At 43.4% G+C, this 63,028-nt stretch overlaps 1 long non-coding RNA gene across 1 annotated transcript; it reads left to right on the forward strand.

Annotated features, from left to right (window-relative positions):
- The first annotated feature begins 44,855 nt into the window (after positions 1-44,855).
- On the forward strand, positions 44,856-60,682 carry LOC309371444. The gene is made up of 3 exons (XR_014169114.1): positions 44,856-44,980; positions 57,905-57,970; positions 60,624-60,682. It is a non-coding gene; the product is annotated as an uncharacterized lncRNA (long non-coding RNA).
- The last annotated feature ends 2,346 nt before the right edge of the window (positions 60,683-63,028 follow it).

The raw sequence follows: 63,028 nt of genomic DNA on the forward strand, positions 1-63,028 counted from the left end.
ACAATCAGGCCTAAGCCTGGGTGATAATGAGATGTTTCTTCTCTGACACCTGCTGTGCCATCCAGTAGAACATTTCGGGGAATTCGACTTCCCCATGAGGCTTTGGCGAATTTAAAAACATTTCAGCAATGTTTGCTATCAAACAGAAACATAATATGCCTGTGTTGTATGTGATGTACGCTACTGGTAATGTTGATTTTTATACTATGCTGAAATATTTGTGCATCACTGTGGCGCTACATTGGAAAGGCGGGTTAAAAAGCTTTATTAAGCAAGTAATGTCAGATAAAACAAGGAGAACTAAAATAGCATGCCAACCCCATACCAACCACAACAAAACTAATAGCTATGGAAAAGGGTACAACCTGCACCGAATTGCTCCATTTGGGGAGGCAAAAAACTCCAAATAATTAGGGGTTTGGTCTGTTTCATCTTTGCTTCATCTGCATGTACAAAAGATGCAGATAAGATGCATATGCACAAAAGGTTTCAAAAAAAGAAGACTGCGCTTTAGCTCTCTATAAGCAAGGGTACTTTGGTTATTATTCACGCCTGCAGATGTTTCATGCATGTAGGATTCTTCTAATATCAACCAACCTCCATGCAGTAAAATAATTGCACCATCATGAACTGCAGATCCTGTATGTCTGGTGTCAGAGAGATTACTGAGAATCATGTTTCACTCGCTTGAGTGTGGAATAGGAAACAATTAAGTGTCATAGAATATACAGGGTGGTCCAAACGTCATGTATTATAAGGTACATTTCAATGTTTCAATGGCAGCGAGACCCCCAGAGTGCATGGCCATTTGGACCATCCTGCATTTGCTACCTCTCTGGTAATCCCACAAACACATGTTGCGTTTGAAATTTTAACCTACAATTCTGCTGCTTTCACAAGTATGGTTGTAAGTGCTAAACTACTTCTCAGAAAGCTATTTTGCTATAGGGATCAAAAAGAAGTTTTAAAAAGAAAAAGGTCGTCAATTGCACTTTCATGTCAGTAACTCTTGACAAATCCTAAACATTCATGATTGGCGGAGGGGACGGGACACAAGGCAAGAGCTATAAACAGAGCAAAAACTTCACCTTCAGTAAAAACAACAGGTAAAGGCATTTACCCTGGAGAACAGTTCTAACCAACCCACAAAATGATCAGGTGAGCTTTCCTGAACAAAGTTGCTGTTATGTACAGAGTTGAATAGGATCCAAAATGCAGCAGTCTGATTGGTCTGCAGGAGCCACCCAACCCAGCTCCAGATGGAAGTGAATCCACAACCTGATTGGCCTACAGGAGATTTCCTGAATTAGCCAATCACGTGCAGCCCATTGTGTAAATAATGTATATAAAGCAGATACTTTGAGGGGACTTTCATTCCTCCTCACCACTATGAGCTGAATAAAGAGTATGAAATCCACTCTCAACTCCGAGTATATTTCAGTTGCATAGTTGGAGTGCCATCATCAAAAAGAGTTTAGATCATATGCCTACCCAGGTCCCACTGTACTTCAGACAGCTGAAGTACACAGCAGGTCTTCAGAAAATCTAAACTTGAATGGTAGAGAAATATATTTTCTCTGAAGTAAGTTCTATTGCTTGCTTGGTTGTGTTTTTGTTTTGATGGAGATAACCTTTATCAAAAGATTCCCCCCCCCCATGGAGTTAAAATAGAGAAGTACTATCTCATTTTCATTTTCAGTCCTACAGGAACGCAACAATTTTGAGGAGGCGTCATGGCAGCAAGTGATGTTGGTGCTGGGGTCCCAAGATGGAAGAAGGCTGCTTCGGGTGTTGCTTTACCAGCATGAGAGGAACCACAGAAGCAAGAGTGGTAGGAACCATCAAACATGTCTTAAGAGGTCTAAGCAATGGTTTCTGGTTTGTATTTTAACTTAGAACCTTCAATGGGAATTAGAAAGTCCATGCCCCAAAGCAGTCTTAGGCCTATTGCTGTAGAGAGATCTTTTGTACACAATGGTGGAACCTGTCAGCTCTAAATCTCTTTGCTGAATCTCTTCCTACTGTAAAAAAAGAAAGGATTGACGAGCTACAGTTTGGCAAAGATCTGAGTATATCCCAAGGGTTTCTAATTTTTGCCCAACTAATTCCATAATAAACAGTAAGAGAGCCTTTTATCTGTATGTTTTGTGTGCAGTGAAGTCACATCAAAGGGCTGAGCAGCTTATTTTCATCTACTTGGAAGCTGCTCTCTATACTTTTTTGGCAATGCTGTATGCTGTTGCTAAAAATATGTCACTCTGCTTGTAAACTTCCATACATAAAAACAAAAACGACTACAGGAAACTCAAGATTTGGAGGACTGACATACTTCTCCACCCCCTTCCTCTGCCTTTGTAACCCCTCTCACCCAATGTAGTTTCCAGCGTCCCTTTATGCAGCATATTAAGTAAATAGGCATGAGTTATGAAATGTTCCAAATCTCCTTGAGAACCTTTTAGGCTGCAATTCTGCTCTCTTTCCATAGAGGGCAGAAACTCTTGTCATATCAGTGGGGTGGGGGGATGTGCTGCGGAATCCAACAGTGGTCCAGCCCACACCTCAAGACGTGGTATGTTGCTTTTGGGGTCACCAGCTCTAGGCTATAGTGGCCAAGTGTTCTACTTTGCACCAGACAGTTCCGTATTTGAAGGAGTCAACCTGTTTGAAAAGCCTTCCAGTTTAAGAAGGGATAACAGGGACCTTGAATTTGTGCCAGCCCACAATTAGCAAACTCAGCATGCGCACCCACCCACCTGGTCTCGGTCTTCCCCATAATGGGCAGGGCATTCTATTTCTATTTCATTGTGGAATAGTGCTTAGAATGCTGGACCAGGACTTGGGAGACTGGAGTCAAATCCCCACTCAGCCATGACTTTGGACCACATACAATCTCTTAGCCCATTAGGATAAAATGGGTGGCATTCCCTATACACCATCCTGAACACCAAAATTTACATCTATTTTATAAATGAGCCTATCCAAATCTGATGCTAAGCTGTGTCCTCTACTGCCCTCTTTTTTTGGGGGGGGGAGGGTTTCCCTCCTTTTTGGTGATGTTTAATTTGCCACCCTAACCCATCTGCTAGGAGAAGGAATAAATAGCATGTATAGAAAGGCCTGGGTTTCTCACAGGAGAGGTTTTAGGGAGAAGGGAATAGCTAGTCCCAAGCTTCCTTCCACCCTCCCTTGGCATTGACTGACAGCTATCTGTGTAAAAGAGAAACAGAATAGAAAAAAATCCTTCCAGTAGCACCTTGTTGTTGTTGTTGTTTAGTCGTTTAGTCGTGTCCGACTCTTCGTGACCCCGTGGACCAGAGCACACCAGGCACTTCTGTCTTCCATTGCCTCCCGCAGTTTAGTCAACCTCATGCTGGTAGCTTCAAGAACGCTATCCAACCATCTTGTCCTCTGTCATCCCCTTCTCCTTGTGCCCTCCATCTTTCCCAACATCAGGGTCTTCTCCAGGGAGTCTTCTCTTCTCATAATGTGACCAAAGTATTGGAGCCTCAGCTTCACGATCTGTCCTTCCAGTGAGCACTCAGGGCTGATTTCCTTAAGAGTGGATAGGTTTGATCTTCTTGCAGTCCATGGGACTCTCAAGAGTCTCCTCCAGCACCATAATTAAAAAGCATCAATTATTTGACGATCAGCCTTCTTTATGGTCCAGCTCTCACTTCCATACATCACTACTGGGAAAACCATAGCTTTAACTATACGGACCTTTGTTAGCAAGGTGATGTCTCTGCTTTTTAAGATGCTGTCTAGGTTTGAGACCAACTAAATTTGTTATTGGTATGAGATTTTGTGCACATGCACACTTCTTCAGAACACATTTTGAAGAAGTGTGCATGCACACGAAAGCTCATACCAATAACAAACTTGGTTGGTCTCTAAGGTGCTACTGGAAGGATTTTTTTTATTTTGTTTCGACTATGGCAGACCAACATGGCTACCTACCTGTGTAAAAGAGAGAGAGGCAGCCATTTTGTTGATTGGAAAGTAAGAGGTAAGGTTTCTGAAGCATCTGCTCCCTCATGTCCACCCCAATTGCTTAGTCAACAACAAAAAAATTGCCTGGCGTGCTGCATTGTGTCCCCTGCCTGAGGGTAACCTGCCCTGAACTTAGTGCTTCTTCCTGTTGGCTCTCTAGCTTGCCTAAACCACATTTCCACCACCACCAGTGCAATAAACAAATAAGCAATAAGTTAAGGTACAGAACCCCAACAGAACACAATTATCAGACTGGACTGTTATAACAACTTCCAATGGCAAAACCAAAAACAAGGGGCAATGTAACAGACTCAAATATAATACCTAACAACATTAACAGTACTTAATTATCAACATAGAAAAATCAAGTGATTTTTTTTCTGTTAGCACTTTATGACAACAAATATTAATGTAGTTCTTGTTGACTTGCATTTCTCCACATTCATCATCATTATTTTTTAAAGAAGGAAACCACTTAGTGTTAAAATCTGCCTTGCCTTAGCTTTTTAAAAACTCTCAACTGGCAAATGTAAAGTTTAACAGCCTTCTTAAAATGTACAGGTCATAATTGTTACCAGGTTCTGTAAATTAATTAAAATGCAGTCACGAATATGGAGCTTTCGTGGCTATCTGCTCATTAGAGCTCAGCTTGCTAATGGTGTATAAAATTCCAGTAAAATGTAATCATGATTCTTTCCCAGTGTGCTACTGGGTGAAGAATAAAGTAACAGGAAGGAGACAAAATGTAAAAAAATAAGTAAGTAAATACAAAGCTAAAACAAGGCATCAGGGTTGGGTTTTTAAAACTCAGTTTCCTGCCATTGCATGCGTGAGGCACAGATCTGGGTGTTACAGCAGCAACCGTGTTTTTTTTCTCATTTTGAAATGCTGTAATCAACCCAGCTGAAGCACAGCGTCAGAATCACCCAGCGCACCAACAGGGACTTTATTGCACTTGGAATGTATTGACAAAGGGCTCATTATTTGTCACACTGAAAAGAGTGGCTGCTTGAGAAAAAAACAAATTGCTACTATACAAAGTTGTCAGAAGGAGCATGCAAATATATATATAAATAAAACAGCTGGGTAAGATAATAATTCAAGCAACTTTGTACATGCAGACAGCTGATTTGGAAGTGATGAAAACATACAGATGGGGAAGTCGGGATGGTACAGCTTTGCTTGTACAGAGAAAGAGAGAGAGAGAAACAGAGATGCTATGTATACAAATTTACTCAGAACTAAATCACATGGAGTTTGGTTAGACTTATTCCCGAGTAGCTGTACACAGCACCACAGCCATCGTTGGAGGAGAAAATCAGGCAACAAACCGTATAGATTCATGATGTGAAACTCTTATGATGATGAGTGTTCTGAAGACTTAGCACAGTGGGAAATGTGTCAAATTAAGATGCAAAATGAGAGCCTTGCTTGGTGAAATTCAGCTTGGATTTGTGCATCCAATAAAGAGGTTAACTTGAGTGATGCTCTCTAGATGTTGACGGACTACAACCCCCAACATCCTTGACTACTAGCCATGTTGGCTGAAGCTGAAGGGAACTGTAGTCCAATGACAACTGGAGAAAGTCCTCTTTGCTGTTGTTATTGCCACTTGGTAGGCTCGACGTTGAGCTCTAACCCATGTTCATTCTCACTCAGAATGAGTTTTCTGCTACCAGCACTCTAGCAGTTTCAGCAATTGCTTCATCGCCCTCAGCTCTGGGGGAAACTACGGGGCCATCCAGGTTCCATGCAATTGGAGAGGGTGCTTTGGAGCCAGACTGTTGATAGCCCTGGTTAACTCCGCATTCTAGTGGGCCACCAAGAAATTGGCTGAGAGGCCATCAACATGGGGTAAAACACCCCCTACCATTCTCTGGAAACCATTTGGATCCATTAAGTGGACCATCCAAATCAGTCCCATAACCCTGTGGAGGGGAAGGGTCATGGAAATGTCTAGTTGCACCAGGAAGTGATCCAACCATGGCACTTCTTTTGTTTCACTTTTACTTAATGTCAGATCACCCACATCCATAGAGGTGAACACCAGGCCTATGGCATAGGTTGGGCCAAACTTATTCATGGACAGCCCCATGAAGGCCATGCTTTCCACAAAGTCTCAAGCAGCCCCTTGTAAGGTCGTGTTGGCGCAAATGTTAAAATCCCCTAGGACAACCCAACTAGGTGTCTCCAGGAGAACATCCGCCAAGACCTGAACCAGCTCAGGCAGGGAATCTTTGGTGAAGCGGGGAGGTTGGTACACCAATAAGAATCCTGTACTGCCCCTTTTGCCCAACTTCCAGAACATGCACTCAGAAAACTGGGTCCCCCCATTGTAATTTCCAATATCCCCCTTGGATCCCTTTTTAAAGAATCAAGTGTTACATTAAACCATTTTCCAATCCCCGGTATGGAAGCTGATCTTAGGGACAAATGTTTTTGTTCCAGACAGGGAAGGAGGGAGGAAGAAATTGAGGACACACTTTTGAGATCTCTAACAAGGCCTCCATTTAAGCAGAAAGGGGAGACATGCGTGAAGTAGTAGGACCATAATAGCACTGCAAATTCTTTACAAGTCACATCCAAAGGATTTAAGTGGGACTCGTAATGATTTGGGAAGTGAGGAATCACTCATTGGTTTGCTTTTATGGACCCCCAATTCTAGATTCTGGTGCCCTCTCACCATGCTGTATCAGATGTCATCTGAGTCTGCTGTACATACCAGAAATGTAAAATATTACTCTCAAAACTCACACAATATTTTTAAATCCCGTTTTACTATTCTGTGATCTTTGGCTGTACTATGTCTTTCTGACTCAAGGCCCATATCCCAAGGCCACTTCTCTTTTGTGCTCCTAATTGGCTGTTATTGTGAGAATTCAGCAACAGACAGTTAATTCACAAAGTAGATCCTGAATACAGTTTGTGACAGCTGTACACTTGAATCATCCCCTGTGTGAGCAAAAAGGCAAATTTCCCAGACGTGCATCAAACTCTGTTCAGCTTACATGCAAGTCCGAGATGAATGTTAAAACTGGAACTTCTAAGACGTAGAGAAAAAGAATGTAATATCGAGGACACCTAAGTACAGAATGGCTTCCAAAAATTTAGTGACCATTCGGAATGGAATCTCAATATTTGTCCAGAGGCAGATGGCACTGTAACAGGGCTGGGAGCAGGGGAAGCTCATTTCATTCATTCAAACACCAATGCTATTATTGTCCTTCCAGTGACCTGAACTGCTCCGAAAGCTCCAGTTGACTAAAGAAAAGTTGTTCATGCTCAGCTCCTTTAGAATGAAATCTTTGAGGATGGAAAGGCCATAGCTCAGTGGCAAAGCATCTGCCTTGCATGAAGAAGGTTCCTGATTCAATCCCAGCATCTCCACCAAAGACCAGATAATAAAGCAACAGGCAGTGGAGGCATGACTTATTATTATTAATATTTATGGAATTTATATACCGCCCTATACCCAGAGGTCTCAGGGCAGTTAGTTCATGCCAGAAAAACAACAACAAGTGACCCAAGGCTCTGTGTAATAATCAGAAATGTGAACCTCATAAGTGTAAGACTGCACTTAAAAAAATAAATAAATGAAGGTTTCTAGGTCAATAAGCAAACCTAAGGCACAAGGTTAACTTTGTGACTAATCCCACAATCCAAAACATTTGCTCTGATTGACAGGTTTGCCTGGATGTCAGTCCAACATCATGGTTTCTCCTTTAGTTTTCCTCTTCTGCAGGATCAAATCCTGCCCACCATTCAAACTACTCACTATACCGTGAAATAACATTTTTGCTGTGTGAATTATGGTAACCAGAGCAAAATAAATAGATATAATTACCTGTGTTTGGACCCATCCGCACTTTTAAAGCAGGATTATACCACTTTAAACACTCACGGCTTCCCCCAAAGAATCCTGGGAAATGTAGTTTGTTAATGGTGCTGAGAATTGGAAGCTGAGAGCTTCCATTGTCAGAGGCTGTGAGGTAACTCTGTGAGGGGAATAGAGCTCACCTAACAACTCTCAGGAACCTTATCAAGCTACATTTCCCAGGATTCCTTGGGGGAAGCCATGACTGTGTAAAGTGTTATGAGGCGGCTTTAAATGTATACTGCAGATAGGACCTCTGTTAGGCATATTACATTTTATCTCTTCAGAGAAAGCACTGTGGTTATTATTTCTTGACTTAAGCTTTATGTTCATCTACATAAAGGTTGTTTTTTTAAAGTTTTTATCCTCAATGTTGGGGCAGCAAGAGTTTGTACACACACACAACAGAATGATACACAATGGAGTGGTCACTAAGTATTACTGCAAATTTTCTCATTGTCCTGCATTTGGAAAATAAATGAGAAAGCTTAAGTTACAAGAATGTGTGTTGGATTTTTGTTTGATTTATTAAATGCCTACCTCACCCTTCTTCCACAGAGGTCCACAGCTGTGTTCTGTCCAGCAATGATCAAGTCTAGATCCACTTCAATAATGTCATAGCAGAATCTGCCTTCACAAACTACGCCCTGAGGTCCATTTAAAATGAGGCCAGGCTAAACCAGTCTTGTATCAACAGTGTTTGCAACAAACAAGGAGGTGTTTTCTTCTGGAAAAACATCCTTTCCCCCCCTCAACCTGCACCATTTTCCTCAAGGGTTTGCCCAGGTACCGTCCTCCTAATAAACAGAATGAAGGGTCCTGTCTGTGGTATTGTAGTTCAGAATGCCATAAGAAAGCAATTAATGGTTCACTACATTTTTAAAGCATCAAGGAGTAACACTGTTTGACCTTTCCCCCCTCAGACACCAAAATTGTCTTCCTCCGGCAGCCATTGGGTTTCTTCAGCCACAGATTCCATACATGCCATTATGTGAAGAAACACTAATATGGCCTACCTGAGGTAAAATAAACACCTCCCAGAATAGTGCCTCATGTTTGAAAATCTCCTGGCAAAAAGAGGAGGTTTCTAATGCAACTCTTTCCATGTCTACTCAGAAAGCAAGTTTGATTTGAGTAGGGCTTACTCCCAAGTAAATCAGTATAAAACTACAGCCTTATTGAGCCCTCAGTAGATTTCTATAGATGGGCAGCATCAGTGGAGACACAGCCCTCCTCCTGCTGAAATTGCCTAGCAATATATATATATATATTTGAAAAATTCTCCTCAGAATCTCAAAAGCCACATATTTTCCTGAGCCTCAGAATCTTATACTTCCTCAACTTTACAGAGGCATTTCTGTCCATTGCCTGTTTTCTGGCCAATCAGCTCTCTGCACCAGTCAAAAAGTATAACTGTGTGAAAGAGATTCTTCTCAGGTGCCTTTAAGCTGGGGAGAAAACATGCACAGCCATTATTTGGGAAGAGTCAGACCCGCTTCAGTAACATTCCCATGTGTAAGCACTTAGCCTATCACACACAGATTCTGAGCATGCTCAGAGCTATTTCCCGAAGGTCAGAGAAGCAAAAAGGAAGCATTTCCTACTTCAATTAGCTGCTTTTTTATGTCTAGTATTTATTTTATGGCTTTCCAAGCAAGCAACAGAGAGCCTCTTTCTATAATTAATACCTATTTTTACTTAATCATCTTGCATTTATTTATTTTTTTGAATTGGGGACTTGGGAGGTGGGAGAAATGGTGGGTGGCTCTTGTAGCAGCAAACTCTGCAGTAACCATTTCCCAACATTCGTTCATTAAAAGCTGCAGCAGCAGCTGGGTGAGGCAGGACAGATGAGGATGGAAACCCAGCCAGATGGGCGGGGTATAAATAAATTATTATTATTATTATTATTATTATTATTATTATTATTATTATTATCTGGGTCAATTCCAGAAAAGTGTGTGGACCTGCTTCCAGCAAGCGCCTACCCTAGCAGCAGATGTATCTTGAATGCCTAGGAATGTGGGAAACTGTCACTGTTATTTCTACACTGCCCTTTTGTGAGTTTGTTGGCAAATTTCTAAAATGCAAAAATTGGGCTTCGTGCCTCCTGGAAATGACTCCACATTTCCCTTCAAACCTGGAAGATATTCCCTGAAATGCATAACAGAGGTTGATTGTGATTAGTCTGGTGGAAGGAACTCTGTGTCAATGAAACAATGGGGCATTTTTTGCTGGTCTACTGGTTGGGATACTTTGTCCTATAATTTAGAGAAAAGAAGTGTTTTGGATAATGAATGGTTAAATTGATTTTGTGGGGAAGGAAAACCACATGCAGCTGGAAGCAAGTTTCCCTCACATTTTAAAAGTTATTTTGTGTTTAGGCCTTTTGGGCAGTGGATGTTTAGGTGTAAACAATACATGACTTCCAAAACGTATGTCCTGTGGTGTGGCTTAATTTCTAAATAAGATGTATGGCATCAGCGTTGTCTGAAAATCATACCAGGACCCTCTTATGTGGAAGCTCTTTCCCTGTACATAAATGTGCAGAGAATAACTGATGGGTTGGTTTTATTAGAGAGGAAAAGGGAAAGTCTCTCTGCACAGGAATGGTGCACGCTACTAAATAAGCGCTGTCCAAATCCTATTATGGTGAATATATCAAGATTAAAAATTGCAGTTCTACCAAGTCAAACTGTTACCATCCTCCATTGGCTGGCATGCTGCATTGAATTTGATAGGTCAGAATTTGTGTGAGTATAGCCACAAGTTGTACATGAATCCAATTTACATCAGATTATGATGCAAGCACAGTACAATAGGTTGTGATGTTGTGGTAAAGTAGCAGTCTGGACACTTTGTCCAAAACTCATTTATTTTTTATTCCCCCCCCCCACTCCCAGTTACAACAGGTTACAGAATCAAACAATAATCTTTTAAGCCTTTTCTAAGGATTGTTAGAATTTTTCAGCAAAGGAGGAAGAATGCTTTGTTTTCGTTTTCGTTTTCCTTCCAGTGGATAGTATTTCACTTTGCTTTTATTAACGTACTCTGTCAAAAATTATGAAGGGGACCAGATTTTTTAAAAGTATCCTCACAGTATGATGTACATTTCAAATCTAATAGAAAAATTCAGGTAAATGGAATGAAAAATGTCAGGTTAAAAAAAGCTGCCAGCATGCTCTGTTAATTCTCCTTGGGTGCAGTTAATAAAATGAGGTGATAATTCTGTCTCTTGTTAATGTTCAACCTCACAGTGATTAAAAAAAGGAAAGATTAAGGTATTGGTGTGACATACTCTAGAAGCAGTTTCTAGGTGAAATTGTATGATATGCATTAAAATGAAAGAGCTTACCTCAGCTCTGAGAACCCGCTTGGTGGGTACTAATTCAATGTAAAGCTGAAATGGAAGTAAAGTTTATCAGATCAATCAGCATTATCAGATTAGGTGTCCCCGCCCCCCTCAGAAATCTATATTTCAGGCCAACTCTGCTTTACTAGAAATGATAATAAAACAATAAGCTTGTAATACAATGGATATTTCCAAAAACTGCTGCTGTGAAGAGGGCAAGCTGTATGTTCAATTGCATATTATTTATTTGTTTTGGGTTTGTTATGTTTTTTTCTTTTTTAAGTTGCTCTGAGCATTTAAAAAGAAAATGGTAGATTAACAACATACTATTAGCATTTAAAAAATCAGCTAAAACTGAGAATTAATATCAGTAGCTGGGAAAAGCTCTTGTACAAGGAACCCCCCCCCCGCCTCTCTCTGAATCTCTCCTTCTGAATGAGTACTCTGTAGTTCTTTATGAGTACTCTATGGTTCATCTAGCACAATGATTGGGATCCTCGGCCCTGTGAGCCAGATGTGGTCCTCCAGTCCTCCCTACCTTGCCCTTAGAGCTCTCCCTGGACTACACCCCTTCCTTAGCTACACCCACTTCCCCCAGGACATGTTCCTCACCAGTCTAACCCTGTTTCACACCCTCCTTGGGTGGGTGGGTGTTGTTGTTTTTTGTGGGGGAACTGGCTGGAATGTGTCCTTGAACTCTAATAAAACCTCATTGCTTTGCCTGGTTGGAGGATGGAGACAGAGGTGTGTAGATACAATTATTGTTATTTCTTCTGACCTTGTCCAAGACTAGCCAATGGCAGGTTGCCCAGAAGAGAATGCAGCCTTCACACCAAAAATGGTTCCTCATGCCTGGTTTAGTGCTTCAGTCAAGACAACCACACAGAAAAATTAAGCACTGGGTTCAAATTATATGGGTCCAGCCCTCAGCCCCTTAGAAGATAGCCTTCATAGTACTGTTTTAGAAGGCACACTACTTTCTTGAATAGACTTGTCTCTATACAAGCTCCCCCACCATGCTTCATCTTGTTCCTCTGTGCCTATGTGTCTCATGTGGATGGTAACCTGGTCTCTGCATTGCTTTGCTTATTCAAGAACCCCACGCATGTTCTGTACATGAATTACACAGAGGTTTGAGCAAAGTGGGCCTGCTCTCTTTATCTTTTTTGATGACCCCCATTAGCTACTGGAGAAACATGGCATGGCTCAAACTGGGAGGAATCGGGGATGGGATATCATTTAGGACCCCCTACCTTCTCCTACAAAATGTGAGCACCAGGTAGGAGAGGAGGAGAGGCAGAGTTTCAGCTTGTACCAACAGGGGAGCAGAAGGCTGGAATTCCCTCACTTGTTACCCAGAGTGAATTCCTACCTGCTGTTCCTAAGAAAGGCATTCAGCTTCACCCCAAATGAGTGTCAACAAGGTAGAGCATGGAGAAAGAGATGAAGAGAACACTTGCAACCTTGATTCATATTTCTAGGTGGCTGGCAGAAGTGGCTCAGCAGGTGGGGTGCATCTGCTATACTAGCTTTGTGGGAGGTTGGTCACTGTTGCTTACTGGAAGCTGGAGAGGTGAGGTGGCAAGGAGCTTGGCACGGTGCAAATGCACTTATAGGAGCACTGCATTGGCTTTGCCATGCCAACCTCCCTGCCGCCCTGCCCATCTCTCTCCCTATTAGCAACAGTAACCCACCTGCTAGGAAGTTAGCGTAGTTGCTTCACCCCACCTGTAAGCCACTTCTGGTGGCTGAGCATTTTTGGTCAGACTAAGGCTGCCCTCTTACTGGTGGTGTCTGCATCTCACTCCCAAACCTACATGGCACTTACTTATTTTCTTACATTTAGATCATGCCCTTTTCCCATTGTGGAACCCAAGATGGCATACACACGGTCCCCAGGTGAACTGACCAGATCCTGACCAGCTTAAGCTTCAGCAAGGTGGTGGGCTTATGTGCTTTCAAACCACACCATCAACAATATATTAAATAGTACATGCAACGGCCCATATATGCATCATATCCACACATAGCCGCATCTTTGCCCACAAACACACCCATTTATAGGTCTAACAAAAATCTAAAAGGGGTTGTTGGCACCATCCGAATTCGTATTTCTGTTCCAAGTCATCAATTAAAAACACAGCCTAATGGTTTCTGATCACACGCAGTGAATTTCCTATCATTTTTATTCTCCAACCCTCATTTCAGAGCAGCAGTAGGAATCAAAGATGGAAACTATTGGGAGAGTAATTTAATGTAGCCAAGTGACAGCAAGAATTAAAGATGGAAACTGGCTGTTAAGTAATTTATCAGTTCCCACTGACAATGCCATTTTCTACTGTGTTCGTCTTAAATTGTTTTGCTTATCATTAAATGACAGAGTTGGCAACGTTTCATCTTGTGCAGGCTGTTCTTCATATCAGAAAGCATACTGAATATCTTGTGGCCTAACTATATGTTTTGTTAATTGTATGGCTTGAGCCACGTCAGGATATAGATTTTGAAAAATTGCATCCTAGGTATGAGGAAGGGAATTTCCGTCCACAATCAAGGCTGGTCCTAGCATCATGCAGAGTGGGGCAGAAATTCCTTGCCACCACTGCCACAAAGGGAGCATCTTGTTCTTTTCCATCACTCATTGCAGCACAAAAGTGTAATTTTCATCACGGCTGGGGTGGGGAGGGCTAAACTTCAGCTCCCCATGTGTTGTGGCCGTGATCAAAATCTCATGCTCCCTTATTGCCTAGGATTAATTATTTTAAATCCTGTGATGCAGTTACAAGCTACACAATGTGTCACTCCAAGGCATATTCTATGACACACATGTAGGTGCTTTGCTACCCCCCAATGGAAAACGTGGCCTAACCTATTACCTGTTACCAGACATCCCAGTTTCGCGGGGACAGTCCCCAGATTTAGCAATCTGTCCCTGGACAAAATCTGTCCCCAGATTTCATTCAATGTCCCTGGATTTTTATTTTAAGTGTTGTAGATTTATTAGTAGGGAATGAATGTTATGTGATTGGTTCAATGGCACAAGACACATCATATGGGGACTTCTGGTGAGGCAACATGGCGGGCACCGTGGCAGCGGGCATCTCCTGAAGCCAGCCAGAGCCAACTGTGCTACCAGGCTGGCTCCGGGCTGCTATGACTGCTGCTGCTGCCACCACTGCTGAGGGGGAACCAGGGATGCTCGGCACATCTACTGGGGGAACCTCTGCCCCCCCAACCCAAATAAAGCTGGGAGTGAGAGCGCACAGCCACCTGGCCGACTGCCCAGCGGCTCTCTGGGGCCAGGAAAACCCCGGAGCCGACGCAGAGAGATGGAGGAGAGGAGAAGGAGAAGGAAGAGAGAGAAAGAGGAAGGAGAAAAAAAGAGGGGAGCCCCGACCTTGCCACGCCGCCGCTGCCACCGCCACCAAGGAATAGAGGTTGGAGAGCACCGGGAGGGCAAGGACACGTGGCCGAGCCCAAGCCTGACGTGAGCCTTCTCCACGACGGCTAGTGCTCCAAGAGAGCAGGCCAGGACCCATAGGAAGGCTGTGCAACAGAGGAGACCAAAGAAGAGAAGATATTACTTCTTAATTATTATTTTTAAATAACCTTTTTAAAATAACTTTTTTCTCTTTTCACAAAAAAAGTGTCCCAAGATTCTTTGAAAAAAAAATCTGGTAACCTTAGGCTAACCCATCATACCCCTAGCCGTTTCCTGCAACTGCACTTTGCAAAGGAAGATCAGTAGTTGACTGGAAAGCTATCGATTACGGAAACGTATCCATCATTATTGATCTTCTCATAGATGCTCCCTTTGTAATCAGATTGTTTGTGAAGTCTGCACACCTTCTCGGTGTGGTGGCATTGCAGGCCCACAGGACCAGATGAGGGAGTTCCAGGCACTGGGATCCTACCTGAGCAGGTGAGGGTGTGTGTGATGCCCCCTCCGCCTATCAGGTGCTGGATCCAAGCCTGCCTGCCTGATTGGCCAGGCAGGCTTGGACACAGGGATGACCTTGGGGGTGGGGCTGATGAAGCAAGCAGGCTTCCCCCAGGTCCACTCCCAGGGCATTTAAACAGCCTGCACATGGACCCTCTACCCGGTTTTCTTTGTAGGCACAAAGCCTTGGCCTGCAAGACATTGCCTTTGGTACCCTCTCTTTTAACTTGGCAAGTATACCTCCTATAACTGTTGAAGTAGGGTGATCACCATCAGTCCTGAGGCAGGTACATGCATGACTATTCTCTGCCAATACTTTTAAATGTGTACTGGATCAATTTCTCCCTAATCTATAACTGCACAGAGTAAAACCACATGCACACACATTTCTTGTCACAGGCTACCAAGTGCAGGTGCATAGTGGAGACAAATTTGCCTGATAGTGTAACTAGTTGTACCTGTTTTCTAACACAGTACCTCAAAAATGTAAGCATCTTCAAGATTAACTTCCCAGAGAGAATTCATCCTGATTTGTTTTCACAAAATTTGTGAGGCGATCATACAACAGTGTCTGTTTCTTGGACATTAATCTTTTATTTGTGGAGAGGTTATGCAACACCCCATAAAGCAATTGTTTGAATTTCCCTATCACTCTGATTTTCTGTTTTTGGAGCAGGGAGTGGGCTTGCTATACAAGAAAGCCAAATCCACTTTAATTCTGCAACCTGGATTTTCTGATATGCAGCTGAATGCCAAAATACCATCAGTTTGGAAGCACCCATAGGGAAAAAAAATCCATGTCTTCTAGCTTTTTTGTGTCACTAAATTAAATAATTTATTTGTTTGATATAAAATGCCTTTCAGTAGAAAAATTGACAGAATCTCTATGCCCAAAATATCTATAAAGTATCTATGTCTATAACTGTAGTGTCAGGAATTATTTCTCATTTCTATCTTTAAAAAATATATTTGCACATTAACCCCCCTATACAGAAGCACATTTTTGGTGAGTCCCATGGGCAGATCACATGAAGTGATTCTACACCATGTAATTTACTGTAATTTACTGGATAATTTCCTGTGTTGCATTATTATTGATAATAAGCAAAATTGGCACACAAGAGGATTCTCATGTGGGGATTAAACAAATGTCTATACACTTAGGGAATGAATATTCTCATGCATGTGAAGCAATCTTTAGAAGTGAAAAGAATTAGTTCACATCATATGAATATGAAAGTCATTTGATAGTTTACAAAGTATTTCCTGTGGGTTCCTTCCCCAATTACATTCCATTAATATTTGGATCCAGAAACAATATGAATGCAGTAAATGAAGTTCTGAATAGGGGATGTTCTGGTGGCAAGGGACCACATTGTCAGCCTGTCATTCTCAATCCATATACAGTCATACCTTGGTTGCCAAATGCCTTGGTACTCATCCGTTTGGCTCCCAAACGCTGCAAATCCGGAAGTGAGTGTTCTGGTTTGCGAACATTCTTTGGAAGCCGAACGTCCGCTGGGGCTTCCGATTGGCTGCAGGAGCTTCCTGCAGCCAATCGAAAGCTGCGCCTTGGTTTCTGAAGGTTTTGGAAGTCGAACGGAGTTCCGGAATGGATTCTGTTTGACTTCTGAGGTACCACTATAATAGTAAAATGGTGTACAGTGATTTCTACCCCCTGTGAGCCACACCACTTCATTACAACCAGATTATTCAAGGTCCTGTACTTTACCTTTCTAAAAGAAGAAAGGTCCATGATGCAGGGATAGCTAACCTGTGGCCCTCTATCAGGGTTTCCCAAACTTGGGTCTCCAGCTGTTTTGGGACTGCAATTCCCATCATCCGTGACCATTGATCCTGGTAGCTAGAGATGATGGGAGTTGTAGTCCAACAACAGTTGGAGACCCAAGTTTGGGAAATCCTGCTTGAGAACTTGTTGCACTCCAAATCCCATCAGCCCCAGTCAGCATGGAGTGATGGGAATGATGTGATTTGTAGTCCAGCAATGTAAGGCCAACCACAGATTACCCTCTACATGTGGCTACCTTTGAAGGTGGCCCAGAAACTACAACTAATCTAGAATGTGGCAGCTAGACTGGTGACGGAGCGGCCGCCGAGACCACATAACACCGGTTTTGAAAGACCTATTGGCTCCCAGTACGTTTCCGAGCACAATTCAAAGTGTTGGTGCTGACCTTTAAAGCCCTAAACGGCCTCGGTCCAGTATATCTGAAGGAGCGTCTCCACCCCCATTGTTCTACCTGGACACTGAGGTCCAGCACCGAGGGCCTTCTGGCGGTTCCCTCACTGTGAGAAGCCAAGTTACAGGGAACCAGGCAGAGGGCCTTCTCGGTATTGGCGCCCACCCTGTGGAACGCCCTCCCATCAGATGTCAAAGAGAACAACAACTACCAGATGTTAGAAGACATCTTTAGGGAAGCTTTTAATGTTTGATGTATTACAGTATTTTAATATTTTTTTGGAAGCCACCCAGAGTGGCTGGGGAAGCCCAGCCAGATGGGCGGGGTATAAATAATAAATTATTATTACACTCCTGACACCATAATGGTTTGGGCCTCAGCATCTCAAAGACTGCCTCCTCTGTTTTGAACAGTTATGACTATTGAGATAAACTAGGGATATTTTCTTGAGATCTGTGTGCCAAGCAAAGACTCACAGGAAGGCATTCTCGGTGGCTGTCCCACAACTGGGAAGAACACTAGCTCTCTGGCAGACCACCTACATAACTGAGAGCTACAATTCTCAGAGTGGTTTCTCAGTCAATCCCTCCTCCAGGGAACTCTGGGAATCATAGCTCTGTGAGGAGAACAGAGGTTTCCTTCCTAATAACTCTTAGCACTCTTAAGAAAACCACAGCTCCCAGGGTTCTTGGGGGGCAGCCATGACTGTTTAAAGTGGTATGATGCTGATTTAAATGTGCAGTGCAGGTGCACATTCCAGAACAATACATGACATGCAGTTATTCTTTGAAATTTGTGCTTGTCCATGTTTTATGCTGCTTTTCTCCAAAACCTTGCATTAAAAAATTCATATATTAGAGAAAGTAACATTTAAATTCCTTGGTGATAATTCCTTTCAAAAATGTATGTATTACACATTAAAATGCTGAAAGACTTTTGTGAGGACTTAAAAAAAAGTGCCAACTGATTTGGAATGTGGCAAACTGAACGCAATACTGGAAAAAACCACTGTGAGAAATCAAAATAGACAGATGTTCCCATTCCCTGTCTGTATGATACTGGACTACATATCTAATGCTATGTTAGCATCCTGGTATGCTTATGTGAAATCATTTGTGCAACCTGCTTGTGATAAGTGTCGTGTTTCACCATTCACTTCCTGAATAATTCTCCTAATGATTCCCATGAAACACAAGGTGACAGTAGTTAAGACTGCATAAACTTATGACTGTGTTGCATAAACTTCAGAAAGAAAAGAATCCTGTGACGGTTGTGGCTTAAGTAAAAATTGGTAGATGTTCACAAGCACCTCTATTACTTCAGTTTAAATTATGATGGTGTTATAACTTAATACAGGATTGATGAGCCCATCCAACATTTCAGAGAACACCCACCTATTTTCCCTATTTGTATTTGATTATGTTTGCTATAGGGACGTGGGTGGCGCTGTGGGTTAAACCACAGAGCCTAGGACTTGCCAATCAAAAGGTCGGTGGTTCAAATCCCTGCGACGGGGTGAGCTCCCATTGCTCGGTCCCTGCTCCTGCCAACATAGCAGTTTGAAAGCACATCAAAGTGCAAGTAGATAAATAGGTACCGCTCCAGCGGGAAGGTAAATGGTGTTTCTGTGTGCTGCTCTGGTTTGCCAGAAGCGGCTCAGTCATGCTGGCCACATGACCCGGAAGCTGTACGCCGGCTCCCTCAGCCAATAAAGTGAGATGAGCGCCGCATCCCCAGAATCAGTCGCGACTGGACCTAAGGGTCAGGGTTCCCTTTACCTTTACCTTTTATGTTTGCTATATTCTTTGCGATTCTGTTAGGAGATGTGGCTGAAGCAATATGAAATGCAAAATCTTTGTCACAAGGCAAGAGGATATATAATCAGTTCTTAATTCACACTAATATTTTGAAGGTAAATTGGTTTTACACAGCATTGTGAGACCCCCCCCCAAAAAAAAACCCTCCCAGGTGTTCTGCTGTGATCAGGAGAACTCCCTTTTCCAGTGAAGACAGTTACACTGCTCAAGTTAGGGGATTTCTGGCAGGGAAGAAAATTGTATTGGACAACCAGTTCCAGCACAATTGTGTATCTTATATTGTTTTGACACATACATTAACTGATTCTGTGTTAAAATTTCTCTCTCTCTGTGCACTCCCCCCCCCCCCCCCGCAAAGCATTTTAGGCTACACCTACTTTTGGATATATACGAAGAAAGAAGCATGTATACATGAAAAGTTTTTTGAACGGAATCCATTGAATCCATATCTTTATCTCCATATGATTTCACTTTTATTTGGACAGGAGGAGGGAAGCAAGCTTTTTATCCATAGCTTTAAAATGATGGGTTTAAATGAACTCCAGACAAACTGGAAGCTGGACAACTCTTTCTTCTTTTAATTCTGAAGCAAAACATGGTATGTTTAAAAAGTGTTGATGGATCTGAACTGGTCCAGCATTTGATTCGACTGCCAATATATTTGAAAGTGTTTTTAATCTTCCTGCTTAAAAAAAACAACAACCTTTAACTAAAATGTAGCATTCTAAGGGGGAAAAGGTGTGCTCTTTCATCCTTCAAAAGGGCAACATAGCCTGTTAGAGCAGTGGTGGCCAACCCCCAGCCAGGGGGCCTGGTTCAATGCTCCACCCCAGCAAATTTTTCTGGCCCCACTGCTTTTGGAGATGATGTTAAAAGGAGGGAAGAATTATTATTTTTTAACGTAGACATAGCGCTGGTGCAGACAGAGAGGTTTAAACCTTTCCCTGCAACTCGCTGCCCTGTTTGGGATGTAAATTGCTCCCTCTCAGCTCATAAGATCAATACAGTGGTACCTCGGGTTACATACGCTTCAGGTTACAGACTCCGCTAACACAGAAATAGTGCTTCTGGTTAAGAACTTTGCTTCAGGATGAGAACAGAAATCGTGCTCCAGCGGCGCGGCGGCAGCAGGAGGCCCCATTAGCTAAAGTGGTATTCAGGTTAAGTACAGTTTCAGGTTAAGAACAGACCTCTGGAATGAATTAAGTACTTAACCCGAGGTACCACTGTAATTCAATCAGCTGGGGGAGAATGTTGCATGGCCCTCTGAGCCTGCTTGCAGGTGATCTGCAGGTGAGAGGCTGGGGTGGTCCCACCCAGTTTTGGCCCACCCACTACAGCCTCCCTATCCAAAAGTTGGCATGCAGTCCTCAGGTGAGGGTGAACCACTCCTGTGTTGCATCAAAAGTAACAGGACATCTTGTTCAACCTGGTTCACTTATTTAGCTGATGCCGCGGAATGGGAACATGTAGTTTACCCCTCACAGAGTTACAATTAGAAAGCTACAGTACGCAGGATTCCTGGAGGGGAAAAGCATGCTTTGAAAGTGCTTTGAAGGTATACTGTGTATGTAGTCTTGGGTCTGGAGTTTCATGTCCCAAAGCAGCTGTCCCAAATCTGGAGCTCTCCTTCTTGGAACCCCAACTCCCATCAGGCCTAGCTAATGGCACCAATTGCCAGGAATTATGGGATCTGTAGTTTAGCAACATCCGAAAGACAACAGGTTGGGAGAGGCTGCTCCAAACTGCATTCTCTGAGATGGAGGCCTTTTCCTTGGCACTTACACTCGACCCATTTTGTATCTCCTGAAACATAGCAATCTGCAGCCACTCTTGCATCTCCTGCCTTCTTCAACTTTGGCAGTGTCTAATAAATGAGGAAACCTGAAACAACACGAAAAATTCCAAGGCAGCGATAGAGGGGAAGCTGATTGATAAAACTGACTGTTGTGTTTCTCTATAAGTTATCAGCTCATCTGTGCCTCCTGGAATCTTTCCCAGTTTCGTGATGTTTGAATCCTGCAGTTATTATTCAGCAATTAGAAACAGCTGGTGTGTGGTAGGGCTGTGTATCGGCACATCTCCGAACGACACTGTTTTCAGAGGTCTCAACGACTTCTTCAAAACATTATCTTAGAGGCTCACAGCTCGGTGCTTACCAGCCTTTTCCACATCAGCCAGCCAACCGCTACACTGAGCAAATCTCAACGAGTCTAGCCAGTTCAGCAGTTTCCACGTCTCTATCCACAGGGCTGTGTGTGTAAAGGGCCAGAGGTCCTCTTTCTCTGGCTGACAGAGCCAAGCAGCTCATTCAGCGATTGACCTGCTCTCTCCTTCTGTTAGAGCAAGGGTGGGCAGAGGTTTAATTAGGCCCACCAGACTTCTCTGCTTGGCCCCCAAGCCAGTTTGGCAAAGCCATGCTCTCCAGCTGAAGTATCAGGTGTGATATCAAGTGTGAGGCAGGGAAAGTAAATAAATAAAGGGCTTGCAGACACCATGGATCAGATAATTGGCAGCGCCCATTAACCCAGTCCTGGCTATCAGCTGATCATTTGGGCTTCAAACTGCAAGCACCGATTGTCTGTGGTTAAAGACAGCTCTGCATGGCTGAAGCCCCAACAATTAACTGGGATCATGATCTCACGAGTGCAGACCCTCCAAGTGTCCCTATTTACCAGGGACTGTCCTGGATTTCCAGAAGCCGTCCTGGTTTCTGATTTAATCCTGGAATGTCCTGCGTTTCCTTAGGACGTCCCTATTTTCATTGGAGAAATGTTGGAGGGTATGGAGTTATGCAACCCCTGAGCCAAGGAGATAAATAACTATACAGCCTTTGGAAGACATCTAAAGGCAGCCCTGTATAGCGAAGGTTATGTTTAATGTTTAATATTTTATTTTGTTTTTATATATGTTTGAAGCTGCCCAGATGGGCCAGGTATAAATAATAAAATTATTATTATTATTATTGAGTAGGACATTCATATGTTCATCTGAGAAATGTTGGAGGGTATGCGAGTGCAGTCAAGGAGGCTGAAAGTACCAGCTTTGATTCACAGGCCTTCCTTTAGCACTTGGAAAACAAACTACTTCCTCTGGAAAGAAAGAAGAATGTTCCATTGATTCATGATTAGAGGATTGATGTGAAGGCATTACAATTCCCAGTGTACAGAGGGTGGTAGCTCTGCTAATTGCCTAGCAGGAGTCAGGAGATATAAAGAACCAATGGGGTTCCTTCCACCTGTCCCTATAAAAATCTCTGATTCTGACCTGGTTTCTCATGCTAAGGGTCATATAATATGTGATGTGGAATCAGAAGAGCTTCAGAAGAATGTAAGAAGCGTGCTGCTGGATCATGCCAATGTTCCATCTAGTCCAATATTTTGGTTTCACACAGGCTAGACTATGGGGTGCCCACAAGCAGCTCTTGAGTGCAACAGCATTATCCCCACCTGATTCCCATACTAACTGTCACAGTGGAGTCACAACATATCCGTTGTGAATTATAGCCATTGATACCTTTACTCTCCATGAATTTGTCTAATTCTTTCTTTAAAAGCCTCCCAACTTGGTAGCCATCACCACAGCTTCATTTGGAACACAGACCTGTTCTAATCACGTAGAAAGCCTTGCAGGGGGGCTGGACTAGATTCTATGATAGAAAGGGAGCAATGGACCAGTTTTAACAGGAAAACAGGCATACCAGTGCGATACATGAAGCCTTAATGAAATCCATTAGCCCAGTTGCCAGATTCCTTCCCATTTTTGCCCAAACAAGCCCCACTTTTAGCTCTTTAAAAGCAGGCTGCCCCCTACTCTAAAAGCCAAACACTCCTTCCTTCCTTCCTTCCTTCCTTCCTTCCTTCCTTCCTTCCTTCCTTCCTTCCTTCCTTCCTTCCTTCCTTCCTTCCTGGAGAGCTTTTCTCCCAAACATGCAGATCCAGAGGAGCTTGGATGAGAAGAAAAACATCACAGAAGGGCTTGCAGGGAGGCGGAGGGGAAATGCCTCTTACATCTTTTCTTTCAGAGTTACCCATCCACATTGATCAAAATTAGACATTTCCTGTTTCACAGTTTGCTCCTCAAAGTCAGTTTTGGGACATCTCCAGTTTCACAGGGGAATCGCACTACGTAGAAAGCTGTAGAACAAGTTACAGGAAGCATCAACCAAATTCCTTGGCCTTCTGAAACTCTCGGGCCAATTTGATGTAAGCTTCTATTATATGCAAGGACAGGAATCTTGGGAGTGTGATGCCTGGGGAACAAAAATGTATTTCTAAACCTAATCATCTCTATATGGTTTGGGGAGGTGTGGGGTTCTCCCATCAAGTACTTTTTGGAAAGAAGAAGTGAGATTTATTTTTGGATCTTTTCTTCTTTTTTCTTTTTTCTTAATATAATCCATCAATCATAAGAAAATAGGAACTGGTGCTCTGGCTTGGCAAAGCCATCCTGCTTCAACACTTAGGCCACTAGTGGCTGTTCAAATGCTCTCAGCACTTTCACAAGGCTTTCCGTTACCGTCTACCCCAGATATCAGAACCATCCATCAATTTCATTTTTTTCTAATGACATAAGATGCAATGACAGCCTTTGTTCAAACAGGTTCATTAATATCGAGAGAACGTAGAACTCCATCTGGCAACCGCATTCTGAATCCAGTTTGGCTTCGGCTCAACGTTATTGTTGGAAAAGTTTCAGAAGATTCCATGCTTTGCAAGTCTTGGGAACTTGGTGGAGAAATGAGCCTTCACATTCAGTCGGCACACATTTCACAGAACTTTTTAAAATGTGAACAGTGTTACATTTTAAAATAAACTGTATAATGATGTACACAGGGAGGGGAAGGGCCGTTTGTTTTGAGGATGGGCAGTTGGAAAGATTTGGCAAAATTAAAATACTACAGCAGTCCTGTGGAAAGTGCCTTTCTGTGGGTTCATCCCATGGTACTAGCAACTGCTTTAAAGACCCACAAATACTTGTGGGGGGCAGATCTTATAGATCTCTCGGAGAGAGAGAGAGAGAGAGAGAGAGAGAGAGAGAGATATTTTTCTGGGACAGGCTCATGTAAGTGGCTCCAAACTTTGAACCTGTGACTCTCCAGATGTTGGGCTCCCAGCTCCTGTCATCTCCAACCAGTATGGCCAATTGTCAGGGATGATGGGAGTTTCATTCCAGCAACATCTAGAGGACCACAACACCCCCCCATACTGTGGGATAGAGTCATGCAAGAGAGCAGCATTACATTAAAGAGCACCTAAATATGGCACAGATGAAAAATTCTCTCTTTCATTGAACTATTTGCCTGCTGTGAAAGAGAGTGGGAGTCATTCTAAAACGACGAGGTGGGCTCACTATGATAAACACAGCAAAAGAGGGGGCAATATGTAACTAAATAGATCCTTCTTTTCTCCCCTCCATGCATGCCCCTATACCCTTCTCAAATAACAGATTTAGGGGGCATGTGGGGAGAGAAGAGAGAAAAGAATTTCTGCTGCACAAATGGAAATTATTGTATTGTACAGGGAGGTTAGGCTGGCCTCAACCAGGGCCAGGGCTTTTTCAGCTGTGGCTCCGATCTGGTGGAACGCTCTGTCACAAGAAACTAGGGCCCTGCGGGACTTGACATCTTTCTGCAGGGCCTGCAAGACAGAGCTGTTCCACCAGGCCTTTGGCCAAGGCACAGTCTGACCCCCTCCAAGGGAAATCCTCACAGGACTCTAGCCCAATGGTTGCCATTAATTTGATTTGAACTGATTTGAACTGATTTTAGAATGAATTGATTTTTGAATGCTATATTACTTCACTGTTGTTAGCCGCTCTGAGCCCAGCTTTGGCTGGGGAGGGCGGGATATAAATAAAATCTTATTATTATTATTATTATTATTATTATTATTATTATTATTATTAGGTTTATTCAGTTGAATACTGCCTGGGGTGGCACTGCCTTTTAATTGGACCATGTTCACATCCTACATCCAAAGCATTGCAATGATGCAGTCATGGCTTTCCCACAAAGAATTCTGGGAGCTGTACTTGGTTAAGCATGTAAGGAGGCCCCTATTCCCCTGCCAGAGCTATAGTTTCCAGAGCTTCCCGTGGAAAACAATTGTTAAACTACTCTTAACAAACCACAGCTCCCAGAATTCTTTGGGGGAAGCCATACCTGTTTAATGTGGTAAGGACCCCCCCTGACCATTAGGTCCAATCGTGGCTGACTCTGGGGTTGCGGCGCTCATCTTGCTTTATTGGCCAAGGGAGCCGGCGTACAGCTTCCGGGTCATGTGGCCAGCATGACAAAGCCGCTTCTGGCAAACCAGAGCAATGCACGGAAACGCCATTTACCTTCCCGCCGGAGCGGTACCTATTTCTCTACTTGCACTTTGATGTGCTTTCGAACTGCTAGGTATCATTGTGCTTTAAATGTATGGCATGAAGAAGCAGCAGCTTTGCTGGCAGTTCAAGCAGCAGACGTATTCCTCATTGCCAGCAGAATAGACCAATGGAAACAATGGTAAATGGTGACCTAGGGGCATTGCTGGAAGACGATTGCCTTTACTGGGTCTTAACGATAAATCAAATAGCTATTTGAGAGACCCAGTGTTGCTTAGTAGCTGGAGAGGTGAACTTCAAAAGCCACCTCTGGGTTTCTTGTATGACCTGGTGTGAGTCAGACACTGTCAGCCTGGCTTTAGTCCTCCTCTCCAGCCTAAGCACGCACATCCTTTGTGATCATTGCTTCTTCCCTGGGTGAAGGCAGCTGTCTCCCCTTTGCCACTGCCAGAAATGTGCCTGGAAATGAAGCTCCGTCATCACATAGAATTCTTTCCAGGGACATTCTCCAGGCCATTTTGAAGATACATGGCAGCAGCTGGGCTTCCCAGCCTCTTGCAGGACTTTCTGTCCTTGAGAAACTTAACAGAGCATAAAGAAATTGAAGAAGTCTATGGACTAGCCTGTAATGGACCAATTTCATCAATGCATCCACCCCAAAGTCAAATGATGTTCATTTCTCCCACCCTCCACGAATATCCCAGAGCTTCCCACCATAGCCTTCACTGAGATGAGGCAGTGCTCAGTAAAGGCTGGTTCATTAATGAAAAATAGGGTGTTGGCCCACCAACCTTAGCCTGCCTTCAGCCAGCCCTCACTTGTCTGTCTTGCCCTGGGGCGACTCTGCCTTTCATTGGCACCACCTACTTTTGGTCTCCCTGTCTTCCACTCTACCAGTCCCCAGTGCACACCAACCACCCCTGCAATAGTTGATCACAGGTTGCCAGGGTGAACCCAAAGACTAACAAGTTACCAATTCAGGCTGCACACTTACTGAGGGGCAACACTCCTTGAACTTGGGACTTCTAAGTACTTACCTAGAATCACTTTTCATAAGTGCTATATAAACTGCAATTAGCAAACACCCCCCCCCCCAATGATATGATACACACCTACATATTGCTCTACTTATTTTAAATCTCATCACAATGATGATAAATATGAGCCTTTGTTTTCTGAAAGCTGCACTGCTGCACTGTATGGAAGGATACCCTCTGCTAGGAATGATCAGTGCATAAGATCTGTGGTTCTCAGGGTCTTCAATGCAAATTACTCTTCCGCCACAGCTGGAGAAAAGGCTTTCAAGAATTTTATGTTACTTCCTGTGTGGTGATGTAGCCTTGCCCTAACGACTTGTTCCCATCAGTACCCACAGAGACCTGCCTTCCTAACCACTGATTTAACGGTTTCTTACCACTTCCACCCGTCTCAACAATGCTTAATTTGGAAGGAGGTTTACAAATATTTAGTTTTTTGGCTGTTGAGACTACAGATAGAGATCTCTGGGGACCTGCACTTTAAATGCACAAAACAGATCTTTGAACATGTGCAGGCAGGAAGATGCAACAAGGGGGGGATGTGTTTTTCTCCATAAATATGCTTTAATTGAGGTAGTTATTTTTCTCTCTTACATCGCTCCACTGCCTCTATCTTTTGAAAAGGAAAAGGGTAATATACACAAATGTTGGTGCATCTCAATGTAAAACTCTCTTAAGTCCACCCATTTAATAGGGGGACATTGAGCCTCCCACCCCAACTGAAATTAAATGAATTTAACAACACCAATCCTATCAATGTTTAGTAAAGGTAAAGGGACCCCTGACCATTAGGTCCAGGCACGGACAACTCTGGGGTTGTGGCGCTCATCTCGCTTTAGCGGCTGAGGGAGCTGCCGTTTGTCCGCAGACAGTTTTTCTGGGTCATGTGGCCAGCATGACTAAGCCACTTCTGGCAAACCAGAGCAGCAAACGGAAACGCCGTTTACCTGCCCACCGGAGCGGTACCTATTTATCTACTTTTACTGCATGCTTTCGAACTGCTAGGCTGGCAGGAGCAGGGATCAAGCAACGGGAGCTCACCCCGTCGCAGGGATTCGAACAGCCGACCTTCTGATTGGCAAGCCCTAGGCTCTGTGGTTTAACCCACAACGTCACCTGCGTCCCTTCTATCAATGTTTACTCAGAAGCAAACCACACTTATATTCATAGGGACACAGGAAGCAACCTTATACTGAGTCAGTCCATTGGTCCAGCTTGCTCAGAACTGTCTACAATGACTGGTAGCAGCTCCCAGAGTTTAAGAGAGCAATCACTTCCAGTCCTACCCGAAGATGTCAGGGATTGAACCAAGGCTCTTCTGCACTCAAAGCTGATGCTGTGCCAGTGAGCTATGGACCTTCACAGTGTGACCTATTCCCAAGTATGAGTATATAGAATTCCAGTCTTACTTGGGAATGGATGGACAAACCAACCTGTGCCCTGTATCAGGCTCACTGGGACTCAGTCATAGGTCAGTTTATTCCTGGCTTTTGCAGCCTTTCCAAAAGAACACATGAAAAATCCACAGGTAATTTGCATGCACTTTGAACAATATGGTGTTCCAGAAAATACACATTTTTCAGTGCAGGGTTTCTCCTGCACATTTTAACAGAATGCATGCATTGTGTGTGCTTTTTGCTTGCAAAAGGTTCCAGGTTCAACCCCTGATATCTCCAGGTAAGGTGAGGAGAAGACACCGACCTGAAAACCTTCTTATAGGAAAAGCCTAAAGACTCTTTTGAGAGCCACTGCAGTGTAGAAATTAGAGTGTCGGACTACAGCCTGGGAAACCAGGGTTTAAATCCCTACACTCGACAATGAAGTTTGCTGGATGACCTAGGGCTAGCAAGAGTTCCTAAAACTGACCTATCTCTCAGGGCTGCCATGAAGATAAGATGGAGAGACATGTGTGCTACCTGGAGGTACTTGCAGGAAAGGGAAGATAGAACTGTAATAGCATTTTTTTTTAGAAAATCTGGAAAAGTGCATTATTTGACTAACAGTTGCATTCCAGTTCACAAGCAAGTTCATGGAACGTCGAATCAGATTGGTCTGCTGTGAAAAGTGCATAGAACGCATTCCCCCTCCATCCCCCAGACAGAGATCAGCTGCACATCTGAATGTGAATATGAGTGCAGGTGTCATTGCATTCTCAATATTTGTATTTGTACACTCCCACCCTGGTACAACTAGTGACTCCATCTAGACTGAGGTGGTGGGAATCCAGTGGGACTTCCTTCCTGGACCTAGGACCACAGCTGCAACTTTGCTGGATGATGTCCTGTATTTACAATGTGAAAAGTGTCTTTACACAGGTGTAGAAAATAGCTTAAGAAGATTGATAATTGAACGACCTCCTTTCTCTAAAGGAGTACTCACACTGCTGAATATGAGGATTTTTGTTTTTGTTTTTATTTGGCAATGCATTAAATCATGCTAGGATTACAGCAACAATCCAGCAACAGAAATCCATGTCTCCAAGCCAGTTATCTGCTGCTGCAGCAGGACGACACCAGGTTGCTCTGTGTGGGATAAAGCCTGCACTCCATGGTGATATAATGGATACAGAATTGCATACTTGCCTCATTCAGGTCCTTGTTGACTTTGTTCTTCTCAATCACTGCGAGTGAAGCAAGAGCAACTCAACCAGCTGCTGAATTTGCAATATTCTGGATCGGATTGAAAAGTGAATCTGTTTAGCACAGGGCTCTTTGGAATTACAGGCATGTGTTATCAAGAGCAGCAACTTATTGTGAGCCTAAGGGAAAATACATTACTCTAGGCTTGTAAAACAGCCACCGTCAAGAATGAAAGTCCCCTTCAGGCGACCAGGTGAGGATGATTTGGGAAACCTAAAAAGATCTGTCCGTCTTTTCTCTCTCTCCCTGTGTTTAAATCACTCTCTCGTGTCCTCAGTGTGCCACAAATTACCAACATTGCTATGGAAGGGCAGATGGCCTAGAACTAATTATGAATAAATAAAAATAGGGCTGCACACTTGAGCTCTAATTTGCAAGCTTTGTTACTTGCAAGATTCCTTGCCTCTGCAGTACAGGAGGTGATTAAGGTGATCAAAGAGATGCTCCAAGCTTCTTTGAATGTATGGATTCCCTAGTTGTTGAAAGAAAAATCACCACTTTCACTCTGGGGCTAGAAACAATACATTATTTACCCCATTTATATGCCACCCAGCAACCTTATCTGGGTGACTTAAGGTAGCAATAAAATATCAAAATACAATGATCAACCATCAAGTTCACAAGAGACTTAAGCAGGCCCACTGTGGTCTTCGCAGAGCTACCCTCAAGACTGAATTACTGCACTGTGCTGCATATAGGGCTTCCCTTGATGTTACCACAGAAGCTGCAGCTGTTGTTGACTGAGGTAACTTATAGAAAAAGTCTGTTGGTTCTGGAAATATTGCTACCCAACCCAATATTATAACCCACATACAATGGGTCACCGTCAAGCATACACAAATAAGGTGCACTCCCAATATATGAAGCCGTGATGTAAGAAGCAAGTTCTCTAAAAAAAAAAAATTCTGAATGAATATCCTTAGGATTGCACTGCACAACCTTGCCACAGAAATTTCCCTTGGCATCTCTGACAGATAACACCAGTTTGAATGTTTTTGGATTAAGCTGTTGATGTCTGAGCACAGGCAAGTTATGGGCTTATAGTAAATCCATGTTCATTCATGTCTCCAAGACACGGGTTTGTTTTGTCTAGCTGTACAGGAGCTTGGATTAATAATACTCTGATGACACCTGAGACCCTTAGAGCAATATTAGAGGAGGGGGGAAATCAAGCTGTCAAGCTTGCACCGATTTATTAGACATTTTCTCAATGCTGTTTGGTAATGTATTCTTTTCTTTCTGGCTCTTTGTTCCTTACTAGCGAGGATAATATAAAGCAAGGGGATCAATACGATGCTCTAAAATGTAAGCGATTTATATAATAACCCAAAGTAGAACTAATTAGAGAAGAATTTTCAGAAGCACACTCAGCTCTTTTTGGTTAAACGTATTATTAAAAAGCCCAGATAGCATCTGACTTTTATGGCTCATCTGAAGAGAGAATTTTCATAAGATAACATCATCTAGGAAAACTAGCAAAGAGAATCACCCATAATGTGTAAAACTATCCCAATGTCTTTTACGCTAAACAATCAATGATCAGCATTTCAGCCTTGTCTGCCCTCATAGAGAGAGTTCAGGCTTGGGGAACTTGCAAGCTCAATATCTTCAAGTTCTCCATTATGTGCAAAATGTACAATAAAATGTTTTCAGGTAGATTTACAAACTGAATCATAGGAGTTCTCTTCTTTTAAAGAGATCACATTTTTGTTTTCATTCATAAATGAATATAGCACAGCACTTAAAACCCAGTTTCAAATATACAGTGGTACCTCAGGTTACATACGCTTCAGGTTAAAGACTCTGCTAACCCAGAAATAGTGCTTCAGGTTAAGAACTGTGCTTCAGGATGAGAACAGAAATCGTGCTCCGGCGGCACGGCAGCAGCAGGAGGCCCCATTAGCTAAAGTGGTGCTTCAGGTTAAGAACAGTTTCGGGTTAAGTACGGACCTCCGGAACGAATTAAGTACTTAACCTGAGGTACCACTGTAGTTGAAACCTCTCTTTTGACCTGGGATGGCACTTAAAAAAAAAATCTGGGCAGGGCGTCTGATGGATTTCCAAGTTTGGCTTATGCAGGCCATTGATCACCTTCCAAGCATCCTGATCCATGCATACCAGTGGGGTTCGGGGACCCCAACATTTAGAGAAGTACAAAGCAATATTTGGAGGCAGAACATAAGGAAGAGTCCTCTCCCTGCCCTCCACCAGCCTGAGAACATCTGAGTTTGCACAGTTGTCTTGAAATGCTGGCTGACCATTGAGGGGAGGAAAATCAACTGGGAGGGGGGAAATGAAATGGCATACCCCGGAAGACTGATTGGCTGGCGCCTTAAACTCCACGCTGCATCACTTTGTTGCAGCCCCTGCCTGTACTCTTTAGAAGTCATTTCGACATTAAAGGCTCTCCTTAGCAGCCTTTTCTCTGGCTGGCTGCCAACCAGCTGTGGATAAGCCACCCTCTTCTATTGACATTGGAGGGTTCCTTGATCATGCTCAATAAAGACGCTTTGATGTTATCACTCTTCGACAATATCTTGTTACAAGGTCCTGGGAGTGCGGAAGGAAACAAAGTAACAAAACAGAGGAGTGTGTGTGTGTGTGTGTGTGTGTGTGTGTGTGTTTAAAAAGCTGCAAATCCAGGACCACAAATGGGAAGTGCTATAGGAACAGGTTTCTCTGTTCTATGGATCCAGTTATTCCTAGAATGTGTGCTATACACACAAGTGTGCTCTTAAAGCACAGTCCCCTTGTGAGCCCAAAATGAACCTGCAGCTTCTTTGCATAAACTGCTGGCCTCCCCACCAACCTCCGCTGGATCTGGACCATTCTGTTGGGTGCACCAGATGGTTGGAACCTCCAGCAAAATGTCCCATCCTCATAGGATGTTACCCAGCTGTTGGAGGTCTACTTAAATTACTGCTCTGGTCTTGCCTCTTTTCAGTGAAGATTCACACCTATCTCAAGGCCACATGCCAAGAGAAAATTCGTAAGTGCAAGTTTTTTCTTTCACAATTTGCCAGCCAGAGAGAGAGAGAGAGAGAGAGATATCCTGGGGACAGGGGACTTCAGTTATTTGCCCCCCACATCTGCAGATTGCACTGGAAATTCCCCTCCTCTCCAACAATGCAAATCATAAGTGCAGGGGATCCAGTCACATTATCAGGGAGGCGGTGTTAAAGCCCACCTGCCCCTCCCACCATAGTCCTAATTGGCCACCTGCACTGTCAATGTGCGAAAGAAAATAGGATCGTCCTCAGAAGGCGGTCCTTCTTGCGACTGGTCCCTGGACACACCCCTGACTAAGTAGGTTTTGTTTCTAGGTCTAAGTTTCATTTCTCTAAATAGGCATCACACGTCCCAGCCAATCAGGAAAGGGGTGGGGGTGTTTAAGGATTTATATAAGCATCAGCGCAAGAGTGCCTTAGGCACTTGATTGGCACTGCTGAACACTTGCTCTCCCACCCTTAGTGTAGGTTCTCGGCCTTGCTTTGGACTTTGTGTGAGTCGCCTGTCTTGGGACAGGGGCCGGGTAGGAATTTTTATCCATTTGGCAAATTGGCACAGGCCACTTGGTTTTTTTTTTTTGCCTACCCCTTAGCAATCGTCACAACTTTCCAGGTTTGGCGGTTAGGCATTGGCTTAATTTTGTGTGTGGAGGGGAGATGTGGCCATCACCTGCCTCTCAATGATCAAAAGGTATTCCGTTAAAGGAATCTGGGGGTCCTGGATCCTGTCTGAAGTCTGCTTGATGGGCTAGGGCCATGCTGGGATCATATGAACCTTGCGGTAAGCTTCTGTCGGGCAAAATCCTGATGTTGCTGCCCCAATGGGTTTACCTACATAGACTCTGTCAATTGGGGCAGTAGCCTGTTATAGTCTTCAGCCAATGGCTATGCCAATACCTCTCACATTTAATTTGCAATCAATAAAGTTGTGGCCTTAATGTTACCCATCAACCTTAATTCTGTGTCCGTACATAGTTTATTTCAGGGGGGGGGCTGGCTTGGGGCCTCAAGACGCAAAAGTGTTTCACTCTGTGGCTCATCCAGTAAAGGGTGGGGGGAGCTCAGTACAACAGCAAATTGGCAGTTTTCTTTCTTTCAGTCACTGTCTCTTGTTCTCTCTCACCTTTTCTCTTCAAGAGATTACAGTGGTGCTGTTTTGACTTAATATGGCGGGGGGGGGGGAGAGAGAGACTGACAAGGTATCATTTCAGGGAGAGGGAGAGGAAAGTGGCCTTAGTTTATGAACTAAAACACAGGAGGAGAAATGGACAGAAACTATAGGTGAAAGAGATCCGCTGGATAATGCCAGAACATGCATGCTGAGTTGCAAATGGGCATATTGAAGGAGGGAGGCTGATCCTCATTGGCTGGCGATCTCTGCTTGGAAAAAGGTGCTTCAACTGACTCAACAGCCCTTGTTCCTATGGGAGATCGAAGAGGCATGAGTGGACTTCTTCATCCTTCTGTAGTCCAAGATTAATTGGACCAGAGATGTGGGAGGGAGAGGAGAAGCAAGCTGCCTGCAGCTGGCTGATGGATGAGACCTGGCTTCTCTTTCTCTTGGTGTGATGTTCCTCCTGGGAGACAGAAGGTGCCATGCCCAAATGGTCCTGTGTGGCCCAGCCAGCAGCAGAAACGAGCATGTGCTCTACTTTTGTTCTGCAGTCCTAGGACCACTACAACATGCCAACTAACAGTTGAACTAGCACTCCAATCATAGCAATGAATATATGTAAACATTTTGCCAGAACTCCATCATATTTTGGTGATGATGATCCCTGCAACTTATTAAAGTTTACTTTTTTTAGACACCACCTAGTATTTTTTCTAGGAAGCCTCTTGTTATTTATGAGGAAACTTCCACCTTCCTGGCCAATTAGACATCATCATCATCATCATCATCATTTTTAATTTGTAAACTGCCTTTCTATCTTACAATACTCAAGGTGGTTTACAATCTGAAGGGGGGGAAATGTACATCTTATAACAATCTAATGCAATACAAAAATGTGATAATAAAACATAACTTTAAAATAGGCAACCTCCATCAAAAAAGTAACATTCAACAATCATTAGAATAGCATAAAATAATAATATCAACATATAAAAGTTAAACAAAAATCCACTCAACAGTTACAATAATATCTAAACTATAATCAATAAAGCAACGGCAAGCCACAGTACATAAAACAATACAATACACATTGAGAAGCAGAGGGTAGAGCAAGGCAGGTGGAAGGAGGCCTTGTCTGATGGAGTCTCTCCCCTCACAGTTCTTCCTCCAGGAACAGCTTCCTTATGAGGAGACCCAGGGCTGGAGGGTGGGGCAAGGCAGGTGGAAAGAGGCCTTGCCTGATGGAGTCTCTCCCCTCACAGTTCTTAAAAAAAAGGGGGGGTAAGAGGTCCTTGTAGTAACATGTAGCAAAGAGTGGCTATGCAGGAATGACTGTTTATAGTAACTCTGTTGATAGAGTCTCACTGAGGTACCTGTAAATAATAATCAGCATCATATTTCCTTCAGTAGTTAAATCTTGCTAACATTAATGATAGATGAATGAAAAATATAATTTTCATTAAATATGCCTTGATGTTCACTTAGGCTTTGGGGATAATAAAAGAACATATATATGGTTAAGATGTTGCTGCCACCAATGCCCACATTTCTTGTATTTCTGTTTTCAAAGCTAAGGAAACTTCCCGTATTACCCCTAACTTCTCCTTTTCCTTCTTTCCCTCTCCATCTTCCTGATTTCTGAATTTCAAGACATGCTTTCCATTGGACATTCATGATGTTTTTGGCTCATGGTGGTCAAATGTGATTTTTCTTTCAATTTCTTGTCCAGTGAGTACATCTCCTTTAACTTTCTGTTGACCCCCCCGCCCAATATACCTTCAATGTTCTGGTTTACTTTTGTCCCACTTTTGTTGTGCTACAGCCCTGCCAGACAGCAGCAACGTGGCAGCATTGGGGAAGCATTGCAAAACAACTAACCAAGTGGAATAAACCCACCGATAACGCATCATTATTGTGCTAAAAGCATGTTCTAAAATATACCCACAATAAAACACTAGTCATGAGTGATCCTAGATATATCTGGTCACATACATGTATGAATTTCTTATAGCTATTTATTTATTTGTTATTTATTTATACCCCGCCCATCTGGCTGGGTTTCCCCAGCCACTCTGGGGAATATTCCAACAGAATATTAAAATACAATAGTCTATTAAACATTAAAAGCTTCCCTAAACAGGGTCGCCTTCAGGTGTCTTCTAAAAGTCTGGTAGTTGTTTTTCTGCCACTGTTGAAGATCTGCCACTGTTGGAAGCACCGTGTGAGATCTAGACCAGGGTAGAGGGACCTGTGGCCCTACACATGTTGTCAGATTCCAACTCCCATCAGCTCCACCCAATATAGTCAATGGGTGAGAGGCATGATGGGAGGTGGACTCTGACAATGTCAGCTCCTCCAAGAGTCCCCATTTTCCAAGGACAGTCCTGGATTTACAGAAGCTGTCCCAGTTTCTGATTTGATCCTGGAATGTCCTGCTTCTCCTTAGGATGTCAACAGAGAAATGTTGGAGGGTGTGGTAGGACGTCCCTATTTCCATTGGAGAAATGTTGGAGGGTACAGAGTTATGCAACCCCTGAGCCAAGGAAATACCTGAAAGGTCAGAGGTTCCCCAGCCCAGCTCTAAGCCATACTTCAGTGGTAGAGCACATGTTCTGCTTGCCAAATCCCCACATTTAATCCTAATTTGGGCTGGGAAAGACTCACATCTGAAAACCATGGAGAGACGCTTCCAGGCAAATAATATGGAGTCAAATGGGTCAACAACCTGATGGTGGCTTCCTAGATTTCTAATCACAGTTAGGCACCAGACAGTACCAGGAGGAATGATAATTCAGTCTGAAAACTGTTTCAGGAAACAACTGGAATGAAACAGTGGCGATCCTTCATGCAAACCTGGCCGCAAGTCAGAAAAGGCTTCAAAGGTTAAAACCAGGACTTTGAATTGAGCGCAGAAATGGAAGGGCAGCCATTGCAGATGGTCAAGTATGACATGATCAGAGCAACCGGTCCCAGTTTGTAATCTTTGGACCATCTGAAGGTTCTGGACCATTTTCAACAGCAGCTCTGCATATGATGTATTGCAGTAAATCTAAACTTGAGATAATAAGAACATGGATAACTGTAGCAGGGCTATTTTGGATGATTTTCTCTCACAGCACACTCCAGTGCCTGGCAGAGTTCGGAATTACTGATTTAACTGCTGTGAAGGCTATACTTGCATCTCTGTGTTCCCCGGGATTCAGGAGCAGGACAAACAGAAGATACAGATCAAGATAAACTCCTGCCCTCAATAATCTCCACGTTCAATTTATGAGGGGGGGGGGAGGTCTAAATTCCTCCACTGGTTTCAGCAAAAACACAGATGTCACAAACAGGACCAAACCCTGAGTGCAATAATTACAGTACTATCAGGGCTGCTGTGTAATAAATGTCTTAACTGAGAAACTGCCATCTCTGCAAAGCTTTTTGAATATATTGTTTGCTAGGTAATACTGTTGCCTGCAATGTTTTTTTTTTAATGAGGTGTCAAACATGTGTTTAGTTGAAACCACTCCTTTAAAAGGCACAAGCCTGAGCTTCACAAATGAAAGGACACCCCTTCATGTCACACCATAAAAAGCAAAGCCCGAATTAGTGTGGGTTCTCTTTCTGTGGCCTACCATATATTTTTCTCAAACGTTAAGAGGTCTGCGCGCTACAAAGAAAACAGTCAGTCAATTGACGGTTTGTGCTTCTGTTTTTAGACACATTGCTCTATATTTTGCACTGAACACAGGGCCACACTAGATATTTTTAAACTCTTATGACTCTTAACGTTTTCATGTAACCCTCCTCCCAAATCCTCAGACTGTCTGGTGACTTGTCTAAACTTCTCCTACTTTCTGTGTTAAGTGTTGCTGTCCTGAGTCAATATCTGAACAATGTTCTAATGCTGCCACAACATACATTGGGTTGGAAGCAGTCAAGTAATTTCACTGTAAGTACATTGTGTTCAATGCTCAATAGAAAATATTTGGCAACCTTCCCACCCCCCACGACAACTAGTTTGCATGAGACATACCGTATTTTTCACTCTATAAGACGCACCAGACCGTAAGACACACCTAGTTTTTGGAGGAGGAAAACAAGAAAAATAATATTCTGAATCTCAGAAACCAGAACAACAAGAGGGATCGCTGCACAACGAAAGCTTCTGGGATAGCTGTTCTGGCTTCTGGGATAGCTGCGCAGCCTGCATTCACTCCGTAAGACGCACACACATTTCCCCTTACTTTTTAGGAGGGGAAAAAGTGAGCAAAAAATACGGTATTTATTTATGACATTTATATTCCACCTCCCCACCCCACCCCCCGAACTCAAGGTGGCGTATATGGTACCTCCCACCCCTCATTTAATCCCCACAAAAACCCGGTGAGCTAGGTTAGGCGGAGAGGCAGTGACTGGCCCAAGGTCACCCAGCAAGCTTCCTGGCTGAGTGGGGATTTGAACCTACGTCCTAGTCTGATAGTCTAATCATTACACCACACTGGCTCTCACTAGTAGGCAGGAAGCTATAGGACTGATGCACTGCCACAGGTTTAAGGCCTACAATGGCTTTCCAAAGCAGGGATGGGGCTGTGTGGCCCTCCAGATATTCTTGCACTCTAACCCCATCAGTCCCAGTCAGCATGGCCAATGGTCAGAGCAGCAGCTGGTGGTGGAGTGGAACAGGTAGAGTAGTGTTGCTCACCTGTTACCAAGAGGGAGAGGGCTGCATCAGCCGAGCCCCATTAACCACTGCTGGGTCAAGAAACATGGGAGTTGTCTGTATTATCAGCAGATACAAAACACATTTTAAACACTTCATATTATGAATCTACAAAGTGTGGATACAACAACATTTGCAAGCTTCCCAATGTTTGCCAATATAATTCAGTTTAACACTTGAGGTTTAGCCAATGGGTTATGGTCAATGAATACAATGGAATGCAATAATTTGCTTGTTTCATAACAGCATATTACATGTGAACAACTTTAACACACACACATACACACACACACTAAAGGTAAAGGGACCCCTGACCGTTAGGTCCAGCCATGGACGACTCTGGGGTTGCGGCGCTCATCTCGCTCTATTGGCCGAGGGAGCGGCATACAGCTTCCAGGTCATGTGGCCAGCATGACTAAGCCACTTATGGCTAACCAGAGCAGCACACACAAACACCGTTTACCTTCCTGCCAGAGCGCTACCTATTTATCTACTTGCACTTTGACGTGTTTTCGAACTGCTAGGTTGGCAGGAAAAGGGACCGAACAACAGGAGCTCACCCCGTCGTGGGGATTCGAACCGCCAACCTTCTGATTGGCAAGCCCTAGGCTCTGTGGTTTAGACCACAGCACTACCCATGTGTGTGTATACACACACACAACAACTTCACCCATCTTTTATTAAATACTGTTCAATTGCCAAGTAGTTTTCCCACCACCACAAAAGAAACCCAACTTGGGAACTGTTTGAAAGCTTTAAAAATGCCCACACAGATCATAGAACAGAAGAGTTTGGGTGGTTATTAGAAACTTATTATCATACACACTGAGAGTGAACTCTATTTTTTGGGTGCCAGTCCTTATGCAACCAGAACATCACCACCCACCCACCAGAGGGAGATTTCATCAGCATGCTCTCTGTCTCTCTCGGTGTGTGATCAAGTCTGCAGCAGTACAAGAAACTGTGGCCTGTTTTTCATACTTCCTAAGCAGATTATTTGGCCTGTGCATGTGTGCATGAGAGAAAGCATGTAACCCAGTACAGTGGTACCTCGGGTTAAGAACTTAATTCGTTCCGGAGGTCTGTTCTTAACCTGAAACTGTTCTTAACCTGAAGCACCACTTTAGCTAATGGGGCCTCCTGCTGCTGCTGCGCCACTGCTGTGCAATTTCTGTTCTCATCCTGAAGGTAATATTTCTGGATTATATTTCTGGATTAGCGGAGTCTGTAACCTGAAGCATGTGTAACCTGAAGCGTATGTAACCCGAGGTACCACTGTATGGAGATAGCCCTTCAAGCCTCTTCACCTGGCCTTCAAACACTTTCCCAGTGCACACCTTGGGTGTTTTTGCCTGGCTGGAATGTGTCTGAACTCTGGCCATGCCTTTTGCCTTTCTGGATACAGGATAAAGAAGAGTGAGTATGTGCAGACACCAGCCTGGTATACAAACGTAAAATTAACACTCATTGCTACACCCATTTCAGTGCTGATTCCCTGCCCACCGTCAACATTTGATCCTCAGAAGAGAATTTGGTTTCCCACAAAGGAATACACCCTCTAGGCTGCAAAAGGTTGCCCACCCCTGCCTTACAATCTCGGAGGTCAGTACTTTTATTCACTTGGTTCTGGGTGGGTGTGTGCGTGGGTGTGTGCGTGTGCAGGAATGGGGCAAGCATGAGGTGGTGGAAGCATGCCTTTTTGGTAATTTTCTTTCAAGCAGTGTTGAATATGGAAATTTTTTATACAGTGGTACCTCTAGATACAAACGGGATCCGTTCCAGAGCCCCGTTCGCATCTAGAAGCAAACGTAACTAGCGACGGCACGTCTGCACACACGCGTGTCGCTTTTCGCCGCTTCTGCGCATGCGCGTGACGTCCTTTTGAGCATCTGTGCATGCGCAAGCGGCAAAACCCGGAACTAACGCACTCCGTTACTTCCGGGTTGCTGCAGAGCGCAATTTCAATGCGCTCAACTCGAAGGATATTCAACCCGAGGTATGACTGTATTTGTGATTACAATGTTTCACTAGATTTTTTTTTACTTTGTTATTAACCTACCTAATTTATTTATTTATTAATACAGAAAAGTGCAATCCCCAGCGCCACATTTTGTGTCTCCCCCACCCCCCTGCCCACCGTATGCCTCATACATTTTGGAATGTAATCACTGGGTGCCATGGCACAGAAATGCAACCTAGATACTCTAAAAAATAACAACTATGCAAAAATAAATATATAAATCGCCGTGGATACTTATCAGATGCAATCACCTCAGAGGTTCTCACGTGCCACATTATATACAGACACTGCATACCATCTGCTGATGTTTATTTTCCCCCCTTCCCAGCCAGTAAAAGCCTTTGTTGAAGTCAAAATTCAAGTGACAGAATCAGAACAAAAGGAAAAAAAGGGCAGCAGATCCACATCTGAATAAATTCCAAATATGACTTCTAAAGGCAGACAATATAAAAGCTATAATCTTACTTTAACCCCCACACTTTTTAAACACTGTAATTACTCGACATCTGCTGGTAACTCTGCTTTGCTATTGGATAACCTTAATTACCCTGTAATATTTCCTGACACTCCCCAAAATATGCCCCACGGATAATAATTCATTCACAGTTCGGCCCCATTATTAGCTACTAATTCAAACAATTGAGACAAAGACAACGAACAGATGACCTTGAGCGATTACCCACTTGGTAAGTGGGATTTATTTTGTGCCTTTCTAAAGACACTACTGCTTTTTTCTAGCCACACAAAGGCGGCTCTGAAATTAGTTAAAAAAGCAGGCAGGCAAAAGAGATATTTGACAAATGCAAGAGGATTGTTCTCTCTTCAATACTCATCTTGAATTACACTACTGAAGATGCTTTTTTCAGATACTTTCAGTTTCTATGGTTAGAAAGCAAATGATCTCCTCCACCCCACCAAATTAATCCAGGGGAACAGACCAAGGTCAAGTGTCTGGTGCTGCGGCCTAATTTATATTTGGCTATGGTGGGGACCTAGAAGATGGCTTTCATGGAAACTTGCCTTAGCTCTTATATGTTTAGAGCATCTTGCCTGGCTAAGGTTTTTAAAAGAGGCGGAGCTACCTACAACAGCTCATCACTACTATTTGATAATGGTCAAAGGAGAACCACCAATCAGCTGGTTGGCAACATACTGTATTTTTCGCTCTATAGGAGGCACTTTTCCCCCTCCAAAAATTAAAGGGAAATGTGTGTGCGTCCTATGGAGCGAATGCAGGCTCCTTGGCTTCAGCGATAGCAACGCGAAGTCTCCGAAGCGCAGAGGGAGCGCTCCCACCACGCTCTGGAGGCTTCACATTGCTTTCGCTGAAGCCGTTTCTCCTGCCGCTTCGCTGATGGGGCGCTGAGCAGAGGGGGGGGGAGATATATTTTTTCTTGTTCTCCCCCTCTAAAACAAGGTGCGTCCTATGGTCAGGTGCGTCCTATAGAGCAAAATATATGGTATGATTTTATATCTGTATGCCTCTTTTCCAATAATAAAGCTGGGCTCAAAGTAGCTCATGTCAAAAACAAAGCATTAGAAAATAACATTATTCTTACTATTACTATTAAAGATCTCCAGCAAGAACACAATATGACCATCTTTTGAAAATACACACTAAGATATCAGAAAAACAAAATAAACAGCAAACAATAAACGCAGGTCAACACAAACACAAAATGGAAGCATTCGCATATAACACTAAGCCAAGCCATAGTTTAATGTGAATGTGAAGGCTCCTTGGGGAGAAACCACAACTGCTGTACTTACCCACAATCTTTGTAGCTCTGTACAGCATGGCAGCTTAGGTTTGGCTTCACGCGTTGTCTGAACCTGAGTCTGTGGGTAAACTCTCTCTTCCATAGCCATGATCTATAATCAAGAGCAAAATTAAATTGTGATTCTGCTATGAATTACATTGTTCTAGGATTTTTTCATAGTCAATAAAGTATTAGAATTAGGTTTCATGCACCTCAACATCAGCAAGCTACCTCATGTTTCTATAAGTTAGGCACACACACTAGTGTATTATAATTTGGAGTCAAGCTATTTAATACAAAATGGTAAAAAAATCTGAAGCCAGAAATTTACAAAGGCAAAATTTACTATTTTTCAGACATGTTTGCATTACTGTAGAATATTCAGCATCTTTGACCAAATCTTAGGAGGTCATAAGAAATGCTTCTGAAATGGAAGCACAAATCTGTTTATTAATCAGAAGCAAAGCAGGCCAGATAATATGAAAAAGACAAAATGTTACCCTTTTACTGATTTGTGGCCAAGACCCAAGCACACCCATGAACTTGCCTGGCCTCTCACAGTTCCTTTCAGTCTCTATTGCTCAGCAAGTTAAGGACTGTAATCAGAATTAAAAAAGAAGGAACAAACTTATAGAAGAATCCATCACAGCAGCCCATCTGCCTTTTCCTTATTTATAGGCCCAAGAGGCAATCACCATACTCTTGTTCAATCCGAGAGCAAAAACCATTCTACATGAGATGCCTTCGTACCTGTTCAGTCCAAAAGCTCTGTGCTCAGCACATATAAAATGCTTTGAGTGCCTAGGAGGAAGAGTTCAGGTGCAATGAATAATTCACCCAGAATTCAGAATAGGTACCTGACCTGTAGTCTTAGCCTTGGTAGAAAATGTTACAGAAATGAATGGGAATAAGACTGGGATGTTAGATGTTGGAACATCAGCTTGAGTTATTGTTCCAGCTTTCCCCTCATGTTCTTCAGAACTTAATATATCTACCTGTAGTTATCACCTCTAGCTTTGTCAACCAGCTGGGGTTGATGGGAGTTGACAACAAGCAACATCTGGAGGCAACCAGCTTTGTGAAGGCTGCTGTAATGGAATGATTCTACATACAAGATACGCGTTTACACAATCTTTGGAAGTCCATTATCTGAACCTGAGTCTTCATCAGAAAACACAGACATACATAGAAGAGAAATGCCTTACAAACAGCACTGTCAGTTATATTTACATGTGATGTTATCTTTATGTTGCCAAATGCATACCCTTCAACATTTCTCTGATGAATATAGGGACGAAATAGGCTGCGGTTCGCCAGAAGCGGCTTAGTCATCCTGGCCACATGACCCGGAAGCTGTTTGTGGACAAACGTTGGCTCCCTTGGCCAGTAAAGCGAGATGTGCGCCACAACCCCAGAGTCGTCTGCGACTGGACTTAACTGTCAGGGATCCTTTACCTTTACCTTTATTCCATAATGATGATGTTGGTGGTGGTGTTATTATTATTTATACCGCCCACTCTGGGCAGCTACCAGCATATATAAACACATAGTAAAACATTAAACATTTAAAAACTTCCCTACAAAGGGCTGCTTTCAGATGTCTTCTAAAGGTTGTATAGTTACTTATCTCCTTGGTTTGGGGGGTTGCATAATGCAGCAGTTAAGGTAGCTAGAAACGGTGATATGTTGTGTCAGAGACAAAAGTGTTCTAGATTAACTAATCTAGGATAGAGACCACTTAATCTGGATGAAGACCACTCTGCTTCATTTCTTTACCATGATTACCTCAGATTAGAATTCCTAGTCCTATGCAAGCTTACTTTGATGTAAGACACACTGGATTTGATGGGGTTACTCTCAAATAAGCATGTAAAGGTGTGTTTTTAGTTCAGCAGGCTATGAGCTTCTGAATAGCATATGAAAGCAATTCCTTCCTGAAGTCTATCAATTTGTTCTCAGACAGCTGGGAGAAAAACTTCTTGTTCCCCAAGCCACACAATCAGGAAAACAAAACTATAAAAACATGACATTATTTTTGTCAACTAAAATACTGTCTCTGCCAAATGTTCTGAAATTACTTAGAGAGCCATGAGGAAGAGGAAATAAGCAGAAAGAAAGTGAGACAGAAGAATGAGGCAACTTCTGGGGTGTCAATGGCTGCATAGAATGGGATTGGGGTTTCAAGAAATCCATTTGTGGATTAACCAGGGTGGATTAGCAAGTACTGTAATATCTAAAGTGTGTGCCAGGACACACTAGTGTGACCACAAAATAACTGTTAGCCATCAGTTAAGGTCTAGTGGTATGCATATTCACAAAAGAGGCTGTCCAACCCTCTCCTGCATGATTCATGGCTTTGCCCAGTTTCAAATCAGCTTCTCCTCTGAATGCTTTGTTGTGCGATGCAATGTTGTGTCATGTATCATCATCAGACGATGACTCTTGAGAAGATCAGTAACATAGAGAGAGACCAAGTCTTTGAGTCTGTTGCATCTTTGTATGAGTCACTGTCCTGGGCCTATCCCCTTCCAGTCCAGAGGTAACATACATATCAGTGAAAGGGATCCATACAGAAAATACATCTGAATGAAATCCCCACCTGTTTCATGGCCTCACACATCACAAAATGTGGAGAGTCTTAAGGAGAGTTTCGGCAGAGTGGAATAATCTTAGCAGAGCTCTTCAGACCATCATTCAACTGGAGACCATTTTAGACTTCTAAGAATGCCCCCTTCTAAATGACATTTTAGGGGAGAAATGGTTCCCTGGCTGAGGGGCCACCATTATTGTGACAAACGCCACTTCTAACTCTCACACACTGTAATTCAGAAGAGGACACTCTGGGGAAATGAAAAGGGCAGTTTGACTCTAGCAGAGCTTTGAAGCCAGCCCCCCAAAGTACAAAGCGCAAGCCGAATTTTCAGTCCTTAAGAAATTCAATCCAGTTCTAAGAAAAAGACAGGGGTGGGCTTGACTGAGGATAAACAATTCTTACTCTATATGCTCTAAAACAGTGGTTCCCAGCCCAGAGGACTCCCAAAGCAGCAACTCTATGGCAGGGACAGCAACCAATGGCAGGCAGAGAGGCAGCATCAGCGACTTCAGAGTAAATTCCCAGAGGGCACTCTGTGCCTTGCGCTGCCCTCCCCTGGTCCAGAAACTCCGAGCCTACCAAGCAATAAATGCCAGCCAGGTAATGCAGTCTTGCTCACCCTATCTCTCATAGCTATATATCTATTTTATTTATTAAATTTGCACACTGCCCTATACTCACAGGTCTCTGGGCGGTCACAACATAAAAGCACAAAATAAAAGCACAAGATACATAATAAAAATAAAATACAATGACAACACAATAATCCCCCAACACATTTTAAAAGGGGATTAGATGTCAATTAGCCAAAGGTCTGGTTAAAGAGGAAAGGTTTTGCCTGGCACCTATCTCTATCTCTATCATCACTCTGTATATATTTATCTCTCTCACACACACTTCTCTGAACAATGACTATAAGATCTATATGGCTAACACTACAAACGTGCCCCGATTTACCTAGGGGCAAGCCCTGTTGAATTCAATAGGACTTGTAAGCAGACATGATTTGTTGTTGTTTAGTCGTTTAGTCATGTCTGACTCTTTGTGACCCCATGGACCAGAGCACACCAGACACTCCTGAATTCCACTGCCTCCCGCAGTTTGGTCAAACTCATGCTGGTAGCTTCGAGAACACTGTCCAACCACCTCATCCTCTGTCATCCTCTTCTCATTGGGCCCTCAATCTTTCCCAACACCAGGGTCTTTTCCAGGGAGCCTTCCCTTCTCATGAGGTGGCCAAAGTATTGGAGCCTCAGCTTCACGATCTGTCCTTCCAGTGAGCACTTAGGGCTGATTTCCTTAAGAATGGGTAGGTTTGATCTTCTTGCAGTCCATGGTACTCTTAGCCTGTTAGTTGCTTTCTCCTTAACACCTTTTAACAAGTCTCACATATAATCAGTGTGAAGAAAGGTTGTCTGACCTTTCCCCAATATCAGCTTATGAGCAAAGTGGGGCCCTTTCCCTCAAGGAGTTTGAGCCCGCTTCATTTTGGGCACAATCCCAGGACATGTGGCAGGCAGATGACTAGGTGTACTATGTATAACGACACTGTAGTTAGCACAGCAACAGTCCCAAACCACAGCACAAAGCACTCAAATGCGCACTCACAGACCATGGTAACAGTGGTGTGTGAGTGGCTCACCTTCTACCCTTTGTCCCAATTCCTCCCTGATGACAAGTGCCGCCAATGCAGACACGTTTCTTTTTTTATCATTTTTTTATTGATTTTCCAAATTTTTAACAAACATAAAAGAAAACATTACACTATTAAAAAGACAAACAAACAAACATGTATCCTAACTGTTAAAGTCTCAATTTAGTTATCATTGTGAGGTGACTTCCTTGGATTCCCCCAAACTGAGTTTCCATAGATCATATTGTAGCAGTTTTCCAATATCCACTTTCAAATAAATGTAACTTATTCAAATTACCATCTTCCTTTCTTTTCATAATGTTTTAAATCCATAATGTTATATACGGTAATTCCACATATTTTACTCCTAGGCCAGTTTGGTACTTACAAGTAATTCTACTTATGTTATATTAGAATATCTAGCTAAATAGTCCTTACATTTCTTCCAATCTTCTCAATGTCCCTCCTCTTTCTGATTGCGGATTCTTCCAGTCAGGTCGGCCAGCTCCAAAAAGAATGCAGACACGTTTCTGGGGCTATGGCTATCCCTGTGCACAAGTCTGACATACACACAGACTCCAGGGAACATCCCTTGTCTGCCAGGAGAAAGATCTGCATCTCGCACAATATTGGCCCCTACGAAAACAAGAGCCTATGGAAATATTCACGGAAAACACATAAAGAGCTCCAAACTCCCCACAAAATTTCCTTGTGTGCAGTTGTTTAAATTGTAAGCTAAGTTGTGTCAGGGCACAGAATTAGGTAACAAGGTGTCCCTGGGCACATGCAGGAATTTGTTTCCAGTACCAGAACTGAACGGAGGTCATGGGCTTTTTGCACAAAAGTCCTCTCCTGGTTATAGGGCTGGCTGAAGATATTTTGCTACCTCAGGCAAAGAACAAAATGGCGTCTGCAGCACCCAGCTCCACCTTCAGAAGCCTGACATACTGACTGATCGTTGAGTTTTATTCCAACACTGGTGATGGGACAATACCCTTCTTCTGTAGACTGAAATAAATATGTCACGGACATATAGGTACAACTATTTTTCAGATGTATGCAGTTTCACAGTTTGTTGCTGTGATTAATAAAAAGCAAGTTCATTTAAAATTGCCACTGAGCTCGTAATGGGTTCCCCCTCCCGTCCGTATTTTCTCAGTTAACAGAGCCTAAAATTGCAACAATTAGCATGTGGGAGTCTGCAAAAACATTTGTGTTTAAAAAGGCTTCTTTGTACTTGTAAAGATTGGAAAACACTGCTTTAAAAGTAAAAACGAGGAGATGTAAAAGTAAAGAGCAGCACCTCAGATTACTTCAGAAAGAAGTGTTCCTCAGCTAACAGATATTTGGGAAATAGTGGATTAATCATTGTTTACTATGAGGGCGGTTCAAATTGCTTCCATGGCCTAATTTTTAAATAGCCAAACAACCTGAAGAACTTGTCCCTACCTTTCTACAGGCATTAAGACTTCCCCACAACTCAGACAGCAGTGCCCTTCCCAAATCATGACAATAGAGGTTTCACTATGTTTCTTGCTGTGAGGAAATTTAGAACACTGATAAAATCTTCTGTATGAGAATTAATTGACTGAAGAAAGCCAGGCTTGGTTGGTGTTTCTTACATAACTGTTCACAGTATAGCATCTCCCTTGGATATTGAGCTGTTTGTCATACAACTTGAATGTGCAACACAGTGTTATGGGCTCAGCCAACCTTTTCTAGATATTTCTTTCCATTGTACTATCTCACTTCCTGCCACAACAGCCCATCAGCATACCATGGTCACTGAGCATGCTCAGTCCTCATTGGACTGCTTTTGAGGTTCCCTCCTCACTTAGGATGGGTGAAGGTTGTTTTTTTGCAGTGTTTTTTTGCGGTAATCTTAGAAACCTTTGAACTTTCCCATGTTTGCTGGTATCTCTTGTTCTTGGGTGCAGCCATTTTAGCTACATAAAGATCCACAAAATGAGTTCACTATTAGAATATAGAGTACAGTGATACCTCAGGTTACATACGCTTCAGGTTACATAAGCTTCAGGTTACATACTCTGCTAACCCAGAAATAGTGCTTCAGGTTAAGAACTTTGCTTCAGGTAGAGAACAGAAATCGTGCTCCGGCAGCGCAGCAGCAGCAGGAGGCCCCATTAGCTAAAGTGGTGCTTCAGGTTAAGAACAGTTTCAGGTTAAGTATGGACCTCCGGAATGAATTAAGTACTTAACCCGAGGTACCACTGTATATATTCAGGACACAAGCCCAAATACCAACCCAGCCCTCCACACCTCCTTTCACAGGTCAGGAAAATGCATACAACACACACAGAGATGTCCCTTGTAAAGAGAGCAGCATGTTGTTTACCACAGATTTCTCCATTTGGAATTGAGCACCTTGCTTCTATATACGAGAAGGAAAAAATGCAAAATGTTATACTGTATAAGGTTCAATCTTCCAATGAAGGCTCTGGAATATTATGATTTACTACTAGTAGAAAACTGGCAGATACTACAGGGAGAAGATACCTCAGCAAAACAGTGTGTGCCTTCTAACACCTACCAAAGCCTGGACAAAGGGACTTTAGTTTGTTCGCCTCCACCCCAACTCCCCGACTCTTCTCTAATGTGGTATGGACTTGATGCTAGCGAGAAAGGGTTCGTTTGGCAGCCAGTCAGTACTGCTCAACTGTCTCCCAACTGGATTGACTCTGACCCCTGTCCAAGCCATTTGAGTCTGAGCTGTGTGATGTGGCTTGTCAGATCAAACTAGGTTAGCGTTTCTGGAAGCTTATTCGGAGCGGGGAACCGGGGGGGGGGGCCTTAATCCAGCAAAAGGAACGTGGATCGGGGGGGGGGGGAGAGAAAAGCAACCAAAATGGAATCCTCAAAAACAGCGATAGATTGGGGAAGAGAGTGTATCTGTGGGGTGTGGGTGTGTCTTTCTTTTCCCCTCCTTTTGGGGAGCATGGATGGGGGGATAGGGAACATAATCTTCTAGAAGGCTGAAAGCAGAGGTGCAGAATTTGCATGGAAGCATGGAAGGCAGACAAAAGAGGGAAACTGGACAACATCATACAGGGCATGTCTGACTCAAGCAAATGTTTATTCTTTATCACTTACATAAATGAGATGCCAGAATCAGAGGGCCCTTCTCCACATTCCCCCTGTGGAGTTGCTTCTTTTTGTAGCTTTACAGAGTACAACATACATTTAAAACACACAGCTTCCCACAAAGAGTACTGGGAGGGGTAAACTTCACTTCCAAGGATTCTTTAGAGGAAGTTATGAACTTTGAATGTACAATGGGTACACAGCCCTTGTCAGGGCATGCAAATGTCCCCCTCTAAGACCTACTAGCAGGAGCAACATCTCTTGCAGAGTAAGTCAGAAGATCTATCCAGATCTAAGATGCAGAAAACTCGGTCAGAAACACAGAACGGGCTCAGCTGCAGACAAGTAACCATAATCCTTACACTTACGTGCTTCTACAACAAAATGTTTTCAGGTACAAGAATGCATCTCCCATTTAACTGAAGACTGGAAGTGTGTCTCGATTATCAGAAATCTAAGAAGAGCTGGGTTCTTAGATCCGCTTGCAAAGTTGCCAAGAAATGTGCAGGGCTTACTTGACTACATATCAAGCCGTCTACATTGACTGTTTCCTATTGTCACGGTGAATAAGTGCTGGGGAATGAAATGTTCCCTGATTCCAATCAAGTGCTCCCCTTTTTTGTTTCTTTCTTAGTGAAAACCAATCAGCAGCTGCTCCGGTGTATTTTCAAAACAAAGCCATCGTAGAAAGGAAGGCGTTCTTCACCCTTCTTTGTTTCAGCCAATTAGGGATCAAGTAATTAGAAGTATGATATCATAATGTCGTCACATAATCAGACAGTTTTGTGATGGCATCATGATGTCAGTTCAATTAAGTGAGGGAAATCCTCGCTGCACTTGCTCTGAATAGGTAAACACTTAATCCTCTGTTGATAGCTCCCCCTAGAATATTCAAAGCTACAAAAACTTATGGAAAAGTACTCCTTCATTCCTGCTCAGCATTGATATGAAACTTAACAGCCAGTACAACATGCCAGTTCAGATGCAATGATCCTAGGATGCGAAACAAGCCACAAATGAGTGGCAGGCCCATTCTAACCCAAAATATCATCCATTTGAACACTGGCTTCAGCTGTTCAGTCACACAGTGTTCTCCATGATATCTAAGTCAGGAAATGCTAGTTTAATGTCAGTTACTTAACCAGGATCTCAGTCACATTTGTTTCTCATTTAAGATCATGAACTGTAAATGGACATTAGTGCTCCCATTTTGTACGTAACAGGGAACTCTAGTTTTAAAAATATCAGGACTGAAATGCCAAAGCTCCAAAAGTTGTGATGCAGTTTTGCAAACACATAACTGTATGGAAAAATGCATGTATTGTATGAGATCAAAGAGTACATAAAGTACACGTATTGGTGAATACAGAATTCAAATGCATTATTATATATATTTTTTGTTTGCAAAACAGTGTATATTGGGGAAAATGTGCGCTAAGATCCCGGTGATTTTTGTGTGTGTGTGTGATTACTTTTTCCTGCAAAAATAAATAAATCTCCAACTGATGCAGAAAATAGGTTAACCAAATTTAAGGATGGGAAATGAGATATAAAGGGGAAACCATCACAGAAAGATGAGTAGGGATTGTTATGTTTTCTTTTCACCATGATTTTCTTTTAAAATTACTGGGAACTGCCATGTCATTTGTGTTTTTACAGGTGTAAAAATTCCTAACCTCTTCAGAGCCCTGGATATTATGTGTGCAGTAATGGCTATAAAAATGTGCTGAGGAACAGGCATCCTAGTCCTGCAGGGCTGCAGATACAGAAGCACATCTACAAGATACCCAGTAAATGCCCAACCAGTCATTGTGCTCTGCAGGGATCCTGCAGATAACATCTTACCAGAAGGGCAATTCCATCCCTTTGGAACTCCCTCCATCATTAGACAAGCACCACCTCTATTGTCTTTTGGGTGTCTGTTGAACATTTCCTTTTTCTGTAAACCTTTTAAGTGAAGATCTTTATTAGGACTGTGCGCAGCCCCCCAATCTGATCTGGGCTCTGATCTGGTGCTTCAGAGCAACCACTATCTGGCATGGGATGATCTTGTTGTTGTTGTTGTTTAGTCGTGTCTGACTCTTCATGACCCCATGGACCAGAGCACGCCAGGCACTTCTGTCTTCCACTGCCTCCCCCAGTTATGTCAAACTCATGCTGGTAGCTTCAAGAACACTGTCCAACCATTTCGTCCTCTGTCGTCCCCTTCTCCTTGTGCCCTCCATCTTTCCCAGCATCAGGGTCTTTTCCAGGGAGTCTTCTCTTCACATGAGGTGGTCAAAGTATTGGAGCTTCAGCTGCAGGATCTGTCCTTCCAGTGAGCACTCAGGGCTGATTTCCTTAAGAATGGATAGGTGTGATCTTCTTGCAGTCCATGGGACTCTCAGGAGTCTCCTCCAGCACCAGAATTCAAAAGCATCAATTCTTCTGCAATCAGCCTTCTTTATGGTCCACCTCTCACTTCCATACATCACTACTGGGAAAACCATAGCTTTAACTATATGGACCTGGGATGATCTAGGGCCAACTCAATGCAGATTGGCTCTGAACCAAATTGGAGGCCTTGCATAGTGATTAATTAGGGTTTTAACCCCCCCCCCACCAACCACATGTGTTGGTGGGGATGCAGGGGGCCTGTATCTCTTCCCACTCCTTACCAGCTGATCACCCCTTTTGACAGCCTTGGATCACTCCGGGTGAACCCCATCTGACCCAGGGCGATGCTACAGCTGCCTTTACCACACTCCATCTGAATCTTGCGTTGACTCAGATTTGGCCAGAGTGGTTGCATGGCTCTGACCTTTTATCCCAGTCTTTGGATGTGAAATAGTGCTGATACAGAGAATGGTTTTTAATTGTGTTTTTGTTGTTGTTGATGATGTCCTTAACGTGACATGGCTTTGAGGGATTTTATGGGAAGCAATTCGTAAACGGAATATAAATAAATAAATGGCATTCGGCCTCAGTATCCTGATGTTGATCCAGAAATCACTTGATACACATGTCTCTAGATACAAAGTTTCAATTAAAAAAATAAAATCCCAGGCTAATAAATAAGGACAATTTCTTCTCAAAAAGCCAGATTCCTATCTACAGGACACTGGGGATCTAGCAAAGAATTGCCTACTGTTTGCCCTCAAAGCTCTTGATTGGTTTCTCCTTCATTAAATGTATGATTCAAGGACAGAAAGGCTTGTGGATGCCCCATATTCATTTTACCAGCGTTTTCTCATAGAATTCATTAAATATGAAATGTCTTAGGAGTCAAATAAGTCCAAGGTGCCATAAGATAAACGTTAATCATATAATATTAGTGCAGAGAAAAAGCCTTCTGATGGAAACCATATATCGTTTCCCTCTCGGAGCTATTTTAAGTGTTACCCCTAGAAACACAATTGTGTTTGGCATCTAAGCTGGGCAGAGGGAGGTGAGGAGCGAAGGTCTGAAGCTGGTCCCTTGCCACTGGAACAGATGGGCACAACAGGCCGGTAGCCAAAAGATCCTATATGTGCAATAAGTGTGAAAGTTTAGGGCACAGTTCCCAGCTTGCACTGCCATATGGCTTTTGCAGCCTCGATTGTCATTGCCTTCATTTAAGGGGGACCTCACTGGACTAAAAATACTTATCAAACACAACCAGTGACTTAAAAAAATAAGGGAGGAAACTAGTTATGAAATAATCAATGGGGAAACAGAATTAGGTAAGAAGTGGAAGTAGAAAGTGTGTGTTTGTGTGTTCAGCGAGGCTGGTTCAGCCCACCGACTCCAGCATCCCATTCTCGCAAGGGCTAACAACTTCAAGATATTGTATTATGGGGGGAAATAATGAACTGCAGTTTGTATCCAACATTGTACAAGAGGACTTTCCTCTCCCCCACCAAATAAAATAAAATCCAGTATGCAGGCCGGATTTAAAGTTCTTCTGTTTGTCTAAAATAAAAATAATGACAACAACAAACAAACATAGATATCTGTAAGAGTGCTTTCCTTGCTATCTACTTGCCTCTTCATAGCGTCTTCACTACACTCATCTCCTTGAGGTGCTAAATGCACTGGAGGTTCTTTCCATGCCCTTCTGGACTAGGCACCTGCCTAGGAACCTAAAGTTACATAATCATAATAATGATGTTGTTGCTGCTAATGATAATACCCCGTCCATGTGACTGGGTTGCCCCAGCCACTCTGGGCGGCTTCCAGCATATATAAAAACATAATAAAACATTAAAAACTTCCCTATACAGAGCTGTCTTAAGATGTCTTCTAAAGGTTATAAAGTTGCTTATCTCCTTGACATCTGATGGGGTGGGGGGCATTCCACTGGGAGGGTGCCACTACCGAGAAGCCCCTCTGCCTGGTTCCCTGGCTACCACTTCTGCCTGGTTTCCTGTAACCTCACTTTTCTTCCAGAATGCCCTCGAAGCTAAAGCTCAGTGTCTGGGCTGAACAAATACGGCATATTATTCTACAGTATATTGACTGACTTTCTCTAAGGAAGACCAGCTTACTTATGTTATCTGGCAGACTGTCCTATAAATGCAAGGAGAAGGAATAAGAAAACGAAATAACCGTAAAAAGTGAAAGCAAACCTAATACAGGTGCACTGGTGGGGGAGGAGTGATTCTACATCACCTTGCCAACAAAGGTCCGTATAGTTAAAGCTATGGTTTTCCCAGTAGTGATGTACATAAGTGAGAGCTGGACCATAAAGAAGGCTGATCGCCGAAGAATTGATGCTTTAGAATTATGGTGCTGGAGGAGACTCTTGAGAGTCCCATGGACTGCAAGAAGATCAAACCTATCCACTCTTAAGGAAATCAGCCCTGAGTGCTCACTGGAAGGACAGATCCTGAAGCTGAGGCTCCAATACCTTGGCCACCTCATGAGAAGAGAAAACTCCCTGGAAAAGACCCTGATGTTGGGAAAGATGGAGGGCACAAGGAGAAGGGGACGACAGAGGACGGGATAGTTGGACAGTGTTCTCGAAGCTACCAGCATGAGTTTGACCAAACTGTGGGAGGCAGTGGAAGACAGAAGTGCCTGGGGTGCTCTGGTCCATGGGGTCACGAGTCAGACACAACTAAACGACTAAACAACAACATTCACTAGAACCTGGATGGAGAAACACTGGTGCTTCATGTGTTGGACTATGCACTCCCATCATTCCTGACAATTGGCTTTGCCAGCTCAGGCCAATGGGCCCAACATCCAGAGCAGGCATAGGCAAACTCAGCCCTCCAGATTTTTTGGGACTACAACTCCCATCATCCCTAGCTAACAGGACCAGTGGTCAGGGATGATAGGAATTGTAGTGCCAAAACATCTGGAGGGCCGAGTTTGCCTATGCCTGATCTAGAGGGCCACAGACTCCCAGTCCCATGTTTAGATAAAATCCTCCTTAAGGGCAACAATGGCAAGAAGGAAACTGCTTCCGAAGTATTTGCCAAAGAATTTGTGCTGTGTCAACACAACTTTCAAAATAACATTTAAAGAAGGTGCAGAGGGAGCTTAGAGGCCATCTCAAAATATGTCAGGCAAATACACTGACTCTCCACGCCCCCACCTCCTGGGCCTGTTAGAGGTTTAATTCCTCTTTCCCCTCACTTCCATAATTTTCACAGAACAATGTTCTGTGCTTGGCCACCATTCACTCAAAGTTTGGCACTTCTAAGTCCCACTGACAATGAAAGGGTTAACCGTGTGTTTCAATTGGACCTAAAAATGCTGAACTTTGGCTGGGTTTCACCCTTTGTTTTCTTACATGAGGATAAGCTATATGCAACTAATTGGCTTTTAAAGTTAACCCGACTCCTTCTGGCTTGCACCACAGCGAGTTTTGTTTAATGTGAATTGAAGAGAATGTTGGAATCATTCAAATATATCAGAGTTTGAAATTAATGGATTTGTAACAGCATACAGCAGGGTTTCAATTTTTTAACACCCCCCCACACAATCAAAGGCTATATGTCAGCAAGAATGGTATGCAGGAAGTCAAATTGGTGATTTCTACTATCTACCGGCAATAAAATAATTGACATGTAAGCAGAAAGTAAGCAGAAAGACTACGGGGGCCGTGTAATTAAGCAGCAGAGTACAAAATGACTTTTCAGCGTAAATACCACTTCTTCATGAAGCAAAGTTCTTCTTGAGTTCTGGTTTCCCATGTCAAGTTGCTGCCCAAAACTGTGGCCTCGAACCATGGAGAGAAAGGACTTGATTCCTATTGAAATCAATGGGATTCCTATTATCCCAACTAACTTTTAATTGCCCCACGAATTCAGTGGGCATTGAGTGTGATTTTTCTCTGGATTGCTACCACCGGGCATAATGCCTTCAAAGGTAGAGGCTCAACTACAATCCTTTTTGTGCAGAGGGTAGCATGTGGGTGGGTTTCTGGAATGTCGAAGCATGAATCTCTCTCTCTCTCCCTCCCCAGCCACATTTTCTGACATCATTTGCCACAAAAGAGGGTGGAGCCAATCTGATGCTCCTGCGATGACATGTTGCACAGTGCCAAGCTCCCCACCTCTCCCCTCTCCCTTTTGGTAAATGCCAGCACACTGCTGTGTTGGGAAGCCAGGAGAGCAATGTTGCCCCAACTGCTCTACCCAGGGGCATAGCAGGGGTTGCTGGTGCCTGGGACCAAGCAAGTGTTGTGCCCCACTGGTGGACTGGGTAGCAGTCAGTCAGTCCCTTCACCAACCAACATCTAATCAAGGGAGTCTCTCCTTGTAAACTAGCCCTAACCTAGAAGCAGATATAAGTTAGAGAATCACGAAGCTAGGAGCGCTGCTGTGTCGCCTCACCATCCTGTCCTTGCAGTGTGGCACTCTGGGCAATACATGTGGCCCTAAAAGTGCTTTCCTGCCTTCCCCTCTCTCCTTGGTGGGAGGCAGCTGCAGCACCTGTTGGGAGATTCCATTCCACCTTTTGTTGCAGATATGTGGGATTGTTACATGCCACATGCCTGTTTACATTCCAGCACAGACTGCTGGGTCCCGTGAGCGGAACTTCCGCTCTGTGTATTGCGCCCCTCTCCGAGAAGATGGCAAGGAGAGACGACATGTTTCTTTGTCCTGATTTATGTAAAATAAATCCGTAGTTTTAGCATGTATCCACAGCCTCAAGCCTCTTCTGTTGTGCAGTTTACTCTGCTAAGTAAAGTGTGCTCAAGTCAGCAGGATTGAGTTGCTGATTTACGTGGGAGCCAGAGGTCGATGAATCTCTGCAGCGCGAAGGCTGAGAGGGAGACGATCCAGCTGGACTGTCGACCCCCAGATGCTAACAGCACCCTCCCTACCTCTCAGCCAGCCCAAGGGTGGGGTGTGCTCCAATGTCCCTTCACCCACCAAGGAGGTGGCCCTGCTGCCCCAGCCCCGAAGGCCCAGCCCAGGCATGGCTTGCCTCCCCAAGGCTCTGGCCTTGATGAAGAAGTCTGTCGTGGGAGCAGAAATTTGCTCTCAGGGCCATGATCACCCCAGGCTCCATGCTACACCACTGGCTACACCTCAGTGGTTGCCACCAAAACTGCTAGTTGCCAATGTGTGTTTTGACTTTTTTGTGGCAGCCACATTAATTAGCTGTACTAGCTAACAGTTAAGGTTAGCAAACAGTTTACAGATTCAGGTAGGTAGCCGTGTTGGTCTGACGCAGTCGAAATAAATGGAAAATTGTTCAGTAGCACCTTAGAGACCAACTAAGTTTGTTCTGGGTATAAGCTGTCGTGTTCAAGCACACTGTGTATCTTAAGAAGTGTGCGTACACACAAAAGCTTATAGGCAGAACAAACTTAGTTGGTCTTTAAGGTGCTACTGGACAATTTTTTATTTAAACAGTTTACGGCCACCCATCCTTCAAGGACATTGTTATTGTTGTTGTTGTTGTTGTTAACAACCCATTTTTCATTCTTAGGTCCTAGAACAGGTTGCAACAATTTAAAATACAGCATTAAAATAACTTAAAACAGCTTACAATCACAAAAATAGGGAGGTCCAAAATGAAAAAAAAAAATGAAGCTGAGGCCAGTGGAGCCCTCAAATAATTTCTGGTGGTAGCATTTTTATATGGTTCCTCTCCCCATCAAACAAAAGGCCAAACATAAAGATTATCTGTTGCTTTTGATTGGGGAGTTACGACGACTATTTTGAAAGGATGAGACACTAATTGCCTTTCAACACTGTGTGCTGAGCAGAGTTTTGATCGCTGTCTGCAAAATTGTGAGTTGAAAATGTATTTTTTTAAAAGGAGTAAAAGCACAGCGAAACTTTTATGAATCTAATTCCAGGCGTTTGTGTTTGGAGCTTTGAGTCTTTTATTGTAGCTCTCTTCCCTCTTGTACTCAGAGATGAAGGAAAACATAATAGGTGCTTTCTTCAGAAAATAGATAACAATCTTCAAATGTTCCCTCTTAAAGATGGATTCATGAATGGATGGTTGTTTTAATCCCTCTTACATTTCATTCAAGTATGCTGCTTTGTTTTAAAAAATAAAATAAAATAAAAACCACTGTAAACAGGGAAGCCAGGAATCGGGGTTAGGCATGACTCCGCACCCACTTGTAATTAATTGAGCAATTACTGCACTATGGGTCTGTTTCCACTTTGCATATATGTAGCAAGTCAGCAAGTGTTTTATGGGGTGTTCAGGTTTCATACAGGCAGAATGTTTCACTCTCAAGCTAAAGTAAACTGTGGCTTATTCATCAGTGGCCAAACTACTAGCATAGGTCTTCAGCCTGAGCTAAGTTCATGATCAAAGCCCATTGTTTCCAAGAATATGGTCTCTCGTTGCAGCTTCAGGGCCCTTTCCAGTATCGACTTTCATAAAGGGAAATGGAGGACCATAATAACATAAGAAAAGTCCTGGTCTCACAGTGGCCAACCAGGTGATGGTGAAAAAAGCCCGCAAACTGCGCCTAAGCACAAGAGCCAGCAATGAACATTCAGCAGCATACTGCCATAATTTGACCCCGCAGATAGAATCAAAAGCTGCCTTTGAATTTATGAAGGCAGTAAACCATTTCCCTTGCAAGTGTCTTGAAGGTGGGAAAGGACTAGAGAGTGATTAAGGGTGCAATGATTCTCTCAAAATGCCACTTGAGATTCTGTAAGTATATTCTCAGAACCCAAGAAACAATATAAAATTATTATTTATTTATTTATTTATTTATTTATTTATACCCTGCCCATCTGGCTGAGTTTCCCCAGCCACTCTGGGTGGCTCCCAATCAAGTGTTAAAAACAATACAGCATTAAATATTAAAAGCTTATCTAAACAGGGCTGCCTTCAGATGTCTTTTAAAAATAGGATAGCTGCTTATTTCCTTGACATCTGATGGGAGGGCGTTCCACAAGGTGGGTGCCACTGTCAAGAAGGCCCTCTGCCTGGTTCCCTGTAACCTCACTTCTCTCAATGAGGAAACTGCCAGAAGGCCCTTGACGCTGGATCTCAGTGTCTGGGCTGAACGATGTGGGTGGAGACGCTCCTTCAGGTATACAAGACCGAGAAACCAAGACATCTATTGCTGAAGAACTGAATATACAACTTCCCCACAACTGATACCAGGCTAATACATCTATAGTTTCCTGGTTCACCAGCCTGACCTTTTCTAAAAAATGGTACAAGATGGGATCATACCAGAATTATTTATTGTAGTAAGAAAGGGTAGCCAACAATGTGGCTACCAGTGTTGTTTTACTTTTGTAAGCTCTGTGGGGATATAATCAATCGCTGGAGTCTAAATTATAGATCAGACTTCTGTTAAGGAAACTGGGTTCCATTTTGGTGTGGCTGATAGCACAGTATAAAGGGGGAAATGGTTTGACTGGAGATATATAAACGTTAATAATCAGGAGACGGCTAGATTCAGATGAATCTCAGCGGCCAAGTTGAAGTTCAAACTCCAAGGCCTGCACCAGGATGGCCCTTCATATTTGTCCGGATTGCTCTCAGAGAGAGAGGACGGCAAATCCATTCAAGGCAATGCTTTCTGTGGTCCAGGCTTCCTGGAGTGCCTGGAGGCAGTTGGAGGAAGGATGGTGGCTAATGGATTGAGGTTGAATCCTGACAAGACAGAAGTACTGTTTTGGGGGGACAGGGGGCAGGCTGGTGGGGAGGACTCCCTGGTCCTGAATGGGATAACAGTGCCCCTGAAGGACCAGATGCGCAGCCTGGGAGTCATTTTGGACTCACAGCTGTCCATGGAGGCGCAGGTCAATTTTGTATCTAGGCCAGCTGTTTACCAGCTCCACGTGGTACGCAGGCTGAGATCCTATGTGCCCGTAGACTGTCTTGTCAGAGTGGTACATGTTCCAGTTATCTCCTGCTTGGACTACTGCAATGCGCTCTACATGGGGCTACCTTTGAAGGTGACCTGGAAACTACAACTAATCCAGAATGCGGCAGCTATACTGGTGACTGGGGGCGGCCGACAAGACCACATAACACTGGTCTTGAAAGACCTACATTGGCTCCCAGTCTGTTTCCGAGCACAATTCAGCCCAGTATACCTGAAGGAGCGTCTCCACCCCCATCGTTCTGCCCGGACGCTGAGGTCCAGCGCCGAGGGCCTTCTGGCGGTTCCCTCATTGCGAGAAGCGAAGCTACAGGGAACCAGGCAGAGGGCCTTCTCGCCCGCCCTGTGGAACGCCCTTCCATCAGATGTCAAAGAGATAAACAACTACCTGACATTCAGAAGACATCTTAAGGCAGCCCTGTTCAGGGAAATTTTTAATGTGTGACATCTTAGTGTATTTTTGGTCTTTGTGGAAGCCGCCCAGAGTGGCTGGGGAAACCCAGCCAGATGGGTGGGGTACAAATAATAAATCATTATTATTATTATTATTATTATTATTATTATTATTATTATTATTATTATTATTCCTGTAACAGTCTTTAGTCCACTATTCCAGGAAATTATCCTTAAACAAGGGTTTTGTGGGGCAGTAGGCATTGGTCTGCAAAATGCGGCAGGGTAAGTATTTCTGCCTCATGCTTCAGAATCGGGGCAGACTTCGGTCTTTCACTTTTCAGCAGCGCCCTGTGAGAACCCAAAATTTGGCCCCCCGCCTCTCTCCACCCGTTCTGCGCAGGCACTACATCATAGTTGCCGTGCCCTGTGGCACCCCCTTGGCTTGGTGCCCAGTGTGGGGAAATTGGCTGAGCTGCCCTAAATTGAGGGTGCTCCCATCCTCACTTGTTCCCACTTGAAAAGGAAACGTAAGTGGCCTAGGGTCATGTGGGTTGGCAGGGAAGCCTTGTTCTTGTGGCTTCCTGTTAAACTGAATCCAGATTAATCATCATCATCATCACCTCAACCTAGGGCTCAATCCCACAACCTTGAGATTAAGAGTCTCATGAGATTTTACCATAGACAGACAGACAGATAGATAATATAACACTATCAAATATCTATTTTTTTCTTTTTCTTTTCTCTTTCCTTTTCTTTCAAGCAATTGTTACTTGTGATTTTCTCTTTCTTTTTCCTATATTAAATGTATGAAGAGGATAAAGATCCTGGAGACAAGCCTCCTTAGTCAAGCATTCCCCTGAACTGAACTAACTTCAGATTTTATTTCTTTAACTGAGCTGTTTTGTTTTGTTTTAAGATGGTGCATCTGTTTTAATTGCCACACTTTTTAAATGCTTGTTTTATTGCATATATCAGTTAAAGGTGTTTTAATGCCCCGACACAATTGTTATTGTATATTTTTTAATTGTGTATTGATTTTATAGCTATGAACCGCTTTGAAGCTGTTTGGGGGGTGTAAGTGGTATATAAATTAATAATGAATAAAATAAACAAATGCCATGTGGGTAGACCCTAAGTGATCTGACTCTTCTGCCTGTATTGCATCCTAGGGGGAAAGAGTTTCCATTTTGAGAAAGAAGACCTCCTGGTCCAGTTGCAAAATAAAAGGATCTATTTTCAGCGCAAGCCCCTATGTCTGTCATTTGTAATTAAATGCACTCCTAAAACTCTTTTAAAGGGGAGCCTCAGAAGCTTAAATGCAGACTTGGCAACAAGAGTTTAGAGCCCTGTGATTAATTATATGGTGCATACGGATGGTACCTCAAGCAGCAGTGGAAATATGAGAGACCCTAAGCCATAGTTTACAGTAGGAAGTGTGTGATCTTGGCCTTTTAAGTCTTGATTAAAGGGAAAAAAATTAATTGCATAAATTGCACGTTTTCAGCTGGGTTTTTGTTATCTCAAGGTTTGCAAGACTCGTAGTGCAGCCGAGGTGATTTATGGCCAAGGAGACATCTATGTATTTGGGGCGAACTGAAGTACCTCAGTGTGCTGAAGTTCTGTGGCATTTATTTGACATCTCAGCCATTTAGTGACGGTTGGATGAAAGCTTCCCCATGGTATCATTACAGCTGCCGAATGCACATTCTCCTCAAGCTCCAGTTTAAATAATCCTTTAGACTTTTTTTTTTAAAAAAGAACCTAAAAATAAACAGCACCTGTACAACAAAGATAAGCTTTAATCTTCAGCTTTAGCAAATTATAATATCAAGGCAGAAACAGCATTATAAACAGGACATAACAACGAAATGTTACTGTGTGGAATGCTCCTGCTCAAGATACTCCATTCCCACTCACTTCTTTCAAGTAGTCAATTACTATTCCGTCCCCAGTGAGCATGCCCAGTCCTGCAGAAAGGCAAACCAGTCAGTTTTGGTAAATCTCCACTTACCATTCTTCCAATCTTAAATTCAGTTCTCCACATTCCCACTTTCATGTGCAATTTTAAAAAGAATTCTTCACGAAAATTCACCAATATTTTCATGTCAATTTCTCCTAATGTTTGTGTGCAATTGTGCCTACTATACACTATACACATTTTTGCAAAGCAATTTCCCCTAATGCAATGCATGTATTTTCATCAGTATTATACACACTTTACCCTGGTACATGCATTTTTGTACATATTACCTTGCTGTCAAACTCCCTTGAAAAATTCGGGAGAGTGCAACTTTTGAAGGATGGCTCTTTCAGTTCCTGCGTTATTTTAGGTAAAGGTAAAGGTACCCCTGCCCGTACGGGCCAGTCTTGACAGACTCTGGGGTTGTGCGCCCATCTCACTTAAGAGGCCAGGGGCCAGCGCTGTCCGAAGACACTTCCGGGTCACGTGGCCAGCGTGACATCGCTGCTCTGGCGAGCCAGAGCTGCACACGGAAACGCCGTTTACCTTCCCGCTGGTAAGCGGTCCCTATTTATCTACTTGCACCCGGAGGTGCTTTCGAACTGCTAGGTTGGCAGGCGCTGGGACCGAGCAGCGGGAGCGCACCCCGCAGCAGGGATTCGAACCGCCGACCTTTCGATCGGCAAGTCCTAGGCGCTGAGGCTTTAACCCACAGCGCCACCTGTGTCCCTTCTGCGTTATTTTGGAAGGTGCTAATTAGGCAGGTTCACCTTTAAATGTGAATTGAATCAAATTCCTCCCCTATTCCTATGCAGTCTTCACTGGGCTCTTTGGGGTTCACATGCAAAAACCTTCCCCCATTCTTTTCTTGCCGGCCGATTCTACCTATTTGCATCTGGATGGTGCCATTTTGGCAAAATAATGGCTGGTGCTCAAAGAATAGTGATTGCTGTATACAAGGGGAGCTCTTAACACAATGTTGCTTTAAAGCTCTCCTTTCCCAGAGCTCCTTCCTCTATGTGTCTCTTTGTGATGGCCTGGGATTCGGAGGCTGAACCTGAGGAATCCCAGCCTGCACAGGATTCCCCACCTCCAGAACCAGCTGAGCCGGGGCTGGGGCTTGAGCCTGAAGGGTCCTCACCTGTGCTGGATCCTCAGGTGCAGGCATCAGCTGAATCTGCTCTGGCTCCAGAGGTTATTGAGGACCCATTGCCTGCAGGTGCTCCACTCTCAGCCCCGTCAGGGGAGGCTGAGGTTGCCTTTGGG

Source organism: Podarcis melisellensis (assembly GCF_964234715.1).
Source record: "Podarcis melisellensis genome assembly, chromosome: 6".
Classification (NCBI taxonomy): domain Eukaryota; kingdom Metazoa; phylum Chordata; class Lepidosauria; order Squamata; family Lacertidae; genus Podarcis; species Podarcis melisellensis.